Source organism: Hemiscyllium ocellatum, chromosome 38 (genome assembly GCF_020745735.1).
Source record: "Hemiscyllium ocellatum isolate sHemOce1 chromosome 38, sHemOce1.pat.X.cur, whole genome shotgun sequence".
Classification (NCBI taxonomy): Eukaryota; Metazoa; Chordata; class Chondrichthyes; order Orectolobiformes; family Hemiscylliidae; genus Hemiscyllium; species Hemiscyllium ocellatum.
In genome coordinates, this window is record NC_083438.1 from 13,140,212 (window position 1) to 13,212,300 (window position 72,089).

Sequence of the window (72,089 nt, forward strand, 5' to 3'; positions counted from 1 at the left end):
TCCAAACACAGTCATACACACACATGCACACACACACGTACACACCACTGCACAGACGGGCACACAGAAACACATGCACTCTCACACACTCAGATACACACACACACACACACACACACACACGTAGCAGAGTGTATTATAAATGCTATGCACCATAACAATGAATACAAACTCTCTCTGTGCTCCCTTTGGATGTTGTGAGGTTTTGCTCGAGTGAGTGAAGGGTCTTTGCTGGAGCAGTCCCATTGCCCAATCTGCTCCGAGCCTCACACCTTCATAGCAAACACTGGATTCAAATCCTGCAGGTTTCCTTTTTAAGCTATACTGGGAGAGTAATTACCCCATTGTGGGTTTGAGCCCTCCCAGGGATTGGAGTCAGAGCAATGAGGGGTGTGCATAGCTGCTCTCTGAGCCTCACAGGCAGTAGAATACAATACAACTCAGTAACCCCAGAACGTGGCTGTGGGGAAAGAGAGAGAAACAAAAGGAAGTAAAGGGCTCTCAAAACCCATCCCCCTACATCCAGCACTGGAGGTCAGGAGGCTAACTCGAGAAAATAGCACAATAATCGCAATGGAGGAATGATAGATTTACAAGTTTGATGCAACAAGTAGGGTCTGTTTCAATGCTGTATGACTCTCTATAACTCAATGTCTCTCCATGAACCTCTGCGATTCTCTTTGGCTCTATGAAATGGGCCTTACTTGCTTCATTTCTGCCTTGTCCCATTCCTTGAGGCTTTACAAGCAATCTTTGATCACTGCTGACGTCAATTGTGGTGTCTTCTTCCTCCTTTTTTGAGTGACAGACTGACTTCCTGTGGTCGTGGTGTAACAGCCAAATCAGTGTCTCTCCCCCAGTGTCTGAGTTTGCAGCTTAATACTTCCTGTCAAGTTAACGGAACTCTTCAACTCCATTCTTCATTAGGCCTCAAATTGTAGGGTTACAGTTAACCAGCCATAACTCTGTTCCTCAATGGTGTGTCGCACTTTTGTAGATAAAATGTTCCGGATGATTTTTCTGCTATTAATGGGTAAGTATTTGTCCTCCAAGCCATTGTTTCCTTTTATTTTGAAAACTGTCATGTTCATCTACCAAGTTGTGAATTGAATCTAAATTCTTTTTAATTTTGTTTTTCCTTTCTTTTCATTCATGTTTTCTGCTTGAGGCCATATGTTATTTAAAGTATTCAGACATCAAGGTTCCCAGTTCATATATCTCAGCATTAATGTCTTGGAGAATCAATATTATGGGGATGTCAAAGCAGCTGAGGCATAGAGCTACAGAGGTCTGCACTATAGGACCTTTGGTCCATCGTATCTGTGGTTGGTCAAAAACAACTGCCTCACTATTTTCGAATTCTCATTCTGCGGCACCTGGCCCATAGCTGTAGCATCACAAGTGTACATCTAAATCCCTCTTCAATGTGATGAGGGTTTCTGCCTCTCCCTCCCTTACAGGCAGTCAGTTCCAGATTCCCACCACCCTCTGGGTGAAAATAGACAATAGACAATAGGTGCAGGAGTAGGCCATTCTGCCCTTTGAGCCAGCACCACCATTCATTATGATCATGACTCATCATCCTCAATCAGTATCCTGTTCCTGCCTTATCCCCATAGCCCCTGATTCCACTATCCTTAAGAGCTCTATCCAACACTTTCTCGAAAGTACGGTTTTTCTCACATCCCCCTGTAAACATCCTGCACCTTACCTTCAATCTGTGCCCCCGGGTCACTGATCCCTCCATCAAGAGGGAAAGGTTTCTTCCTGTCTCCCCTATCTATGCACCCTCATCTTTTTATGTATCTCAATTATGTCCTCCCTCTCACAATCTCCCGGACAACCCCAGTCTGTCCAATCTCTCTCTATTCCTGAAACTCTCCAGCTCCCAAGGCAACATCCTGGTGAATATCCCACTATCCCTTCCCTCCTAGAATGTTAAAAGCATTGCAGAAGTAGTACTTTGCCTTTGAGACAGAGGCCTGGGTTCAAGACCCATCTGTTCCAAACTAATATATTTTAAGAAAAAGCACACATTGTAACAACAAGAAATTAGTCTCCTACATTGGCATTTCAGTCTGTGAATGCCCACTTTCAGTCTCCTGAGAATATCCATCTTCACTGGTATTTGGTTATTTAGCTCGCCTCACTCACAACGTGTTATTAAGTCCATTGTTTCTTTCCTCTTCTTGATTGTAGTTACGAGATGAATTAATTGGGTGTCAGGCAATTGAAAATATGAATTGGCAACCACAAAATTTGCATAATGTCTGAAACAAATCAACACTTGTGTTTTGTAGGTCTCTGTTGAAAGTCAGCACATAGCCACTTAATATTTTCTTTCCTCTCTGTCAATCTAGTAAATGTTGACCATCAGACCATGACGTACAGGAGCAGGATTAGGCCATTCAACCTCTCAAATCATCTCCATTATTCAATTCTGGCTGATGTGTTTCTCAGCCTGATTTTCCTGCCTTCACCAAGTAATCCTTGATCCCTTAACTAATCACAAACCTATCTATCTCTGTCCTGAAGACACTCCACAGTCCTCTGTGGCAAAGTGTTCCACAGATTCACCACCCTCTGGCTCAAAGACATTTCTCATCTCAGTTCTTAAGGGTCATCCATTCACTCTGAGGATGTGCCCTGGGCCCTAGACTCTCCTACTTGTGGAAACATCTCCTCCGTGTCCACTTTATCCAGGTCACTCAGTATTCTCTAAGTTTCCATCAGATTACCCCTCATCCTTCTAAACTCCACGGAGTACAGATCTAGAGTCCTCAACTTCTCCTCATATGACAAGCCATTCATCCTCAGGACATTTCCTGTAAATCCCCTCTGGACCGTCTCCAACTCCAGCACATCCTTCCTTCAATATGAGGCCCAAAACTGCTCACAATATTCCAAACATATTAGCTGCTTCATTCACTGAGTCAGAAACACAAATCTGCAAAGGATATCACTGCATTCCTCAAACCCAGTAATATGCAATAATTTTAATGTTCAGGCCAAATTACTGTGATAGGATCCAGTTCAACTTTCAGCAATAAGGTGTTTTTTTTTCATTTGTTCACAAGATGGGGCCACCACACATGCTAGGACCCACTTTTATTATCCATCCCTACTTACCCAGTTATAGGCAGTTAAGAGTCAACCGGATCACTACAGTTAAGGTATACGTTATAGAGACATATAGCATAGAAACAGACCCTTTGATCCAACTCAGCCACACCAGACAGGTTTCCTAAACTGAACGGGTCCTATTTGCTGGCAATTGGCCCAAATTCCTCTAAACCTTTCCTATTCATGTATCTGTCCAAATGTCTTTTAAATATTGTAATTGTACCTGCCTCTACCAGCACTTCTGGCATCCTATCATCTAGGGAAAAATGCCTCAGCCCATCCAGCCTCCATCCTAGAGCAGGGTAAAACTGTATGGAGTATTCTAAAGAGGCTCTTATCAATATCTTGTAAAGCCTCAGCATGACGTCCCAACACCTGTACTCAGTGTTGTGACCAATGGAGGCAAACACATCAAATGCCTTCTTCACCACCCTGTCTACCTGTAACACCACTTTCAAGGAACCGTGCAGCTGCACCTCTAGGTCTCTCTGATCATCAGTGTTCCCCGGGGCCCTACCATAAGCTGCATAACTCCTGCCCTGACTTCCCTTGACATGATGCAATACCTCGCATTTATCTAAATTAAACGTCATCTATCACACACCAGCTCATCTGATCAAGATCCCATTGTACTCTTAGAAAACCTTCTTCACTGTCCATGACGCCGTACCTCCTATATTCTTATCTCAACCATTTATATAAATAGTGAACAACAGTAGAGGATGTTTTGCATGTTATTTTTTTTGTTCAGCAACAGATAACTTCCAGTGACTTCAACCTTACTTTGTTTAGTTGCTCCATTAGCTACCATTCATCTACTTCCCTGTGCTATAAGAGGTGGGAACAGCATCTCTTATGGCACATCTTGAGTCCGCTGCACCACTCAACAGGACTGTGATTGATTCCACATTCCTCACATCCACTTTCCCTTGATTCCCGTGAATCTTATCTATTTTGGCCTTCAATATACAAAAGAACTCTGCCCCTACACACACATCTCTATGGCAAGAAGTTCCAATAACTTACAACTCTCTGAGAGAAGAAATTCCTCCTCATCTCAGTCTGAAATTAGCACTCCTTTGTTCTGAGACTTTTTAAAAAAATCATTGAGAGGATGTAGGCATCATTGGCCAGGACAGCATTTATTACCCATTGCCCAGAGAGGAGTTAAGTGTCAGTTACATAGTTGTGAGTCTGGAATCACTCATAGACCAGACCAGGTAAGGATGGCAATACCTGAAGGGTATTAGTGATGGTTTTTATCTGACATTTGATTCATGGTCATTGATAGAAAATTCCAGATATTGACTGAATTCAAATTCAACAATCTGCCGTAGCAGGATGTGAACCCAGGTTCTCTGAACATTACCAGGGTCTCTGGATTAATAGTCTAGCAATGATACTAGTAGGCCGGCAACTCCCCTTGTGTGCCCTATAGTCCTAGACTCACCCATGAGGGGAAAGCATCGCATCAGCATTGAACATGTCAAGCCCCTATATGTTTCAATGAGATCTCATTTTTTTGAAGCCCAGTGAGTAGAGTCCCAACCTCGAGCCATACAGCACAGAAACAGAACCTTCGATCCAACTCGTCCGACCAGAACATAACTCCAAGCTAAACCAGTCCCACCTGCCTGCTCCTGACCCATATCCCTTCAAACCTTTCCTATGTATGTATCCATCCAAATGTCTTTTAAACATTGTAATTATATCCACATCCTCCACTTGTCAGGCAGTTTGTTCCACACGCGAAATATCTTCTGTTTAAAATATTTTCTTCCCATGTCTTTTTAAAATCTTTCTCCTCTCACCTTAAAAGCATGCCCCCTCATGTTGAAGTTCCCCATCAAGGAAAAGACAACTACCATCAACTCCCTCTATCCTCTCATTATTTTAAAAACTTCTATTAGGTCACCTCTCAACTCCTACACTCTGGTGAAAAAGGTCCCAGCCTATCCAACCTTTCTTTATAACTCAAACCTTCCATACCCAGCAACATCATAGAACATAGAACATAGAACATAGAACAATACAGCACAGAACAGGCCCTTCGGCCCACAAAGTTGTGCCGAACATTTGTCCTAGCTTAAACATGTACCTATCCAATTGCCGCTTAAAGGTCACCAATGATTCTGACTCTGCCACTCCCACGGGCAGCGCATTCCATGCCCCCACCACTCTCTGGGTAAAGAACCCACCCCTGACATCTCCCCTATACCTTCCACCCTTCACCTTAAATTTATGTCCCCTTGTCAAGGGAAACCTCTGTTGTACCCGGGGAAAAAGCTCTGACTGTCTACTCTATCTATTCCCCATATCATCTTATAAACCTCTATCAAGTCACCCCTCATCCTTCATGGTTCCAATGAGAAAAAGCCGAGCACTCTCAACCTATCCTCGTATGACCTATTCTCCATTCCAGGCAACATCCTGGTAAATCTCCTCTGCACCCTCTCCAAAGCTTCCACATCTTTCCTAAAGTGAGGCGACCAGAACTGCACACAGTCGTCCAAATGTGGCCTTATCAAGGTCCTGTACAACTGCAACATCACCTCACGACTCTTGAATTCAATTCCTCTGCTAATGAACGCTAATACACCATAGGCCTTCTTACAAGCTCTATCCACATGAGTTGCAACTTTTAAAGATCTATGTACATAGACCCCAAGATCCCTCTGCTCCTCCACCTGACTAAGAACCTACAGTTAACCCTGTATTCCGCATTCTTATTTGTCCTTCCAAAATGGACAACCTCACACTTGGCAGGGTTGAATTCCATCTGCCACTCCTCAGCCCAGCTCTGCATCATATCTAAGTCCCTTTACAGCTGACAACAGCCCTCCTCACTATCCACAACTCCACCTATCTGTGTATCGTCTGCAAATTTACTGACCCACCCTTCGACTCCCTCTTCCAAGTCATTAATAAAAATTACAAACGGCAGCGGACCCAGAACTGATCCCTGCGGAACTCCACTTGTAACTGGGCTCCAGGCTGAATATTTACCATCTACCACCACTCTCTGACTTCGACCGGTTAGCCAGTTCTCTATTCAACTGTCTAAATTTCCCACTATCCAATGCCTCCTGCCTTTCCGCATAAGCCTACCATGGGGAACCTTATCAAATGCCTTACTAAAATCCATGTACATTACATCCACTGCTCTACCCTCATCCACATGCTTGGTCACCTCCTCAAAGAATTCAATAAGACTTGTAAGGTAAGACCTACCCTTCACAAATCCGTGCTGGCTGTCCCTAATCAAGCAGCGTCTTTCCAGATACTCATAAATCCTATCCCTCAGTACCCTTTCCATTACTTTGCCTACCACTGAAGTAAGACTAACTGGCCTGTAATTCCCGGGGTTATCCCTATTCCCTTTTTTGAACAGGAGCACAACATTCGCCACTCTCCAGTCCCCTGGTACCACCCCCCCCCATTGACAGTGAAGACGAAAATATCATTGCCAACGGCTCTGCAATTTCCTCTCTTGCTTCCCACATAATTAGATTAGACTTACAGTGTGGAAACAGGCCCTTCGGCCCAACAAGTCCACACCGACCCGCCGAAGCGCAACCCACCCGTACCCCTACATTTACCCCTTACCTAACACTACGGGCAATTTAGCATGGCCAATTCACCTGACCCGCACATCTTTGGACTGTGGGAGGAAACCGGAGCACCCGGAGGAAACCCACGCAGACACGGGGAGAACGTGCAAACTCCACACAGTCTGTCGCCTGAGTCGGGAATTGAACCCGGGTCTCAGGCGCTGTGAGGCAGCAGTGCTAACCACTGTGCCACCGTGCCGCCCACCTAGGATAATCCTAGGATATATCCTGTCAGGCCCGGGGGACTTGTCTATCCTCAAGTTTTTCAAAATGCCCGACATATCTTCCTTCCTAACAAGTATCTCCTCTAGCTTACCAGTCCGTTTCACACTCTCCTCTTCAACAATATGGTCCCTCTCATTTGTAAATACTGAAGAAAAATACTCAATCAAGACCTACTCTCCTATCTCTTCCGACTCAATACACAGTCTCCCACTACTGTCCTTGATCAGACCTACCCTCGTTCTCGTCATTCTCATGTTTCTCACATACGCATAAAAGGCCATTGGGTTAGCCTTGATCCTATCCGCCAAGGATTTTTCATGCCCTCTCTTCGCTCTTCTAATACCTTCAGCTCCCTCCTGGCAATCCTGTATCCCTCCAACACTCTGTCTGAATCTTGTTTCCTCAACCTTATGTAAGCCTCCTTCTTCCTCTTTACAAGACACTCAACCTCCCTCGTCAACCAAGGCTCCCTCACATGACCATTTCTTTCCTGCCTGATAGGTACATACATATCAAGGACACGTCGTATCTGCTCCTTGAAAAAGTTCCACATTTCCACCACATCCTTCCCTGACAGCCTATGCTCCCAACTTATGCTCCTCAGATCCTGTCTTACAGCATCGTAATTTCCCTTCCCCCAATTGTAAAATCTACCCTGTTGTGCGCACCTATCTCTCTCCATAACCAAGATGAAAGTCACAGAATTATGGTCACCATCACCAAAATGCTCACCCACTAACAAGCCCATCACTTGTCCCAGTTCATTACCGAGTACCAAATCCAATATGGCCTCCCCTCTGGTTGGACAATCTACATACTGAGTTAGAAAAGCTTCCTGGACACACTGCACAAACACTGCCCCGTCCAATCTACTTGATCTAAAGAGCTTCCAATCAATATTTGGGAAGTTGAAATCGCCCATGACTGTGGCTTCTGTACCTTTCCAAAATCTGTTTCCCAATCTGTTTCTCCACATCTCTGCTGCTATTGGGGGGCCTATAGTAAACACCCAACAAAGTGTCCTTTCCTATTTCTGACTTCAGCCCATACTGCCTCCAAAGGCAGATCCCCCTCAAACTGCCTTTCTGCAGCCATTATACCATTTCTAATTAGCAACGCCACACCCCCTCCTTTTTTACCACCCTCCCTAATCCTGATAAAACTCTTCTGAACCCTCTCCAGGTTGAATTGGGAGTAGCAGTCTGGAAGAGGCCTCACCATTGTCCTGTACAACCTTGGCATAACATCCCAACTCCCATACACAAAGGACTGAGCAATGAAGGCAACCATGCCAAATGCCTTTCCAACCATCCTGTCCATATGTGACGCAAACTTTAAAGAATGATGTACCTGAACCCCTTGGCTCCCCCGGTTCTATAACAGTACCCAAGGCCCTGTCATTAATTAAATAAGCTCTACCTTTGTTTATTGTAACATAATACAATGTCTTGCATCTATCCAAAACAAACTTCATCTCCTATTTTCCAGCCCATTGACCCATTTGATCAAGAACTTGATCATCTTGTCATCTTGAAAATCCTTCTTGACTGTCTACTGTGGCAACAATTTTGGTGTCATCCATAAACTTACTAATCATACCTTCTATGTTCTCATCCAAATCATTTATATAAATGGTAGACAAAGAGAATCCAGAGCTGATCCGTGTGGAACCCTACCCCAGTCTGAAGGCCTCCAGTCCAAAAAGCATCCCTCTGCCATCACACTCTGTATCTGGCAATTAAGTCAATTATTTATCCAGTTGGCAAGCTCCCCTGAATCCCGTGTGACCTAACTTTACCAATTAGCCTACTTTGTTAAACCTTGTCAAAGGCTTTACGGAAATCCGAATGAGCAGCATCTACTGCTCTGCCATAACAACCTCCTCAAAAACCTCCTCAATCAAGTTTGTGAGACAGTTTTCCTCACACAAAACCATGCTGACTAACCCTGATCAATTTTTGCCTTTCTAAATGTCCTATCTCTTATAATCACCTCTAACAATTTACCAAAAACAGAAGTCAGACTCACAGGTCCACATTCCCCGGTATATCCTTACAGCCTTTCTTAAACAAAGGTATAACATTAACCACACTCTCCAGTTATCAGGCACCTCACTGATTATGCAAACGTTCTTCCTTTACCTCCGATAACGTTCTGGGATACGTTAGATCAGGTCCCGGACATTTATCCACCGGACATTCTCAAAGATCTCCCAAACTTCCTCTTCTGTCATGTGAACTGTTTTTAAAATGTCAAATCTTATTTTCTGCATTCTATACATTTAATTTCCTTCTCTGCAGTAAAAGCTCTTGAAAAATATTGATTTCGTATCTCTCCCATCTCCTGGGATTCAACACAAAGACTCTTCAACACAAAGAGGCCCTACCCTCTTGCTCAAGACAATCCCTCCATCTTGGAGACTGTCCTAGTGAATATTCTCCAAACCACCTCCAAGGAAATGATGTATTTCCTTAAATAAGGGGAGCAAAACTATCCACAGTGCTCCGATGTGGCCTCCCCCCTCCCTTGAAATAAGAGCCAGTATTCCATTAACCCTTCCTGATTACCTGCTGTCCCTATAGGGTAGCTTTCTGCATTTCATGCACAAGTCCCCCTCCCAAGTCCCTTTTCATTGCATCTTTGTGCAGTTTCTCTCCAATTAACTAATACTGTGCTCTTTTGTCCTTCCTTCACATTTCCCCATCGTGGGGCTACACCTGCCAATGTTTTGCCCACTTATTGCGAATGAGGACCCTCTCTCAGGATAGAACTATATCAGCCATGAACTGATCTGATGTTGTCATTTATGGTCCCCAAACATTGTACAGTTTCCCTTCTGTCTCTCGCCCATGAAGGAGTCTGTGCTTTTCAAAGATTGGCCAATTTGTTGTGCGTTAACAGTAATGTGTTCTTTTTTCTTGTCTCCCTGTGAATTTCTCTAGCTGTTTGTCCAGGACACGGAAGAGATTACGGTAAGTTTCTGTCAGTGTTACTACACTAAATGTCTCCTTGATTAAAAATAATTGAAATGATTTCAGTAGACGTCATCTTTTTGATTGGACGAGGAAAATATAAGGCCTCTCTCTGATGGCCAATTGCTTCCTGTTCATCTGCTGTTTACAGAACATGGGTTAGTCCAGCCTAGGAACAAGCCCTTCAGCCCACCATACCTGTGCTAACTATGATGCCTTTCTATCCTAGTCCCATCGGCCTGCACATGGTCTGTGTTCCTCTATTTCCTGCCTCTTCATGTGGCTATCCAAATGCCTCTTGAATATTGTTGTTGCATCTGCTTCTACCACCTCCCCTGGCAATGTGTTCCAAGCATTCACTATCTTCTGTTTCAAAAAAACTTGCTTGTATACCTCCTTTAAGCTAGGGCGGCACGGTGGCTCAGTGGTTAACACTGCTGCCTCACAGCGCCAGACACCTGGGGTTGATTCCCACCTTGGGTGATTGTCTATGTGAAGTTTGCACATTCACTCTGTGCCTGTATGGGTTTCCTCCCACAATCCAAAGATGTGCAGGTGAGGGTGAATTGGCCATGCTAAATTGCTCATAGGGTTAGGCGCATCAGTGAGTGATAAGTATGGGGTTGGGGAATGGGTCTGGGTGGGTTACTTTTCAGAGGGTCAGCATGGGCTTGTTGCGCCGAAGGGCCTGTTTCCATACTGTGGAGAATCTAATCTAAACTATACCTCCTGTTATGACACAGAGTTCAAACCTCTCTGTTAATTAAAATCCCCAGAAAAACTTACCTTGCCTTGTAATCTGTTAGAAGTGTGAGAGAACTCGTACCATCCACTATTTAAAGAAAAATAATGGTTTATTTTTCTAACAGAACATTAACCAAAACTATTAACAAACTGAACACTCTTTCCCCTAACTGAATACAATTCTATTAACATACTGTTCCAATCACACAATTATTAAACATTACATTAACTTAATCTCAAGTCCACACAGTCTCTGTCTTCTCTTCTGTCTTCAATCTTCCATCTGCTGATCTCTCTGGTCATTTTCTTTCTTTTTACTGTGAGTATGTTTTACAGGAAAAGGTACCTTTTCATAGAGTGTCTTCTATTTTCTTTGAGAGCAAGATTCTCCATGGGCAGTTAGCTCGCCAACTCTTTGCCAGTTGCTCTGCTGTTCGGTGGCAGTTGCTTTGACCAATTTTCAAAATGCCCGCACACTCCCAACATCGGACCTTCTCATTGGTCCGATGCTGTCAAAATAATCAATTCAAACTCAATCGGGATTTAGAATTCTTGGCACAATTTAAAGTAATTAGTTAAATTTGAATTGTTGTAAAAGCAGCAACCAGGTAATCCTTTAACAGCCAATTGTTCCATGCATCTATTTTGGAATAGCCCATCTCCCAGATTTTCCATTCAGACAACTGGGCCTGCACTAAGCTTACTTCAATATTCAGAAAACACTCCCTATTTCAAAGTGAATGTACATGCTTCGTAACACCCCTGGTATTTGACATTTCCCCCTGGGGAAAGGACTCTGACTATTCACCTTATCTCTTAGCATCTGAAACTCTGGCAAAAGCAATCCAAGTTTGTCTAGCCTCTCATTATAGTGAAAATACTGCAATCCAAGCAACAACCTGGTCATTTTCTTTCCCACCCTTTGCAAAGCCTCCACATCCTCCCTGTAGTGTGGGGACCAGAACAGCACATAACACTCCAAATGTGGCCTCACAAAGTTTTATACAGCTGCAACATGACTGGGCAACTTTTGTACTCAGTGCCCTGACCAATGAAGGCAAGCATTCTCCATACCTTATTCACTTGTGTTGACACTTCCAAAGAAGTATGGACTTGCACCCCAAGATTCCCCTGTACATCAGTACAGGCTATTGCCATTTACTGTATTTCTGCCTCTTGCATTTGACCTCCCAAAATGCAACACTGTACACTCTACATGCATCTCCACACACACACTCCACCTCTGTGAAGATACCAAAAAACAGAGTTAACATTGTTGGTTATAAACACAGAAAGTGCTGGAGAAACTCAGCAGGGCTGGAAGAAACATGAAGAGAGTGCAGTTCCAACAACACTCAAGAAGCTCAAAACCATCCAGGGTCAAAGCAGATCTACTTGACTGGCATTACGTCCACAAACTTTCACTCCCTCCACCACTGATGCTCAATAATAGCAATGCCTACTACCTACAACATGTACTGCAGAATTTCACCAAAGATCCTCAGGCAGCACCTTCCAAACCCATGACCACTCTTATCTAGAAGGGTAATGGCAGCAGATACATGGGAACATCACCTGAATGATTCCCCTCCGAGCCACTCATCATCCCAACTTGGAAATATATTGGCCATTCCTTCAGTATCACTGGGTCAATAGCCTGGAATTTAGGGCAGCATAATGGCTCAGTGGTTAGCACTGTTGCCTCACAGCACAGGGACCTGGATTCAATTCCAGCCTCAGGCGACTGGAGTTTGTATATTCCCCCTTGTGCCTGTATCGGTTTCCTCCCACAATCCAAAGATATGCAGATTAGGTGAATTGGCCATGCTAAATTGCTCGTGGTGTTCAGTGAGGTGTAGGTTAGGTGCATTAGTCAGGGGTAAAATGTAGGGTAGGGGAATGGGTCTGGGTGGGTTACTCTTCAGAGGGTCGGTGTGGACTTGTTGGCCGAAGGGCCCAGTTCCACGCTGTAGGAATTCCCAGCACACTGCCACCTTATCTCGGGTAATTTGGGATGAACATTAGATACTGGACCCAAACAGCCAATTGACCCTGATTTCTTTTCATGTTAAAATACACTTTGTGCTTCTTTCCTTCAGTGGGAATTTTGGCTCTTAGCCACTGAAACTACTTAGGATTAATAGAAGGGCAAAACGGTGACGCTAATAGATCTTTTATTTTTTTTTGCAAAGAAAGTCAAACTATTGAAATATTGACAGGGATTTTTGCATGATGTTTTATCATTGAATACATTGCGTATCGAGAGAAGGTAGTGATGAACATTGAGTTCACCACTTTCTATGAAAACCGGGTCACAGGTAGACAGAGTGGTAAAGGGGCATTTGACATTCTTGACTTCATTGCTCAGACCGTTGAATAGAGGAGTTGAGAGGTTGTGTTGTGTTTGTACAGAAAGTTAATGAAGCCACTTTTGGAAAACTGTGTACAATTCTGATCGCCCTGCTATAGGAAGGATGTTATTAAATTGGAGAAGATTCAGAAAAGATTGACAAGAATGTTCCTTGTAGGAAAGGTGACCTCATGAGGGGCATGGATAAGATGAATAGCCAATGCCTTTTCCCCATAATAGGGGAGTCCAAAAGTAGAGAGAATATGTTGGGGGTGAGAGGAGGAAGATTTAAAAGGGACCTGAAGGTAACATTTTCACACAGAGGATGGTGCGTGTATGAAATGAGCTGCCAGGGAAAGTGCAGATATGGTTATAACTCTTAAAAGACATTTGAACAGGGACATTAATAGGAAAGGAAACAGGACTACTTTATTTTGGGTAACTTGGTCGATGTGAATGAGTTGGACTGAAGGGTTTGTTTCCATTCTTTATAACTCTATGACTATGTATAAGCAAAGTTCAGAGGCTGGAAGTAGGTAAAACCTGAAAGGTTAGAACAGATTGGGTCTGTGGAATTAAGTACATCATTGGGTGGGAGATGCAGACCAAATAGGATAGTCAAGCACACCCTCTTTTCCTTTAGAATATATTCGGAAATAAGTGCAACCTCAATATATCATGGTTCAACAATACCTTGCTCAGAGAGCTTACAAGGAGATCTATTTTTTGAATCCAATGGAAGTATGGATCACATAGAGTAGAATTAATAAAGTTGCCAACTGCAGGCACATTTTACCCTGTAGCAATCTGAAGCAACAGCAATAACAGTGAACAGACAAGGCAAGGCTGCATTTTGCAATGACAAGGAAGACAATCAAATCATTACAGTGGCACGGAGGCCAAGTAGTTAGGGTCCCAGGTTCGATTCCAGCCTTGGGCAATTGTCTATGTGGAAATTGCACATTCTCCCAGTGTCTGCATAGGTTCCTCTGGGTGGTCCGGTTTCCTCCTACATTCCAAAGATGTGCAGGTGAGGGTGAATTGGCCATGCTAAATTGCCCATAGTGTTAGGTGCATTAGTCAGAGGGAAATGGGTCTGGGTGGGTTACTCTTCTGAGGGTCGGTGTGGACTTGTTGGGCCAAAGGGCCTATTAGGGAATCTAACCTAATCGAGTTGCTCAAGCATTGAGGATGTCACCGAGACAGGGGACGAAACGTCTGCAACACAAATTCCCAGCTCGGCGAACAGAACCACAACAACGAGCACCCGAGCTACAAATCTTCTCCCAAACTAATCTAGTTATGGCTTGCTTTTCCAACACTATGGGTTGATCAATATTATGTCGGGGCCTCTCATGACACTGAATCAACAAGTTAATTTGAAATATCATGAGCAATTTTGAGCACTCCGTACCTAAGGAAGGACATGTTGAAGGGAGCCCAGAGAAGGTTTACAAGAAGGATCCCAGGGATGAGGGACTGCTCATATGAGGAGAGATTGATAACTCTGGAAGTGTACTCGATGGAGTTTAGGAAGAAGAGGGGAGATCTGACTGAAACTTATTGAAAACTGAAAGCTCTGGATTGGACATAGAGAAGAAGTTTCCACTCATAGAAGAGACTAGGATGCAAAGACACAGTGAAGGAATGACCATAGAACTGAGGGGAGGAGGGATTTTTTCAGCTAGAAGATGGTGAATCTGAGGAACTCATTGCCACAGAGGGCTGTGGAGTCCAAGTCATTGAGTGCCTTTAAGACAGAGATAGATAGGTTCATGATTGGTGAGGGTACAGGGAGAAGGAAGGAGAATGGGATTGAGAAACACATCAATCATCACTGAATGCTAGAATAGGCTCAATGAAGGACCTCATTCTGCTCCTATTTCTTATAGTTTAATGGTCTTCTGGCTTCAGAGACTTCGAGATCTATAGCACAGAGAAGCTTCTTCAATCTATTGCATCCTCATTGGTTAGAAACAATGACCTCTCTAATGTTGGGTTGAGAAAGTTTGGAAGTCATTGCTATAGAGAGCTCTAGGGACAGTCCTTGTCAATATCTCAGGCTGAGATAGGTAGATTCTTGATCAGTCAGGGAGTCAGCAGTGATGAGGTAAAATGGACATGAAGATTGTGGAATCAGTTATGATCCTATCAAAGAGCGGAACAGTCTTGAGGGGCCAAATGGCCTACTCCTGCTCCAATTTCTCATGTCCTCAAGGTCTTATGGGATGCACTTAGCAGAACGACCCTTGAAAACATTGGAGTTATCCAAATTCATCTCACCATTTTGCAAAATGTCTGTGTAGCCAAGGAGAAGCTTTGAGGCATTTCTGCTCCTAAGTCAAAGACAACAGAATGATTGAATTCTTTACACTTAACAGGAAACTTTCCAAACCCGACAATAACATTGGAACCTGTGACTGGCCTGGCCCTACAGGGTGGGGTTATCATTGTCAAGTGTGAAACGCACACTGAAGATCCAAAAAATGTCTATCTGTTTCAAAATGGCAGGATCATTTACAATGTTACATCTAGCTTGAGCTCGTCTGTAGCCTACACCATCGTCAACATAACTTCCCAACATCTTGGGAATTACCGTTGCTTTTATGCAAACATTTACGATCGCCGTCAGAAATCAAGGCCGAGTACTCCTGTCCGATTGTCCATATTGGGTGAGTAACACTTATTTATTTTACACTATCTTATATCATGTATGTTCATAAGAGATAGAGAGCTTAGTGACCTGGTGCAAAGATAACAATCCCTCCCTCAATGTCAGCAAAATGAAGGAGCTAGTGATCAACATCAGGAAGTGGAGTGGAGTACACACCAGTGTCTTCATCAATGGTGCTGAGATGGAGGTGGTCATTAGATTCTTGTTTTGGAGGAGTAAATATTATCAACAATCTCTCCTGGTCCATTCACATCAATCCTGCAGTCAAGGCAGCTCACTCTACTTTCTCAGGATGACCTATAGAAATTTGACATGTCCGCAATAACTCACCCCAATTTTCATATATGCACTGTAGAAATCCTCAGTGCTTGGGAGCCTCCTGTGAAGTGCTTCTGTGATCTTTCCTCCGGCATTTGTAGTGGTTTGAATCTGCCGCTTCCGGTTGTCAGTTCCAGCTGTCTGCTGCTCTGCTCGGTATATTGGGCCCAGAGCGATGTGCTTATTGATTGAATCTGTGGATGTGGAACAGAACCACAACAACAAGCATCCGAGCTACAAATCTTCTCCCAAACTTTGAGCACAGTAGAAAGCATCCTATCCAGATGCATCACAGCTCAGTATGGCAACTGTTCGGCATAAGACCACAAGAAGTTACAGAGAGTTGAGAATGCAGCCCAGTCCATTAGACAAACTAGGCTTCCTTCCATTGATCTGCCCACACGTCCCACTGCCTTGGGAAAGCAGCCAACATCATCAAAGACTGCTCCCATCTCAGTTCACTCTCTTCCACCCACTTCCATCAGCAGGTTGAAAACACGTACTAAATGATTCAAGAACAGCTTATTCCTCACTGTTAACAGACTCATGAAGGGATCTCCCATATATTAGAGTTGATCTTTCTCTGCACCCTCTCTGTAGCCGTAAGACTGTATTCTGCATTTTGTTCTACTATAAGTCATCTGATTAGCATGCAAAGCAATATTGTTCACTGTATCTTGGTACATGTGAGAGCAATAAATCAAATCAAATTAAAATAGCTTGAATTTGTTGATTCTTCCCATAGATGGTTAATTGGCATGTTGCTTCTAATTGATTTATAACTTGCCCCTTTCATCTCAAGAAACAGTTTATTCCAGGCAGAGTTATTGCTGCTTTTTTCCCGCATGCAACAGGTTACGTTTTGCCGATTTGTCCAAACCATGAACAGTTGTTTGAGCACGGAAGTTTACATTGTCCCAGTACTGCCACTTGGTGTGCCTGATTTGTTTTCTCTCTGTCTCCCAGGTGGAATCAAGGCACCTTTGAGTGTCCTCCAGGTATATCCAGCAGCTGAGGTCACAGAAGGCGAAACTTTCACAATGACTTGCCTCACTGCCGCCAGCAGTCGGTGTTTCATCTTCAAGGGGAAACAAAATGAGCATTTCCAAATTAAGGAAGAGAAGAGCAACGTAACTATCACGATAGGGAATGTGACCTATTGTGATGAGGGAAATTACTCATGTTACTGCCTCATTGATGTCAGTGGTAAAACAGTCTTCACTGCCCAGAGTGACTGGTTGCAAGTAACTGTGATGGGTGAGTTTATTGTTGGTGAGCTCTGCTGTGTGATATTTCATGTGGAAAATGGCAGACCAATGGACTTCCACAGTTAATGGTAGGGGATGTTGTCGAACAGAGAATCCTTGGAGTTGGGGTACTCAGTTTGTTATAAGTTACTTTTCAAGTAGACAAGGTGGTGAAGAGGGTGTTGGGGCATGCTTGCCTTCCCTTGGATCACAGCCTTGAGTATAGGAGTTGGGAGGTCATGTTGTGGTTGTACAGGACATTAGTGAGGCCATTTTTAGAGTACTGTGTACAGTTCTGGTCATCTGACTATGGGAAGGACATTATTAAATTAGAAAGGGGGCAGAAAAGATTTACAAGGGGGTTACCAGATCTGGAGGGTTCGAAGTTCGAGGCTGAATAAGCTGGGATTTTTATCACTGGAGCAGGGGAGGTTGAGCGATGATCTTATAGAGGTTTATGTAATTATGAGGGGCATAGGTAAGGTGAATAGACAACACCTTTTCCCCAGGGTCTGCAAGTCCAAACCGAGGCAGCACAATTTTAAGGTGAGAGAAGGAAGTTTTAGCAGTGACATGAGGGGCAACGTTTTCACACAGAGGGTGGTGCGTGTATGGGACGAGCTACCAAAGGAAGTGGGAGACGTAGTTACAATTATAACATTTAAAAGACATTTACACAGGTACATATATAGGAATGGTTTAGAGGGAAATGGGTCAAATTCAGGGAAATGGGACTAGTTTAGTTTGGGGAACTTGGTCAGTGTGGATGAGTTGAACTGTAGAATCTGTTGCCATGATTCTGTGGATTGGGATGATATTTAAACAGAATTGTGACATGCAGTATTGAGCTTACCTGAATGTGTGCATCATTGGTTGATTTGAGCATTTATTGTCCCTGTCCCTAATTGCCCTCTTGGGATGGTGAGGGTGAGCTACCTTCTTGAACCGCTGCAGTCCATGTGCTGTAGGTTGATCTACAATGCCCTTAGGGATGGGATTTCAGGATTCCAGCAACACTGGAATCTATTTCAGCCAATATATTTCCAAGTTAGTTTTTTTTTAAGATTCCCTACAGTGTGGAAACAAACCCTTTGGCCCAACTAGTCCACGTTGACCCTCCGAAGAGCAACCCAACCAGACCCATTTCTCTACATTCACCCCTTCACACCTAACACTACGGGCAATTTAGCATGGCCAATTCACCTGACCCGCACATCTTTGAACTGTGGGAGGAAACCGGAGCACCCGGAGGAAACCCACACAGACACGGGGAGAATGTGCAAACTCCACACAGGCAGTCACCTGAGGCCGGAATTGAACCTGGTGAGTGGCTCAGAGGAGGGCTTGTAGGGGTGGTTATCCCATGTATCTGCTGCCCTTGTCCTTCAAGATGGAAATGGTCAAACCTCAAGGAATTAAAGTCTAGGTATGGGGCACCTGAATCTTTAACTCTGATTTTGTGAATTAAAAATCAAGGCCTTTCAATTTCTTGTTTCAGACCGTGAAGAACAAATCAATGAAGCTGTAGCAGCAGAGATAAGTAAGTCAAGTATTAACCTTGCTCTGACAGTGTACTATAACGTCTTGTCTTGTTGGAAACAGTATGTTATTTTTATAGTTTAAGGATGGCTGAAACAAGACACAGTTTTCCGGGGTTTTATGATTACAGTTATCCAGGTAAATTACTCAATCAGGAATTTATTCAGTTCACATATTTGTCGACAGCTTCTTAAAATATAACTGTCAATGATGACTGGCAAACTATAGATAGATGATGCAGGTGATTTCTATTGTTGTAAAGCTAATGTCACTGTACTGGGGCAGGAGCTCCTGTAGTGCAGTAGTAGTGCCCCTTCCCCAGGCTAGGAGATTGAGGAGCAGGGACCGCCTGTTCCGGAGGTGGGTGATATCATCTGTGAACAGGTTGGTCAGAAAAATATGTTCAATTAAAAAAAGAAAGTCACTGCTGGGGCCCTCTTGTGGTACAGTAGTAGTATCCCTCCCCCTGGACCAGGTGGCTGGATTGAAGTCCCACCTGCTCCAGCAGTGTATCACAACTTCTCCAAACAGAGTGGTTAGAAAAGTGGATGAAGTTTTTTAAAATATGCAGCTATACTGGGGCCCTCTTGTGGTGCAGTGGTAATATCCGTATCGTTGGACTGGGAGGCCCTTGCTCCAAAGGTGTGTAATAACATCTCTGAACCAGTTATTTCTGGTCCCTCCTCCTCATCCCACATCCAATCCTTCAACTCTGCACCGCCCTACCTGCCCATCCTTCTTCCCACGTATTAGCTCCATCCATCCCTCTGACCTTCACCATAACCCCACCCCCCCCCCACCTGCATCTACCTAATACCTTCCCTCATCCCCAGCCTCCTATTTATCTCTCAGCCCCCGTCCCTTGCCCTCCCCCCACATTCCTGATGAAAGCCTTTTGCCCGAAAAGTTGATTCCCCTGCTCATCAATGTTGTCTGATCTGCTGTGCTTTTCCAGCACTACACTCTTCGGGGAAAAAAAAATCATGGTACTGGGCGGGGGGCTGTCAATGTCCAATGTTAATGCCCCTAGCTCTGGGCAAGGAGATGTATGTTCACGTCCTACCTAGCTGCTTCAGGGGTGGCTGATCTGGTCGATTCTGAAGAAAGTGGGTTAATAAAAACAAATATTATTCTGCTGGGCCCCTCTTGTGGCGCAGTGATTTGGTCACTACCGCGGTACTTGGAGACATGGTTCATATCTCACCTGGACATGAAATATGTAATACCACACTGATTCGGTAAAATAGATTTCTAAAACAAAATTTAAAAACCTTTTTCATTGTACAGGGCAGAGGTCCATATGCTGCAGAAGCAGTATTTGCACCCCTCGACCAGGAGGCCTGGGTTGAAATTCTACCTGCTCCAGAGGTGCGTTATAACACCTCTGAGCAAGTTGATGAGAAAAATGGGTTAAATAACGAAACTTGCCACAATACTGGGTCACTTTTATGGGGTAGTGGTAGTGTTCTCATCCAGTGAGCCAGGAAATCAGGATTCTTCCTCATAACATATCTGAACAGATTGATTAAAAATACTGATCGCTTTACTGTGCGGGGCTCCAGTGGCACGGTGGATATGTCCTAACCTCTGGGTCAGGTGATCTAGATTCAAGTTACACCTGCTCCAGAACCAGTCTAAACCTATCATTATTTCTGATGTAGGTTAATGAGAAAATACTAAAGTGTTATGCTGATTGAAGAATGTTGCCTTTTTTTGTCAGATTCCAGTCTTATATTGCCAATAGCATTGGCTTCCACAACTTTCATAGTACTTAATCTGATGTGTGCCTTTTTGGCAGTCTGTCTGTCCACGAAAAGTAAGTACACACCTTTTAAAATTTAAATGAATACTTTTTAAAATTTGACTTGATTTATTAATGTCACATGCACCAAGACACAGTGAAAGTTATTGTTTTGCATGTTGTACATGTATACCTTACATAAGTACCCTGTACATCAGAGTAATGGACCAGAATGCAGAGTATAGCATTACAGTTGCAGAAAAGGTGCGGAGAAAGATCAACTCAAATGTATGAAAGGTACGTTCATAAATCTGATAACAGTGGGGAAGAAGCTGTTCTTGAATCAGTTGGTATGTATTTTCAAACTTTTGTATCTTAAAAGCGGCTGTGCTAACATCTTAGCTCTCGCCTCCCTTGGAGAAGATGGGTGCACAGCTGGAGATTCGCGCTCCCGGGATGAGGCCTCCAGCAAAGCAAGCTCCACTTCTTTAGCTTTTGTCGTGGCACGTCACCTAATGGGGAGAAATACTTGGGATTATGGTGGGATGTTTATTGACTTCCTGCCCTGTTATTAAGTTTGCTCTCCTCCTCTAAGGTAGAATATTATTTGATTGGAGGTAATTCAGAGAAAGGAAATGTTCAATGAGACCTGGGAGTTCCTCCTGCACCAGTCGCTGAACGTGAGTATTGCAGGATCAGCAGGTGGTGAAGAAGGCAAATGGAAGGATAGTCTTCATAGCGAGAGGATTTGAATCCTGGAGTAGGGATGCCTCGCTATGATAATACAGGCTAAGACCACACCCAGGAATATAGAGTATAGAACATAGAAATGTACAGCACAGAACAGGCCCTTTGGCCCACGAAGTTGTGCTGAGAATTAATCCTAATGTAAAATTAAATAACCTAACTTCTGCACCCCTCAATTCACTGTTGGCCATGTGCATGTCCAGCAGTCGCTAATGACTCTGCTTCCACCACCACAGCTGGCAACGCATTCAATGCGTTCACAACTCTCTGCGTAAACAGATGTCCCGTCTCTAACCTTCTCCTAAATTCTTAAAACTATGACCCCTCATATCAGTCATAGAGTCATAGAGATGTACAGCATAGAAACAGACCCTTCGGTCCAACCTGTCCATGCCGACCAGATATCCCAACCCAATCTAGTCTCACCTGCCAGTACCCAGCCCATATCCCTCCAAACCCTTCCTATTCATATACCCATCCAAATGCCTCTTAAATGTTGCAATTGTACCAGCCTCCACCACATCCTCTGGCAGCTCATTCCATACACGTACCACCCTCTGCGTGAAAACGTTGCCCCTTAGGTCTCTTTTATATCATTCCCCTCTAACCCAAAACCGATGCCCTCTAGTTCTGGACTCCCCCACCCCAGGGAAAAGACTTTGTCTATTTATCCTATCCGTGCCCCTCATAATTTTGTAAACCTCTATAAGGTCACCCCTCAGCCTTTGACGCTCCAAGGAAAACAGCCCCAGCCTGTTCAGCCTCTCCCTGTAGCTCAGATCCTCCAACCCTGACAATATCCTTGTAAACCTTTTTTGAACCCTTTCAAGTTTCACAACATCTTTCCGATAGGAAGGAGACCAGAATTACACGCAATATCCAAACAGTGGCATAACCAATGTCCTGTAAAGCCGCAACATGATCTCCCAACTCCTGTACTCAATACTCTGACCAATAAAGGAAAGCATACCAAACGCCTTCTTCACTATCCTATCTACCTGTGACTCCATTTCAAGGAGCTATGAACCTGGACTCCAAGGTCTCTTTGTTCAACAACACTCCCTGGGGCCTTACCATTAAGTGAATAAGTCCTGCTAAGATTGCTTTCCCAAAATGCAGCACCTCACATTTATCTGAATTAAACTCCATCTGCCACTTCTCAGCCCATTGGCCCATCTGCTCCAGATCTTGTTGTAATGTGAGGTAACCCTCTTTGCTGTCCACTACACCTCCAATTTTGGTGTCATCTGCAAACTTACTAACTGTACCTCTTATGCTCACATCCAAATCATTTATGTAAATGACAAAAAGTAGAGGACCCACCACCGATCCTTGTGGCATTCCACTGGTCACAGGCCTCCAGTCTGAAAAACAACCCTCCACCACCACCCTCTGTCTTCTACCTTTGAGCCAGTTCTGTATCCAAATGGTTAGTTCTCCCTGTATTCCCTCTGGCTATTGACTCTATCCATGCCTCTCATTAGCTTGTATACCTCAAACAGGTCACCTCTCTTCCTCCGTCTCTCCAGAGAGAAAGTCTGAGCTGAGTCAACCTGTCTACATAAGGCAAGCCCTCCAGTCCAGGCAGCATCCTGGTAAACCTTCTTTGCACTATCTCCAAAGCCTCCATATCTTTCCTATAGTAGGACAACCACAACTGGACACAATATTCCAAGTGTGGTCTCACCAGGGACTTGTAGAGCTGCAGCAAAACCTCGTGGCTCTTCAACTCTGTCCCCCTGTTAATGAAAGCCAAAATACCATATGCTTTCTTAACAACCCTATCCACTTGGATGGCAACTTTAAGGGATCTATGCACTTGAACACCCAGATCCCTCTGTTCCTCCACACTGCCAAGAAACCTGCCATACAGTCAAAGTCATAGAGATGTACAGCATGGAAACAGACCCCTTGGTCCAACCTGTCCATGCCGACCAGATATCCCAACCCAATCTAGTCCCACCAGCAGCACCCAGCCCATATCCCAACCAACCCTTCCTATTCATATACACATCCAAATGCCTCTTAAATGTTGCAACTGTACCAGCCTCCATCACATCCTCTGGCAGCTTATTCCATACACGTCCCACCCTCTGCATGAAAACGTTGCCCCTTAGGTCTCTTTTATATCTTTCCCTTCTCCCCCAAAACCTATGCCCTCTAGTTCTGGACTCCCCGACCCCAGAGAAAAGACTTTGTCTATTTATCCTATCCATGCCCCTCATAATTTTGTAAACCTCTATAAGGTCACCCCTCAGCCTCCGACACTCCAGGGAAAACAGCTCCAACATGTTCAACATCTCTCTGTAGCTCAGATCATAATCCTACATTCAGCATTCAAGTTTGAGCTTCCAAAATGCATCACTTTGATTTATCCAGGTTGAACTCCATCTGGCATTTCTCAGCCCAGCTCTGCATCCTGTCTATGTCGTTCTGCAGCCTGCAATAGCCCTCCAACCTTTGTGCCATCGGCAAATTTACCAGCCCACCTCTCAATCTCCTCATCCAAGTCATTTATAAAAACTACAAAGAGCAGAGGCCCAAGAACAGAGCACTGCAGGACTCCACTCAACACTGACCTCCAGACAGAATACTCTCCATCTACAACCACTCTCTGCCTTCTGTCAGCCAGCCAATTCTGAATCCAGATAGCCAAATCTCCCTGTATCCCATACTTCCTGACTTTATGAATGCGCCAACCATGAGGATCCTTATCAAATGTCTTGCTGAAGTCCAGATACACCACATCCACTGCTCGACCTTCATTGACCTGTCTTGTCACCCCTCAAATAACTCAATAAGATTTGTGAGGCATGCCCTGCCCCTCACAAAGCCACACTGACTGCCTTTAATCACGCTATGCTTTGGCAAATAGTCATAAATCCTATCCCTCAGAATTCTTTCCAAAACCTTGCTGACCACAGACATAAGACTGACTGGTCTGTAATTGCCAGGGATTTCCCTCCTCCCCTTCTTGAAAAGAGGAACAACATTTGCCTTCTTCCAATCCTCCGGTATGACTCCCATGGAGAGCGAGGTGGAAAATACCCTCACCAACGGCTAGCAACCTCCTTTCTCACTTCCCAGAGCAGCCTGGGATTAATCTGGTCTGGCCCTGGGGACTTATCAATCTTAATGGTTGGCAAAATTTCCAGCACATCAACTTCATCAATCTTGATCTGGTCAAGCCTGTATTCCAGCTCCTCAAAGTTCTCATTCACAACAAGGTCCCTTTCCTTAGTGAAAACCGAAGCAAAAAACTCATTTAGGGTTTCCCCTATCTGCTCAGACTCCACGCACAAGTTCCCCACGCTATCCCTGACCAGCCCTACCTCCTCCCTGATCATTCTCTTATTCCTCACGTATGAATAAAACGCCTTTGGGTTCTTCTTCATCCTTCTTGCCAAGCCTTTTTCATGCCCCCTCCTGGCTCTCCTCAGTCCATTAGAACATAGAACATAGAACAGTACAGCACTGAACAGGCCCTTCAGCCCACGATGTTGTGCCGACCACTGATCCTCATATATGCATATGTATGACCATAGACCCAGCAGTCTCTTAAATGTCCCCAATGACCTCGCTTCCACAACTGCTGCTGGCAACGCATTCCATGCTCTCACAACTCTCTGTGTAAAGAACCCGCCTCTGACATCCCCTCTATACTTTCCTCCAACCAGCTTAAAACTATGACCCCTCGTGTTAGTCATTTCTGCCCTGGGAAATAGTCTCTGGCTATCGACTCTATCTATGCCTCTCATTATCTTGTATACCTCAATTAGGTCCCCTCTCCTCCTCCTTTTCTACAATGAAAAAATTCCGATCTCAGTCAACCTCTCCTCATAAGATAAGCCCTCCAGTCCAGGCAGCATCCTGGTAAACCTCCTCTGAACCATCTCCAAAGCATCCACATCTTTTCTATAATAGGGCGACCAGAACTGGACGCAGTATTCCATGTGCGGTCTAACCAAAGTTTTATAGAGCTGCAACAAGATCTCATGGCTCCTAAACTCAATCCCCCTGTTAATGAAAGCCAAAACACCATATGCTTTCTTAACAACCCTGTCCACTTGGGTCGCCATTTTAAGGGATCTATGTACCTGCACACCAAGATCCCTCTGTTCCTCCACACTGCCAAGAATCCGATCCTTAATCCTGTACTTAGCTTTCAAATTCGACCTTCCAAAATGCATCACCTGGCATTTATCCAGGTTGAATTCCATCTGCCATCTCTCAGCCCATCTCTGCACCCTGTCAATGTCCTGCTGCAGCCTACAACAGCCAACTGTCAACGGCACCTCCAACCTTTGTGTCGTCTGCAAACTTGCTGACCCATCCTTCAATCCCCTCATCCAAGTCATTAATAAAAATTACAAACAGTAGAGGCTCAAAGGCAGATCCCTGTGGAACACCACTCACCACAGACTTCCAGATAGAATATTTTCCTTTCCACTACCACTCACTGTCTTCTGTTGGCCAGCCAATTCTGTGTCCATACAGCTAAGTTCCCCTGTATCCCATTCCTCCTGACCTTCTGAATGAGCCTACCATGAGGAACCTTATGTAAGCTACCTTCTTCCTTTTGACGAGCAGCTCCACCACTCTCGTCATCCAAGGTTCCTTTACCTTACCCCTTCTTGCCTATCTCAGAGGGACATATTTATTCATCACTTGCAACAACTGTTCCTTAAACAGTCTCCACGTGTCTCTAGTGCCTTTACCATGGAACAATTGCTCCCAATCCATGCTTCCTAACTCATGTCTAATCGCATCATAGTTTCCTCTTCCCCAATTAAATATCCTCCCATTTTGCCTAATCCTCTCCTTCTCCATAGCTATGTAGAATGTGAGGCCGTTCTAGTCACTATCATCAAGATGCTCTCCCACCACAAGATCTGATACCTGCCCTGGCTTGTTTCCGAGCACCAAGTCTAGAATGGCCTCTCCCCTCGTCGGCCTGTCAACGTACTGAGTTAGGAAACCCTCCTGAACACTCCTTACAAAAACAGCTCCATTCAAATCTTCAGCTCGAAGGAGGTTCCAATCAATATTGTGAAAGTTAAAGTCACCTATTACAACAACCCTACTACGTCCACACTTTTCCAAAATCTGCTGACCTATGCTTTCTTCCATCTCCCTGCTGCTATTGGGGGGGGCCTGTAGTAAACCCCTAATGAGGTGACTGCTCCCTTGCTGTTCCTAATTTCCACCCATCCTTACTCGGTAGGCAGATCTTCCTCGACAGTGGAAGATTCTGTAGCTGTGATACTCTCTCTGATGAGTAGTGCTACATCCCCTCCTCTTTTTCACCCCTCCCGATTCTTTTTAAATATTCTAAACCCTGGAACATCCAGCAACCATTCCTGCCCCTGAGAAACCCATGTCCCTGTTATGGCCACAACATTTCTGAGCTCCTTTCTAGCAAGCCTGTAATCCTCTAAAGCTGTCCTAGATCCTTGCTTCCTCCACCTTGCATAAGCTGCCTTCTTTCTTTTGATGAGAAGCTCCTCTGTTCTTGTCATCCAAGGTTAATCTTATCCCTTCTTACCTGTCTCAGAGGAACAAATTCATGCATCACTTGCAACAACTGCTCCTTAAATAGTCTCCACTTGCCTGCTGTACCCTTTCTGTGGAACAATTGCTTCCAGTCTGTACTCTTGTCTGATAGTGGCATAATTTCCTGTTCCCCAACTAAATATCTTCCCTTGCTAACTGTTCCTTTCCCTCTCCAAGGCTGTGATAAATGTGAGGCAGTTGTGATCACTGTCACCAAAGTGTTCTCCCACCGTGAGATCTGACACCTGTCCTGGCTCATTGCCAGCAGCAAATACAAAATGGCCTCTCCCCTCGTCGGTCTGTCTACATACTGAGTAAGGAAACCCTCCTGAACACACCTGACAAAAACGGCTCCATCCAAACTTTCGGCACTTAGGAGGTTCCAGTCAACATTGGGAAAGTTGAAATCACCCATGACAACAGCCCTGCTACTTCCGCATTTTTCCAAAAAATATGAGTGCTTCAATCTCTCTACTGCTATTAGGTGGTCTGTAGAAAACCAATGAGGTGGCTGTTCTCTTGCTGTTCCTAACTTCCACCCTTACTGACTCAGTAGGCAAACCTTCCTCAACAATCTCCATTTCTGTAGCTGTGATGCGCTCTCTGATCAGCAAAACTACACTCCCTCCTCTTTCTCCCCCCTTCTTGTTCTTTTTAAATGTTCTAAACCCTGGAACATCAAGCAACCATTCCTGCCCCTGTTAAAACCACGTCTCCGTTATGACCACAACATCGTAGCCCCAAGTCCATGCTTTAAGTGCATCACTCTTATTTCTGACACTCGTTGCTTTAAGCAGACACACACTTTAAGCGATCCCTTTGTTTCATTGTGTGAGAAACCTTCCTGATAGATTCACTACACCCTGGCACTGCCCCATCTGCAACTGCCCCCCTCTCAGGTATGTAGCTCTGACTCCCACCCCCCGCCAAACTAGTTTAAACCCTCCCGAACCACATGAGTAAATCTCCCACCCAGGACATTTGTGCCCCTCCAGTTCAGGAGCAACCCGCCCTTCATGTACAGGTCCCACCTTCCCCAGAAGGTCTCCCAATGATCAGGGTATCTGAAACCCTCCTTCCTGCACCAGCTTTGCAACCAAGTGTTACGCTGCATTCACTGCCTGTTCCTCACCTCACTATCTCGTGGCACCGGTAGCAAACCTGAGATCACTACTCTACTTGTCCTGCTCTTCAGCTTCCAACCTAACTCTCTGTTGTCACCTTTGAGATCCTCAATCCCTTTCCTGACTATATCGTTGGTGCCAATATGTACCACGATTTCTGGCTACTCACCCTCCCCCTTCAGAATCCAGTAAACCTGATCAGTGACATCCCGGACCCTGGCACCAGGGAGGCAACATACCTTCTTGGCGTCCTACTCCTGACCACAAGATCTCTTGTCAGTCCGTCTAACTATTGAGTCCCCTACCACTAGCGCTTTTCTATTCTCCCCCCTTCCCTCCTGAGCCACAGTGACAGGCTCAGTGACAGAGACCTGCCAACTAAGGCTTCCCCCGATAGGCTGTCCCTACCTGCAGTATCCAAAATGGTTTCACTATTACTGAGGGGAACAGCCACAGGGGATCCCTGCTCTGTCTGTTGGTTCCCTTTCCTCCCCCTGACAGTAACACAACTGTCCTTACCCTGTGTCTGGGGAGTGACCACCTCCCGGTACATCCTCTCAATTCCCCCCTCAGCCTCCTGGATGATCCATAGTCCATCCAGCTCCAACTCCATTTCCCTAACTCAGTTTTCGAGTAGCTGGAGTTGGGTGCACTTCCCGCAGATGTCGTCGGCAGAGACATGTGAAGTGTCTCTCACCTGCCACACTCTGCAGGAGGAACCTGCAACTGCCCTAATGTCCATATCCCGCTACTCTGAAAGCCCACACAGGACGAAACAAAGGGAGAAAAGAAAAGAAAAAAAATGAGAAAACCTGAAAACTTCCCATGTTTGAAGACTCTTAGTAAGGTTAGAGGAGGTAGGTGGGAAGGAGGCCTTACAGTGTATGGTCTCAGATTTAGCTTAAATATTTCCTGGAGCCCTTGTTTCTCTCTGCCTTCTCTCCTCACCACTCTGTTCAAAATATGTTTTTTTACTCACCTTCCCAGCAGTCCTCCACTCCTCTCTTGCACCTCACTACAAATGGAATACTGTGTTTTCAGGTTTGGGTTTTTTTTTATCTGAGGAAGGCTACTGTGGCTGTGGAAAGATTACAGCAAAGGTTGCCCAGACTGATTCCTGGGTTAACAGGATGGCCAGATGTGGAGAAATTGCATTGATTAGAACAATATTAACTGGATTTTAGAAGATTGAGGGGTGGAATCTCATAGAAACCTGTAGAATTCCAACAGGACTATTAGGATAAACACAGGAAGGATGATCCTGGTGATCAGGGCAGTCCTGAACCAGGGACACAGTTTAAGGATAAGAGGTAAACCTTTCAGGACTGAGGTGAAAAGAAATGCCTTCACCCAGAGAGTGTCGCGCCTATGGGAATCGTTATCACAGAATATGGTTCAGGGCAAAATATTAAAGGGATGTGTTTTCAAGAAGCTTTTGGGGCCTTCAAATGCAGGTGCTCCAATGCTTAGCTTGCCCTGGGCGAGAGACCGCACCTTGTATTCTCCCCCACAAAGCTATGAATGTGACAATTCCACAAAATGCTTACTTCCGAGCTCATGATGAGTCAAGAACTACGATGGGGCTGACTGAGACATTTCGCAGATATTATCAGAACAGAAATGTGAGAATTATTTCTTTCTACAGGCTGCATTGTCAAGATATTCCATTAACACCTTGCTCAAACTAATTCAAAATTCACTTCCATTATTTAGTCACTGTGAGGAGGATAGGATAAAATCCACAGCATTATTGTATTATCTTTTAGTCAACAGGCCTTGCTTATTTATCAGTAGATTATCATCGTGAAGACAAGGTGGTTTTATGAACTTTGTGTGACCTTCAATGTTAATTAATTGCAGAAAGTGAAATAATTATCACTGAGAATGTGGGAGAAACTGAGCAGGACTGATAGCATCTGTGGAGAGAGAGAGAGAGAGAGGTACAAAGTTCACATTTCCGATATGACTTCTCTTTGAAACTCACCGAAGAAGAGTGACAGAGGTCTCACAGCGTTCACGCTCTTCCTCTCTCTGTCCCCCCAGATGCATTCTCTGTGCTAGTTTCTGAATTGCAGAATCTGTCGTATTTCAGTTTTCCTCTTATCATGCATTCTCCTGTTTCAGAAGGAACTACACTGCATCCAGCTCACCATGGAGAAACGGTGAGTACTGAGCCTTTTCATTTGAAATTGGCACTTTAACGCTTGTCCTGCACTTCCACCCTGTTCAGCTCTTAAAGGGTAGACAGGATGGTGAAGAAGGTGTTTGTATTGGTCAGAGCATAAAGTGCAGGAGTTTAGGACATCATGTTGCAAGGCATTGGTAAGGTCGTATTTGAAATACTGTGCACAATTCTGATTGCCCTTCTATAGGAAGGATGTTATTAAACTGGAAAGGGTGCAGTAAAGATTTACAAGGATGTCAGTGAGACTGAAGGTAGATAAGTTGGGACACTCTTCTCCATTGGAGCATAGGAGCCTGAAAGAATTACCTTACAGACATTTATAAAATCATAAGGACCATAGACAAGGTGAATAGCAAAAGAAATTTGACAGAATGGGGGAGTAGAAAACTGGACAGTATAGACTTAAGGAAAGGGCAGAAAGATTTAAAAGAGATCCGAGGGGTCATTTTATCATACAGAAGGTGGTGTGTGCACAGAATGAGCTGTCAGAGGAAGTGGGAGAGACAGGGACAATTCTAACATTTAAAAGATGTTCGGACAGGCTCGTGGATAGGAACGTTTCAGAAGGATATGAGTCAAACACAGGCATATGGGATAAGTCCAGTTCAGCATGGATGACTGGGCCAAAGGCAGCTATGTTATAAGCCAACAGATTAGTGTGACAGTTTAACAATAAATATCATACATTCATGCAGCATGGAAACAGACCCTTTTAGATTAGATTAGATTACTTACAGTGTGGAAACAGGCCCTTCGGCCCAACAAGTCCACACCGACCCACGGCGGCACGGTGGCACAGTGGTTAGCACTGCCGCCTCACAGCGCCAGGGACCTGGGTTCAATTCCCGCCTCAGGCGGGATGTGCGGGTCAGGTGAATTGGCCATGCTAAATTGCCCGTAGTGTTAGGTAAGGGGTATATGTAGGGGTATGGGTGGGTTGTCGCTTCGGTGGGTCGGTGTGGACTTGTTGGGCCGAAGGGCCTGTTTCCACACTGTAAGTAATCTAATCTAATCTAAAAGGGTCTGTTTCCATGCTGCATGAATGTATGATATTTATTGTTAAACTGTCACACTAATCTGTTGGCTTATAACATTGTACTAATCGTGGTTTCAGTGAGGATTTGTATTCATGTCAGACAATTTAAGGAGCAAAACCACAGTGAAAACCAAAACTGAGCATGTGTATTCACTGGAGAATGGGGGCAGCAGGGGGGATGGAATCTCATAGAAACCTACAAGATTAGCCCGGGTAAACACAGGAAACGTGTTCCTAATGACTGAGGGGTGCTGGGGGTCCACAACCAGGGGATTCACAATCTAAAGGAGACTGGGTAGGACTGAGATGTGGAGAAATGTCTTCACCCAGAGAGTGGGCATCCTGTGGAATCCTCAGTCACAGAAAGCAGTCGGGTCCAATGTTGACTGTTGTTCCAGACAGAGTTGAATCTAATCTTGGGGGCTAAAGTGACCAATGAAAGAAAGTTGAGGGGGAAGGGACTGAGTTGAGTGATCAGCCACAATCCTATTGACTTGGTGGAGCAGACCTGTGGGGCTGAATAGTCTTACTCCTGTTTTCTATTTTTTGTGTTGCCGTGTGGCTATTTTACAGAACACGAGTGACTGCGTGAAACATTCCCAGACAATTGAAATAAATCCATGGGCAGTCTTTGCCACTGAGTGTAAAAATTGTGATGACGTTGAGCAGTCTTGTATATTGCATTGTTTGACCAAGTAACAGCAAATTTATTTTTGATCCCTTTCAGGAACTACAGGACTGTAACCAATGAACAACATCAACAGTTTTGAAGAGAAGAGCGGATGTTATTTGATGACCTGCAGGCAACCTGCTGAAACTAGAATGGGGAAAAGGGGGTTTTGAAATGGTACATGCCCAGGAAAGGAAGCGAATGCTTTAGACAATGCCTTAGAGTTGTGAATGCAGCTCAGTCCAGCCTTTCTTCCAGCAACTCTGTGTACTTCCTGCTGCTTCAGGAAAGCATCCAACATAAACAAAGATCTCCCCACGCCAAAGATCTCTTCCATCGGGCAGAAGATACAAAAAGTTGAAACATGGATTAAAATAACAGCTTCTTTCCTGTTGTTATCAGGAATGTGAAAGTATCTCTGATATATTCCAGTTAACCTTTCTCTGCACTTTCTATGTAGCTATCACAATATATTTTGCATTTTGTTCTATTACCCTGATGTACATGTAAGGGATGATTTGTCTGGTTAGCATGTCAATATCTCAATATTAAATTGAACCAATTCAAAATCAAATCAAACGTTTTGTGAAGGGCAAACACGAGGGGAAGCAGGTCCGAGAGAAGACTGCAAGAAATGGAAACATTCGCCACCAAGACTACATACAGTTTGCTTTCCCACACTGGACTCTCATGACCTGCCATGAAATTTGAGTCTGTTCTGCCTTCGAAATGAATCAATTTGGCAAAGTTTTTGATTGCTTCCTCCGTCTCTCCCACTGTTGGCATTTTGTACGATTTGGAACTTCCCCTGAATTCTGGTCACCTTACCTGAGAATTCCAACTGTGTGTTCAGACGTTGAGACTGCTCCCACAGCTGCAGCAATGAAACAGTTCTTCAGGCAACATGACACTTCTTCTCTTCAGTGTGAGAGTTTATCCCTGTATGGAAAGTCCTGCTAACGGAAAGTGCCTGATTATTTTAATTGGAGAGAGATGCACAGTTCTCCAACTCAATGAAGAGGTAGAAACCTGCAAATGGAATAGACTGAATTGAAATTGCTATCATTTTTGTTGCATTATTGATTTCATTTTATTTGTACGTAACATGCTCAATAAAAGCAGAAAACACTTAAGCCATAAGTAGTGAAATAATGAAACATGGATAGATTATAGACAGATTATGAGATTGACGAACATTGGAACAGGAGGAGACCCCTTGAGCCTTCAATGCCTGATCTGTTGCCTAACTCCACATCCTGGCATATTTCCCCATAGAATCACTGCAGTGTGGAAGAAGACCATTTGGCCGGTTAAGTTCAAATTGATCCTTCAGACAACATCCCAAACATAGCCACCCCTGCCTGCCATTGACCTGAGACCTTGCATTTCCTGCAGCTGACCCACCTAACCTGCACATTCCTGTTCTTAGCCATGAACAGTCCCCATTAATAATCTATTCACCATCCTGGCCAGATCTTTTTCCACTCCCATGTCTGTCCAACTGTTCTTTTCTCACTTTGAACTCTATCCCCACCTATCATTTGTTTCTTACTCCCTCCTCATCTTCTGCATATAAATTGACATTTTCCTAGCCACATCAGTTCTGAGAAATGGTCACTCGACCCGAAACATTAGCTCGGATTTATCTCCACAGACGGTGCCAGAGCTGCTGAGCTTTTCCAGCAATTTCTGACATTATTTCTACACATCTTTGGATTGGAAGGAAACCGGAGCACTTTGTGTGTGGAAGTGCTTCCTAACATCTCTCCTGAATGGTCTGGCCCTCGGTCTCAGACTGTGCCCTCCTTAGTTGTAGAATCTCCAACCAGTGGAAATAGCTTCTCTTTATCTACTCTGTATTTCCCTGCTAATTTCTTGAAGATTCCTTAATCCTCTCAGTTCAATAGAAAGGCCTAATTTCTTTAATCTCTCTTTTTCACTTGACCCCTGAAGTATACCTACATTGTACTCTGTCGAAGGCCAATCTATCCATCCTAAGATGTGGTGCCCAGATTTGCTCCATGTGGGATCTGACCAGGGTTTTGTAGATCAGCAGTATAATCTCTTCAAGAAGTTTTTTTTTTAGATTAGATTCAATTCCCTACAGTGTGGAAACAGGCCCTTCAGCCCAACCAGTCCACACTGACCCTCTGAAGACCCACCAAGACCCATTTCCCTCTGACTAATGCATCTAGCACTATGGACAATTTAGCATGGCCAATCCACCTAACCTGCACATCTTTGGACTGTGGGAGGAAACTGGAGCACCCAGAGGAAACCCACGCAGACACGGGGAGAATATGCAAACTCCACACAGACAGTCACCCAAGGCTGGAATGAACCTGGGACCCTGGTGCTGTGAGGCAGCAGTGCTAACCACTGAGCCACCTGATGCTGTGGAGCTGGACAGGACTTTGGTGAGGCCACAGCTGGAGCACTGTGTGCAGTTCCAGTCTCCACACTATGGGAAGGATGTGATTGTATTGGACAGGGTGCAGAGGACAGTCACCAGGATGTTGCTTGGGATGGAACATGTTAACAATGAAGAGAGACTGGATAAGCTCAGGTTGTTCTCTTTGGAGCAGAAGTGGTTGACCTGATAGAGGTGTGTAAAGTTATGAAGAGGATGGACACAGGGAATAGGAACAGTACCCCGGAGTCGAATGTCAATAACAAGGGCAGAGAGCATCATTTAGAAGTGTAAGGCAGAAGGGTTAGGTAAGGATTGAGGGTTGTTTCACCCAGAGGGTGGTGGAAGTCTGAAGTGCCCTCCTTGGGAGGGGAGTTGAGGCAGGAAACCTCACTTTCTTTAAAAGGTTCTTGGATGAGTATTTGAAGTGTCACAGCATTAAAGGCTATGGGCTGAGTGCTGGGAGAGAGGGACCAGTGCAAATTTACAGGAGACTTATGTTGGTGCAGACCCAACAAGCCAACAAGCTTCTGTGCTGTGTGATTCACATTTCCTTCCTGAACTAATTTGTTTACATCCAAGATCAGAGAAGGTGAGCCCGCGTGTCATAGATTTACAGAGTCATAGAGATCTACAGCACAGAAAATGACCCTTTGTCCCATTGAGTCAAAAACAAACACCTAACTATTCTGCTCCCACTTTTCCAGGACTTGGCCCATCGCCTTGAAATTTATGACACTTCAAGTATTCATCTGAATGATTCCCCATAAAGTGAAGCCATAAATTGAAGAAAGGACTTACGGTTATAGAGGTTTAAACCTTGAAAGACTTTGTCAACATTCAAGAGAAAATTCAAGCAGGCACAACCATCTATGATGTGATCTGATTAATACTGCCTTTGAACTCTATAAAACATTTTTTTATTAGATCAGATTCCCTACAGTGTGGAAACAGGCCCTTCAGCCCAACAGGTCCACACCAACCCTCCGAAGAGTAAACCACCCAAGCCCCTTTTCCCTCTGACTAATGCACCTAATTGATCATTTAAGCATGGCCATTTCACCTAACATGCACATCTTTGTACTGTGGGAGGAAACCGGAGCACCTGGAGGAAACCCACACAGACACAGGGAGAACGTGCAAACTCCATACAGACAGTCACCTGAGGTTGGAATCGAACCCGGGACCCTGGTGCTGTGAGGCCACCGTGGCACCCCTGCTTTTTTTAAAACTGTGGCTTAGCCAAAGGAAGATACTAACATGAAGTTGGGAAGCATCCATTCAGATGAGGTAAAAGCAATGACTGCAAATGCTGGAAACCAGATTCTAGATTAGAGTGGTGCTGGAAAAGCACAGCAGTTCAGGCAGCATCCGAGAAGCAGGAAAATCGACGTTTCAGGCAAAAGCTTTTGCCCAAAACATCGATTTTCCTGCTCCTCAGATGTTGCCTGAACTGCTGTGCTTTTCCAGCACCACTCTAATCTAGAATCCATTCAGATGATCCCACTCAAAAGTTTCCTTGAGACACCCTCATGCGTGCATGTCTGTCTGTTTTTTGGTGAGATGGTTCAAATAAAATTTCATGGATGGATGGGTGACCAGAACATGAGAGCAGGGCAGATGATGGAATTTGAATTCAATAAACATCTGGAATAAAGACTCTGATGATGGCTATGAATTCATTGCTGATTGATGGAAAAACCATACTAACGTCCTTTAGGGAAGGAAACTGTCATCCTTTCCTGGTCTGGCCAATATGTCACTCCAAAACCACAGCAACATGGGTGACTTTTAACCACCCTCTAGGATGGGCAATAAATACTGGCCTAGTTGGCAGCAGCCTCATCCCCTGAGTGAATAAAGAAAGGGAGCGTGGATTAACAATTAACTCCCTCGGTTTTCTTAAATCCAGCTGACTGGCCAACTGAGACAATAAACACTAGAACCAGAGGTGGATGAGGTAGCAGTTAGATTAGATTCCCTACAGTGTGGAAACAGGCTCTTCGGGTCCACACTGACCCTCTGAAGAGTAACCCACCCAGACCTATTTCCCTCTGACTAATGCGCCTAACACTATGGGCAATTTAGCATGGCCAATTCACTTGACCTGCATATCTTTGGACTGTGGGAAGAAACCAGAGCACCCGGAGGAAACCCATGCAGAGACAGGGAGAACGTGCAAACTCCACACAGTCACCCAAGGCTGGAATCGAACCTGGAACCCTGGCGCTATGAGCCAGCAGTGCTAACCACTGAGCCACTATGCCACTGAAAAGGAGCCAAGTTAAGGTTTTGTGTCCTGTTCCCCTTCTTCAGAAGGTTCTCTCTCCACAGGCACTGATCTTTTCATTGCCAGTTTGCAATTCTTTGATCACGACGTTGCCTGAAAATACATAAACGATGCCCCAAACCCTCAGAAAGAGTCTGGTTCCTCCAGAGTTAGACAACCAAACTCCTGGTATCTGAATATTGCTGCCTTATGGATGATCAGCCAGCCTAATATTGAATGAAGGAGCAGGCTTGATGGGCTAAATGGACTACTCCTACTTTCTATGTTTCTACTTCCAGCTCCCCTTCCCCCCACCACCAAACTATATCACTGAATGGTAACTTGATGAATACTCCCACTCTCCTAACAAGTCCATGTAAAATCCATGCTGATATATCCTATACACAGGAAGGATATTCCTGATGACCAATGGTGTCACTGATGAAAGGAGATGGGGTCAGACTGAGATGAGAAGAAATGTCTTCATCCAGAGAGTTTGATTTGATTTGGTAGCAAATATAGGAAGGCAGATTATTATTTAAACACCTGTAAACTGACAAAGAGGAATGTTCAATGAGACCTGGGTGTCCCTTGTACACCAGTCACTGAAAATGAGCATTGCAGGAGGAGTGGGTAGTGTAGAAGGCAGATTGGATGTTGGCCTTCATTGCGAAAGGATTCCAATCCAGGAGCAGGGATGTCTTGCTGATTATACAGGCTGAGACCACACCCTGGAGTGTTGTGTGTGCAGTTTGGGTCCCCATACCTGAGGAAGGATGTCGTGGCTATGGAGGGAGTGCAGCAAAGGATTCCTGGGTTGACCGGACTAGCATGTGAAGAGAGACTGAATCTATTAGAATTATATTCGTGGGAGTTTAGAAGAATAAGCGAGAGGAATCTCAGCAACCTGTAAAATGCTAACAGGTGTAAACACAGGAAGGATATTCCTGATGATCAGTGGTGTCACTGATGAAAGGAGATGGGGTTGGACTGAGATGAGAAGAAAGAGAGTTTGATTTGATTTGATTTATTTTTGTCACGTGCACTGAGAGTGAAAAGTGTTGTTTTGCATACTTCCTAAGCAGATTGTATCATACAAAGTGCATCAAGGTAGCAGGTAGTGCTCAGAATACAGTTACAGCCACAGAGAAAGTACAGAGAGAGAGAGGGAGAGAGAACAGCATCAACATTTGAGAGGTCTGTTCAAAAGTCTGATAACAGCGGGGAAGAAGCTATTCCTGAATATGTTCTCACATGTTTCCAACATTTATATCTTCTGCCCAATGGAAGAAGGTGGAAGGGGTGTTTGATTCTACTGGCTGCTTTCTTGAAGTGGCAGGAAGTATAGATGGAGTCAAAAGATGGAAGGCTGGTTTACATGGTGGACTGGGATGTGTTCACGACCTTCTATAGTTTCTTGTAGTCTTGTGAAGAACAGTTCCTGTACAGCTGTGGTGCATCTGGAAAGGATGAATGGGAAGTCCAGAACCAGGAAGCTTCATAGTTAAGAATGCTTATCAGCGGCTGAGTTCCAATTGAGGCTGATGTTAACTCCTAGCTTCGTATTTAGAAATTGAGTTCTATTTTGCAATGCCAGTTACTCAAACCCCAGACACATCATCCTCGTCATCCCAGCGCAGGCAGGAACACAAGGGAATTATTGAACCACCGCATCAAATCAACGGAATCAAAGAGTGCTCGATTTTATTGTTGAACATGTTTATCTTCCCAGTTCTGCTTGCGATGAGTGAGTATGAGACAGTTTAATTCCATAAAACTTTATCATATTTGAAAAACAAAGTTTCGATAAAAAGGTCAGGGCACGAAAATGAGGAACTGCAGGCACACAACGCAATATGTAACATCAATTAATATTTTACACAACACCAGGTTATAGTCAAACGGGTTTATTTGGAAGCTGGTGTTGTGTGATTGAAGGGCTTTTGCCCGAAACGTCGATTTCGCTGTTCGTTGGATGCTGCCTGAACTGCTGTGCTCTTCTAGCACCACTGATCCAGAATCTGGTTTCCAGCATCTGCAGTCATTGTTTTTACCTTGATGATTTTTAACTTTGTCCACCACAGTCTAACACCGGCACCTCCACCTCATGATTGATATTTTAAACCGATATAATCAGATTGGTATGGCTAGTTAGTTGAGAACTTTGATTTAAAAAACAGAACAATGAAATGACTGGAAAGAAATTAACAATAAGCAGTGCTGGGATTGTTTAGTTCATGGTTTATGTCAGTAATTTAAATGTAAAGTTTATTATGAGAGACTGCTGTGGCAGAAGGCAATTTAAAGGCTGGCAATCCAAAACAAATGCAGAGAATTTTGGAGGAACTCAGCAGGTCTGGCAGCATCTGTGGAGAGAAAGAGAGAAGAAACAAAGTTAACTATTCAAGTTCAGAGACCATTCTTCAGAACACATGGATTATCGACATTTGGTAAAACATTCAGTGATGTATCTTTATGTGTTATTTTCCCATCCCCTCACCCTTATTTAGTGAATCTCCACATTCTGGTTGGACAGATAGGTGAGTACGTGACCTTTAAGTCAAGTTATATTGGCCAGTGTAAGAAGTCTGTGGATGTTAATGCTGTCATAATTAATTGCTTGCGAGTGGAGAAAAAACACAGTTCAACATCTTTTTGTTTGCTGGTCGTTGTTTTGGGGCCGATGAAGGGGCATGGGTTCAATTCCTACATCAGCTAGGTTACTAAGAAGCTTTCTCCTTCTAAACCTCTCCCCTTGCTTGAGGCGCGGTCACCTTCAGATTAACACCATCACCCAATCCTCTCTCTCTAGCTCTCTGTCAGACAAGAGAGCAGCCCCTATGGTCAGGTTGGACAACAGCCACTTTATATTCTGCAGAAACAAACATGCCAATTACTGCAGAGGGAATTGACTCCGTCAAAGCTCAGGTCTCTGGTCGAGGTAGTTTCCCCTTTTGTTTTTGGACTGGAAAATTTGGGATCAACTTTCACCGGGACATGAGATTTATCATGATAGGCTGGAGCAGCTTATAGTTTCTAAATGGTTTTCTTTGGGTGTGGAACAGTTCTGCTGGTTGCATTCATTGACTTGAAGCATTTGTCAGTTCACTATTGAAAATAAAGTGACTTGTTATGCATTGTTCTGATGATGTAACTTGTTTGAAATTCAGTCAACCATTCACTCCCAAACCACTAATTCAAATGCTACCTATTGATTTCAAAGACATTGAACTCAATAATTCTACTTTAAAACAGGAAGGGTTTACATCTTTTTTACCAAGTTGTTGCCTGGACTGGAGGACTTATGAGGAGAGGTTGACTGAGATCGGACTTTTTTCTTGGAGAAAAGGAGGAGGAGAGGGGACCTAATTGAGGTATACAAGGTAATGAGAGGCATAGATAGAGTGGATAGCCAGAGACTATTTCCCAGGGCAGAAATGACTAACACGAGGGGTCATAGTTTTAAGCTGGTTGGAGGAACGTATAGAGGGGATGTCAGAGGCAGGTTCTTTACACAGAGAGTTGTGAGAGCATGGAATGCGTTGCCAGCAGCAGTTGTGGAGGCAGAGTCATTGGGGACATTTAAGAGACTGCTGGACATGCATATGGTCACAGACATTTGAGTGTGCACACATGAGGATCAGTGGTCGGCACAACAACAGTGGTCAGCCCAGAAGGGCCTGTTTCTGTGCTGTACTGTTCTATGTTCTATGTTCTATCTTGTTGTGACATTGTTGTCAGGTAATGTGGAAGACCATAATAAACAGGAACAGCAGGAGGGCTGTTCAATCCCTTGAGCCTGTTCTACCATTCAATAAGGTCATGCTGATCCCGCATTCCTTATGTCCAATTTCCCTTTAACCCTTCATTCCCTGACTGATCAAGGGTCTCTCTCTGTCTCAGCCTTAAATATACACAAGGATTCTGTCCTCCACAGCTCTCTGTGGTAAGAAGCTCCAAAGACCCACATCCCTCTGAGAGAAGAAATTCTTCTTCATCTCAGTCTGAAATTGGTGTCCCATTATTCCGAGACTGTGCCCCCTGCTCCTAGACTCTCCAGGAGGGGGAAGCATCCTCTCAGCATTGACCCTGTCAGCTCCACATATGTTTCAATGTGATTACCTCTCATTCTTCAAAACTCCAGTGAGTAGAGTCCCAACCTGTTTAACCTTTGCTCATTAGACAGCTCTTCCATCCCAGGGATCATCCCACGTAAACCTTCTCTGAATGGCTGCCAATGAAACTATATCTTTCCTTAAATAGGGGGAGCAAAACTACTCACAGTAATGCAGATGTAGACTCCCCAGCACCTTGTACAGTGGCAGTGAGACCTTCCTACTCTTACACTCCAACCCCCTTTGAAATAAGGGCCAACATTCCATTACCCCTGACCTGCTGCCCCTGTATGTGAGCTTTCTGTGTTTCGTGCTCAAGTGCATAGTGTTGCATACAAAGGAAGGCATTTAACCCTGTTGCTGTCATTTTGTGCATGAACTGTGTTGGCTGCATACCCCTTAGGTGTTCTCCCAAAGCCGGATCTGTCTCTGAAGCCATCTTATGGAGTGTTCGTTTATGGGGAGACGATAACCATGCATTGTCGCTGTCAGTGCCCAGTTTCAATGATCTACCTTTATGGAGGTTCAAAGGTTTTCCATCAACTGAACACTTCACTGCTGCACTGTGATGCCTCCCTTCCCATTAAAGTCAAAGATATCTATGAAGGCACTTTCCAGTGTCAATGTCTACTCACTGCAGACCGCAGGAACCTGTCTTCACCAAGCAATCCCATTCAGATACATGTACGAGGTATGTCAGCATGAATGCTTTCCTTTTTCCTATCTAGGTCATCAATTTGTCATTGCTCACTGGTTTGGAAAATGAAATTGCAGAGAAGGTAGCACCACTGAATGTCAAGGAGCAATGATTACTGTATTTTTCAATTATAACCCCAAGATGTTGACAGTGGAAGGGAACGCATTGATAGTAATGTCAAGAGGTGATGGTTAGATTCACTGTCAATGGTAATCCACAATATAGTGGCAAGGTGGGGGTGGGGCGGGCAAATTTAGTGATAGCAATGCCATTAAATGCCAGAGCTTAGATTCTCTTTCAACTATCACCCCCAAATTATTGTTAGTGGGTGGTTTCAGTGATGGTGGTACCATTGGAGGTCAAGGGGCGATAGTTATATATTCTCTCTCAATTATAATCCACAAGATGTCGATAGTGGGATATATTCAGTGACATTGAATGTGAAAGGGACATGGTTAGATTCTCTCTCAATGGTAACCTCCAGGATGTCGAAAGTGGAGTATTCAGTGCTGGTGATTCCATTGAATGTCAAGGGGCGATGGTTAGATTGTCTCTTATTAGAGATTGTCATTACTTCATTCTTGTGTGTTGCAAATGTTACTTGCTATTTGATAGCCTAAGCTGAGATATTTTCTAAATCTTGCTGTATTTGGACATGGACTGTCTCATTATCCAAGGAATGGCCAATAGTGCAGGACATTGTGCAACCGTTAGTGAACATGCTCACTTTTGACCTTACAATGGAGGGAAGGTAATGGACTCATGAGCTGTCGGTGACTAACTCTGTCCTATCTTCTCTTTATTGTTGAATAGAAGGGTGTTGTCTCCCTACCCAAGAATAGATGTCGTTGCCCCAAAGGGAGTTCAGCAGAGGTTCAGTAGGATGATACTGAGAGTAGCAGGGCTGTCCTAGGAGGAGATATTGGCCTGAATTCCCAGTTTGAAAGGAGGAGAGGGGGATTAGATTGAAACTTATTATATTGAAATGGGACTATTCAAGGTAGAGGCAAAAAGGATGTGCTCAATGACCGGCGAGTCCAGAATCAGGGGGTCACGGTCTCAAGGAGATGGGGTAGGACTGAGATGTGGAGAAATGTCTTCACCCAGAGACTGGGGAGCCGTGGAATTCTCTGCCACAGAAGGATATAGATGTTACTGAATATGTCTGAGAAAGAGATAGTTTTTTGTAAGATTTGAAAGGTATCAAGGGATACTGGGAGAGCCTGGGGAATATGGCATTGAGTTTGAGGATCAACTCAAGCAGAAATATCAAAATTAGGAACAGGAGTAGGCCATTCAGCCCTGCCATTCATGATCATGGCTGACCTTCCAATTCAATAGCCTGTTCCCACTTTCTCCCCCATATCCTTTATTACCTTTAGTTATTGTTACCCCCATCCTCCACCCCCATCCCCCTCCTTCTCTCCTTCTTGAACAACATTTCTCCAGCAGAGAGTTCCACAGAGAATTCCCCAAACTCGGAGTGAGGATATCAGTCCTCCCCATCCCCTTTAGACTATACTTCCTGGTTCTGGATTCCCCAAATCTTCAGGGACATCCTTTCTGTATTTTTCCCTTAATGTTTTGATATATACAATAAAACAAAGACCAAAATAGAAAGCAGGTCTGAGTTCCACCATTAATTTCTGTTTATATTGATTGATACACAGCAAGCTTTGTTCTGACCTGTGCACAGGCATTCTTGATAAACCAACAAAAGTTATAGCCACCAATAATGCAAAGTTTACCATACTATTCCATCCAATTATTACAGTTTTTAAATTTATTTACCTCGATGTAAATATATTTGTTGCTCAATTGAATGGCCACATAAAATATCAACAATTGATTCAATTTCAAGTCAATTTTTCCTCATATTTTGCAATCTACTGCAATGTCTGAGTATTCAGTTGAGGGTGCAAGTGAGAAGGCTCACTGCCAGTATGTTTTATTTAGGGAAAAGTGTAGATGGTCCTGCACTACATTTCTATTACTCAGTGTGTGATTTTACAATGATTATGTTACTTCTAGTTATGGAGCAGTTCAAACCCCCCTGAAAATATATCAAGGAAATAACCTAGACTGTAATGTTTATTTTGTTTGAAGGTAAGTATAAGGTTCTATGTTCCAGATGTAAGATGATTGGTACACCAATAGGCCTAAAGCAAAAATACTTTATTCTTAGAAATAGTTGAGATGCAAACAAAAAAAAAGAATTGCCACTACTTTAACTCTATTGAACTACTTGATAAAATAAGTAAATTTTTAAGTAGTAATCAGCAATTGTTTCAATGTAATAGCATCCCATAAACACACCTTGGCAAAGGCAAATTCAGCACAACAGGATTTTCTCAAGTGCTAGCTCCCTTCCAGTCCAGGAGAAAGGAACTTGGAATGAAACAATCCAGCAGCAGAGAGACAGCTCAAGAGTTTTGGCTCTAACAGAGAGAAAGAGCTGTACCTAGCAGCTTCAACAGCCAACCCAAAATGCCCAAATGAAATCACAACTCAAACCCTGGGTCAGTGTGATCCTGACTCCACCCACTCATGATCCTATTTTACTAATTTTGCAAATAACACACTCAGGGAGATCAAAGTTATTTAGCCACTGACTCAGAAGCAGGCGTTCCTTCACGAATCTGCAAGAGAAACCGTACAGAACACATCTCTCTTAAAGATACAGTACACTCTTGAATTTCAAAATATTTGATCAACTGGCAGACACCAGGTCTTATAGATACTGGATAACAAAAATACTTGCTGCATATGTATTATTTCGGCTGGAAGCGTTCTTTAAGGTCTTATTAAAATGTATCCAAGAAGACATGCACTTTCTTAAAATGCAAAATATATTAGCTTAATCTAACTGAGATATGGGCAAACTAATAAGTGAATGTATTAGCTGAAATAACTTTTGACATATTCAACAAGACTGTTCTTCACATATTTTCCTTCACTTGCTTATTTGTCATTTCCAATTAACTCTTAATTCTTAACCCTGAGCAATCTTGATCAGGTGGATCAAGAAGTAACAAATGAAGTTTAATTTTGAAAAATGCGAAGTGTTGCCTTTTGGTAAGGCAAACTAAGGCATGACTTACACTGTTAATAGTGGGGCCCTGGAGAGTGTTATTGGACAGAGTGACATTAGGGTACAGGTGCATAGTTCTCTGAGAGTGGCATCACAGCTAGACAGGATGGTGAAGAAGGCATTGGCATGCTTGCCTTCAATGGTCAGGTCACTGAATACAGGAGTTGGGACTTCATGTTACAGCGGGTCATATTTGGAGTACTCTGTATAATTCTGGTCACCCTGCTATCGGAAGGATAGTGTGAAACTAGAAAGGATACAGAAACATTTTACAAGGACGTTGCCAGTACTGGAGGATGTGAGCAATAGGGAGAAGCTGGATAGGCTGGGACTTCTCTCAGAGCTTTGGAGGCTGAAGGGTGACCTTATAGTGGTTTACAAAATCATGAGGGGCATGGAGAGACTGAATAGTCAAGGTCTTTTTCTGAAGATAGGGGAGTTAAAAACTAAAGGAAATAGATTTAAGGTGAGAGAAGGAAGATTTAAAATGGACCTGAGGGGCAACATTTTCATGCTGAGCGTGGTAAGTGTATGGAATGAACTGTCAGAGGGAGGGGTAGAGGCGGGTACAATTACAACATTTAAAGAGACATTTGGACAGGTTCATGGATATGAAATGTTGAACCATATGGGTGAAACACAGGCAAGTGGGACCAATTAATTCTGGGAAACATGATCGGCATAGATGAGTTGGACCAGAAGGTCTGTTTCTGTGCTGCATGACTCTCTATCAATCTCAGATGACAACAGAGGGGGTGGGCACGGTGAAAACTTCTTCTCCTAGTTTCTCTGCTTCTATTGCCAATTGCAATTGTTCAATCAGGCAACTGTGCAGAGTGCAGGGAGATTTGCAGTATATTGGTTATGGAATGACCACAAATGGACCAGTTTAGATTAAGTGTTTACAAAAGTGCTTACAGGTCTGGCTCACATTTAGATGTGCAATCATGACATTTGAGATTCTGGAAATGGACAGATTTCTCTGCATGATTCTCCACACTAATCATTCTTTCCCCTTTCTGCCTGGCAATTTTGTTGCACTGTTCCATGTGACAGACAAGCCCTCGCCACCGATAGTGAGTATAGTGCAAAGTTCTGCAAGTCCAGAGGGAGACACTGTTATCATTACATGTAGAGGGGAGATCCGCTCAAGAGGAGGAATATTTTACTTGTACAAAAGTCATTTCAGACGTTTCACACAACTGCGTCGTGTGACTGCGGATGAGCAAAGCGTGAATTTCACCATCAGTGTCACTGGAAAAGAGGCAGCAGGGAATTACAGCTGTCTGTACCAAACAGAAATCTCAGGGCATCCGATTGCTTCCTCATTCAGTGAAAATGTTACAGTTGCCTGGAAACGTAAGTCAAATCATGTTTGATTTCATTTGATTGGATTTATTATTGTCACATGTATTTGATTCATTGATTTGTTATTGTCACCTGTATCAAGATACAGTGAAAAATATTGTTTTGCATGCTAACCAGACACATCATACCTTAGATAAGTACATCAGGGCAGTAGAACAGAATGCAGAATATAGTTTTACCACCACTACAGAGAAGGTCAACTCCAATATATGAGAGATCTGTTTAGAAGTCTGATAACAGCAAGGATGAAGCTGTTCTTGAATCTGATGGTCTGTGTTTTCAAAGTTTTGCATCTTCAGCCCCAATGGAAGAGAGTGGAAGAGAGTCTAACTGGGGAAGGAGTTCGACTTATGCTGGCTGCTTTCTTGAGGGAGCAGGAAGTGTAGATGAAGTTAGTGAACATAAGGTTGGTTTATGTGATGGACTGAGCTGTGTTCACGGCTCTCTGTTGTTCCTTGCAGTCTTGGGAAGAACAGTTGCCGTACCGCGCTGTGATGCATCCAGACAGGATGCTTTCTATGGTACATCTAGAGAAATTGGTAAGAGTCATTGTGGACCTGCCAAATTTCCTTAGCCTCCTGAGGAAATAGAGGCTTTGGTGTGTTTTCTTGACTGTGGTATCAACATGGATGGGCCAGGACAGATTGTTGGTGATATTTACTCTTGGGAACTTGAAGCTTTCAACCACCTCCAGCTGATACAGACAGGGGCGTGTCCTCCACTCCACTTGGCTGGCTTTACACCTTAACATCTGTGGGCGGCATGGTGGCACAGTGGTTAGCACTGCTGCCTCACAGCGCCTGAGACCCGGGTTCAATTCCCGACTCAGGCGACTGACTGTGTGGAGTTTGCACGTTCTCCCCGTGTGTGCGTGGGTTTCCTCCGGGTGCTCCGGTTTCCTCCCACAGTCCAAAGATGTGCGGGCCAGGTGAATTGGTCATGCTAAATTGCCCGTAGTGTTAGGTAAGGGGTAAATGTAGGGGTATGGGTGGGTTGCGCTTCGGCGGGTCGGTGTGGACTTGTTGGGTCGAAGGGGCTGTTTCCACACTGTAAGTCTAATCTAATCTGCATTTGTTCACCATGATCAATATAGAGAATTTCAACCTGTCACGTTCTCATTCCTGTTTATGTGCAACAGGAGATAAACACTCGACTTGATATTCCCAAAGGATGGTAAGGAGTGCTGTACATGGAAAGATCAAATCATTCCGTAATCCAATAAAATTCCACACTCCATACTGAGAATTGCCCCATCATGACAAATGTAGACACAGAAAATAGGAACAAGAGTGGGCCATTCAGCCCCTCAAGCCTGCTCCACCATGGCAGATTGGACATCCTCTTGTCCCCTTTCCTGCCCTTCGCCTTGATCCTATGACTGATCAAGAATCCGTCTGTCTCATCCTTCACTATACACAAGGACTCTGTCCCCTACATACAGCCCCCCCACCCCCACCCCCCCACATTGTTCCAATGATTCACAGCCCTCTGAGAGAAGGAATTCCTCCTCATGTCAGTCTTGAATTGGTGTCCCTTTATTCTGAGACTGTGCCCTCTGCACCTGGGCTTTCCCATGAGGGGGAAACATCCTCTCAGCATTGACCCTGTCAGGTCCAATGAAGCATTGTGCCCAAAACGTCGACCCTCTTGCTCCTCGGATGCTGCCTGACCTGCTGTGCTTTATACAGCAACATGTTCATCAACTCTAGGCTCCCACATATTTCTATGAGACCACCTCTCATTCTTCTAAACATTTGAGTAGAGTCCCAACCTGTTTACCCTTTGCTCATGAGACAATCCCTCCATATTAGGGATCATCCCAGTGAATGTTCTCTGAGTTGCCTCCAATGAAAAGATATAAATACGGGGAATAAAACTGCTCACAGAGTCCCGGATGTCTTCTCTCCAGCCCAGTGTACTGTTACAGTGAAAATTCACTACTGTTAGAGTCATAGAGTCATGCAGAATGGAAACAAACCCTTCGCTCCAATTAGTCCATGCCAACCATGGTCCCAGTCTCAATTAGTTCCACCACCTTGGCCCATATCCCTTCAAACTCTTCCTCTTCATATACCCATCCAGATACCTGCTGCAATGTACCAGCATCCACCACTTCTTCTGTCAGCTCATTCCATGCACTCAGGAATGTTTTCCCTCAGGTACTTTTTTAATCTTTCCCCGTCTCATTACAAACCTATATCCTTGAGCTTTGGATTCCCCTACCCTTGGATAAAGACCTTGGCTATTTACCGTGCCTATGGCCATCATGATAAACCTCTGTAAGGTTACCCTCTGCATCTTTTGTCCCAGCCTATCCAACCTCTCCTTATAACTCAAACCGCCCAGTCTGGCAACATCCTTTAGAGTAAAGAACAAGGAAAATGTACAGCCCAGGAACAGGCCCTTCGGCCCTCCAAGCCTGAGCTGATCCAAATGTACTGTTTGAACCTGTTGGTCAATATCCCTCTGCTCCCCACCTACTCATGCATATATCCAGACGCATCTAAAATGAATCTACCGTGCCTGCCTCTACCACCTCTGCTGGACAATGCATTCCAGATACCCACCAGCCTCTGTGTGAAGTACTTGCCGTGTGTACCTCCCTTAAACTTTTCACCTCTCACCTTGAAAAATGTGACCTCTCGTTATTGAATCCTTCACCCTGGGAAAAAGTTTGTTTCTATCCAACCTGTTTATATCCTTCATGATTTTATAAACCTCAATCAGGTTCCCTCTCAATCTTTTTTCTAATGAAAAGAAACCTTACCTACTCAACTTTGCTTCATAGCTAGCACCTTCCATACCAGGCAACATCCTCGTAAACCCTCTCTGCACCCTCTCCAAAGTATCCACATCCTTTTGGTAATGTGGCGACCAGGACTGTACACAGTATTCTCAATGCAGCCAAACCAATGTCTTGTACAATGTTAACATGACCTGCCAGCTCTTATACTCAGTACCCCGTCCAATGAAGGCAAGCATACTAAATGCCTTCTTGACCACTCTATCCACCTGTGCAGCAACCTTCAGGCTACAATGGACCTGCACTCCCAGACCTTTCTGCCCAGCAACCTGTCCCAAGGCTCTTCCGTTCATTGTGTAAGACTTTTCTGCTTCCTTTCCAGTTTACCAACATCCTTCTTATCGCAGGGTAATCAGAACTGCACGCAGTATTCCAGTGGCCTCACTAACATTTTGTACAGCTGCCACATGACTCCCAACTGCTGTACTGAATACTCTGACTGATGAAGGCAAACAGGCCAAACTCCTTCTTCCCCAACCTGTCTGCATGCCAGTGGGCTCTGTTGTGCAGTGGTAGTGTCCTTACCTCTGGAGCAGGAGATCCAGTGATATGCTGCTCTAGAGGTGGTATAATCACATTTCTGAGCAGGTTGATTAGAATAATCCATGTGTTGGGTATTAGCTGGCTCCGGAAATGCAACAATACAGAAACATAACTGAGCAGATGAATAGATAAAAGAGGCATAAGGCGGACCCAGGAATGGTAAGGGCTTCCTTTTCACGTTCGACAACAAACAATGTTCCTTTCCAGTCAGTTTGTTGAGTCTCATGACACCTGCCTAATTCCAATAATCTATTACACACTCCTTAGTCAAAAATCGATCTGACTCAGTTGTAAATGAAATGAATCATCTCGAATTGGTTGCTCAGCAGAGAACAGATTTCCACAGATTCATGACGATCTGAGAGGAAAATGACCTCCATTCATCTCATTTGTAAGTGCATGTACTCTGGTCTTTCAGCTGGATTCCCTCTTCTTAGTCTCTCACACACGTCAACTCATCTTTGCAATATTTACACTGTCAAGTCCTATGTGTTATAACCAGTTAATGTTACATTTGTCCCAGCTCTAGTAGATACAGACCCAAACTTTCCAAACAAGACATTACCCACTGCCCCCACTCCTTTCCAATGTTTCCTCACAAGATGTGACCCACTGCCCCCACTCCTTTCTAACATTTCCTTAACAAGACATGACGCACCGCCCCCCCACTCCTTTCCAATGTTTCCTCAACAAGACATTACCCACTGCCCCCACTCCTTTCCAATGTTTCATCACAAGATGTGACCCACTGCCCCCACTCCTTTCTAACATTTCCTGAACAAGACGTTACCCACTGCCCCCCACTCCTTTCTGTGACCAATATAAATGCAGGAGAAGGCCATTCGGCCCTTCGAGCCTGCCTCACTACTCAATATGATCACAGCTGATCATGCCATCTAAGTATTTCACTTCTATACTCCTTTCTTTCCATACCCCTTGATCCCTTTAACAGCAGGAGTCACATCCAGTTCCCTCCTTGATATATCTAATTTATTGGCCCCAACAGCTTGCTGTGGGGGAGAGTACCGCAGGCTGACAATTCCCTGAGTGAAGACGTTCTTCCTCATCTCAGCTCTGATTGGCTTGTCTCTGACTCTTGTACTGTGACCCCGAGCTCTAAACTTCCTCAATATTGAGAACATTCTTCCCACATTTAGCCTGTCTAGCTCAAAGGAACAGAGTGAACTTGGAGTATTTGTCCCAGCTGCCTGAAGGCCACAGGAGAGGTTAATACCATGGGTAACAATACATACAGAATATGTTCCTTTATCAGTCATGGAATGGATCATAAGGGTGAACAGGTAATGTTGGAGCTGGACAGGACTTTGGTGAGGCCACAGTTGGAGCACTATGTGCAGTTCCAGTCTCCGCACTATAGGAAGGATGTGACTGTACTGGAAGGGGTGCAGAGGAGATTCACCAGGATGTTGCCTGGGATGGAGCCGTGTGGCGACGTAGCGAGGATGGATAAGCTCAGGTTGTTTTCTTTGGGGCAGAGAAGGTTGAAGGGGGACCTGATAGAGGTGTGTAAGATTATAGGGATGGGCGTTATGTTAAGGTGAAGGACAGGTGGTTTCAAGGGGGTTTTGAGGATTGTTTCACCCAGAGATTGGTGGGGCGAGGTATAGAATGCAATGCCAGGGAGGGTAGTTGAGGAAGGACACCTCACAAACTTTCAAAATCACTTGGATGTGCACTGGAAGTGCTATAACATACAAGGCCTGGTGCTGGAAATGTGGGACGATTTCAGCTGGTGGTGCAGTTTACACTGCACAGACTTGAAAGGCCAAAGGGCCTCTTTTGTATGTTCTGTATTTGGCATTCTACAACTCCCTTCCATTGACCAATTCTGGCAAATCCTAAACCTCCCTTTCCTCGGTTTTGCGGAAAAGAAAGTGACATTCCAACACGTGATTCTAACTCACTGGCCCTCGCTGTGACCATTTGAAAGTTGGCCATCTCTACAACAAGTAGGTTAATGTCTCAATGTCTCGAGCTCCTGAACAGACAGCAATCTAAACTGGGTTCTCCTCCTTGAACAGAACAAGATAACAATGCGGTGACACTGGTGCATCTCTGCCTTAGTCTCTTCGTGCTCATTATACTGATGGTCATCATAATCGAACATTTCACTAACGGTTCACCACTGACAGGTAAATATTGCCACAACTGCTTTTGTTTTGAATCTTTGACATTCCCTAAGATTGTTATCTTCCTTGGCATGTCCACCATTATATTGGCAGATGGCGTGGTGCCTGATCTGCCAACAGCATGGTTCAGTACCCACACTGGCTGAGGTTACCACGATGGACTCTCCTTCTCCCCTTTATCCCTCCCCTGAGTTGTGGTGATCCTCAGATTAAACCACAACCCAGACCCCTCTCTCTCTCTGACTCTCTCACTCTCTCTGTCTCTCTCGCTCTCTGTCCTCTCTCTCTCTCTCTCTTTGTCTTTCTCTCTCTGTCTCTCTTGCTCTCTCTCTCTCCATCTCTCTCTGTCTCTCTTGCTCTCTCTCTCTCACTCTTTTTGTCTCTCTGTCTCTCTGTCTCTCTCATTCTCTCTCTGTCTCTCTCTTTCTGTCCTCTCTCTCTCTCTTTGTCTCTCTGTCTCACTTGCTCTCTCTCTCTGTCTCTCTCGCTCTCTCTATTTCTCTCTCTCTAACCTCTCTCTCCCTCTCTTTTTGTCTCTTTCTGTCTCTCTCTTTCTGTCTCTCATTCTCTCTGTCTCTCTCTCTCTCTCTGTCTCTCTCTCTCTGTCTCTCTCTGTCTCTCTCGTTCTCTCTGTCTCTCTCTCTCTCTCTATCCTCTCTTTCTCTCTCTTTTTGTCTCTCTGTCTCTCTCTCTCTGTCTCTCTCGTTCTCTCTGTCTCTCTCTCTATCCTCTCTCTCTCTTTTTGACTCTCTCTTTTTGTCTCTCTCTGTCTCTCTCTGTCTCTCTCTCTCTCTCCATGTCTCTCTCTCTCTCTGTCTCTCTGTCTCTCTCTCTATCCTCTCTCTCTCTTTTTGTCTCTCTGTCTCTCTCTCTCTCTGTCTCTCTTGTTCTCTCTCTCTCTTTTTGTCTCTCTCTGTCTCTCTCTCTCATTCTCTCTCTCTTTGTCTCTCTCTCATTTTCTCTCTGACTCTCCTTCTTAGTCTCCAAAGTGACAGCAGCTCCATGATCAGCTGGGACTATGCCCTGTACAAATCTCATTTAAATATTACGACTATACCTGCATCTTCCCCTTCCTCTGGCAGCTCATTCCACATATGAATCATATTCTGAGTGAAAACATTGCCCCTTGTGTCTTGGCTGTTTATCTTATCTATGTCCCTTGGGATTTTATATAATCTCTACAAGGTCACCCCTCAACCTCGTCTGATCCAATGAAAAGGTCCCAGCCAATCTAGCCTCTCCTTATAAACCAAACCCTCCAGTGCTAGTAACATCCTTGTAAACCTTTTCTGCACCTTTTTCAATTTTATAATATCTTTCCCACAGTAGGGTGACCAGAACTATATACAGCACTCCAAAAGTGGCCTTTGCAACTTTATAACATCAAATAACAATCACTGTCCTTTCCTTGCTGGAATTCTCGAGTATCAACTGACATCGGAACCTGTGGGAAATTTTGGGAAGTCTGATATATTTTCTCCTACAATCTGTTTTCTACTCAGTTGTTTTCCATTAGATAAATCTATCCAAACCTTTGATTTCCTATTACGTCACCCCCTGTTCAATTTTAGTTTATATTCCCTTCAATGATTAAACTATCAGAATATCACCACATGGCTGAATATTACTGCACAATGGTCAGTAACATTCAAATGTTTGATCAGAAAATGCAGGAAATATAAAATAAAACAGTGGAAAGTATATTATGCATTTCAGCAATTGAGCAGCAGTGAGTAGCAAAGAAAAACAGAATCCTATAGTTTCTCTCTCTCTAAAGCAATTCTACTGTCAATTAATATTTAAACACTAACTAATCCTCACCAGTCTAATTATCGTGAGCATTATTAATCCAGAAACTTGCTAAATGTTTCAAGGAACCTGGGTTAAAATACCACTGCAGTAAATGGTGGAATTTGAATTCAACGAAAAGGTAAAATCTGGAACTAAGAATTGAAACCTTTGCCAATCTTCAGTGGGAAAACCCATCTGGTTTACCCATGTCATTTAGGTAAGGGAATCTGCTGTCCTTACCTGGTCTGGCCTCCATGGGACTGCAGACTGACAGCAATGTAACTGACTCTCAACTATCCTCTGAAATGGCTTAGCAATCCAATCATTTCAAAGGCAACTAGGGACAGGCTATAGTGCTAGCCAGTCAGTGACACCCACATCTCATATACTCTATTTCGGTGATTCATGCCCAAGTACCGTCAGATCCGTCTGCACCAAAGCAATCTGAAGATTCTTTCCATTTCAAGAATGTTGACTGTTTAATCTTCTAACCAAATGGATCGCTTCACACTTACAACATGTCCAACTTTATCTGCCAGATGTTGACCCATTCACCATTCACATCCTTTTTCAAGTAAAGAGACAAAAATTATACACTACGGTAACCAATGTGTTTGTATGGCAGGTTAAGTTCAGATTCCAGTCCATGCTATTCCATTAACAGGACAATCAGCACACGTAATACCCACAGAATGTCATGGGTATTAGGTTGTTTGTTGTTTGTTATCTGGCACAGTCCAACTTTTTGCAGATTCGGTGAATTGACCATGCTAAAGTTGCCAATAGTGTTCAGGGATGTGTAGGTTAGGTGTATTAGTCAGGGGAAATGTGAGTAATAGGTTAGGGAAGTGGGTTACTCTTTGGAGGTTTGGTGTGGTCTTTTGGGCCAAATGGCCTGTTTCCACATGGTAGGGATTTTATGGACATTTTATTTGCCCCTTAAATAAATATTAGGTCCCACCCACACTGGAGTTCTGAGTACTCTTTCATTTGTAATATATGGCCTCAGTTCCAGCAGTTGATGTACACGACGACTCGAGTGGCCAATTATGTATGAACAGGCATCTATCTTTATCAAACAGGCCCCTTCCTATCTTTCTCCAGACTGTCCATTTACCCAGCCATTCGCTGGCCTATTTTATGATTCTACAGGCCACAGCGTGAAGAGAAGGGACATTTTTTTAGAACTTAGAGGAGGAGGAATTTCATCAACCAGAGGGGGGATAAATCTGTGGAACTGATTTCTGCAGTGATCTGTGGACGCCAAGTCATTAAGTGTATTTCAGACAGAGATAGAGAGATTCTTGATTTGTAAAGTGATCAAGGATAACGGGGGTGGGGTGACATGGGGGGCAGGGGGGAGGAGGGATAGCAGGAGAATGGGGTTGAGAGACTTATCATTTGTGATCCAATGACACATCAGATTCAATGGGTCAAAAGGCCTAATTCTGATCCTGTATCTAATGGACTTACAATCTCATGGTTATCCATGTGACTCCTTGCCCAGTGTAACTGTGTTATACTGGATTTGTTTATTTCCTACATGGCTATTTGTCTTTCATTTCAAGCCTTTCCCTGTCTTCTCTCACTGTGTTTACAGTTCAATGTACCAGGGACCCATGAACAGGGCTCCATTCAGAGATACTTTCACAGTGTTTGCAGGAAGCCGGTAAGCTAACATTTTAAAGTGCAGTCAATACTAATATGTCAATACACTGTTTTTTTTTCACTTTTTGCAGGAGAGACAAAGGATCTGAGAAAACGCACTGTTCACGTGTTCACAACAGGAGTATGATGCTCGATGTGGGAATCGATTCATTTCCTGTTTCCAATGGGTTACAATGTGTGCTTCCTGTTGCTCCCCACCAATTGTTCCACATTTGTGCCTTTTCCAAAGCTGCTCCCTCTCTTTCCTGGACACATTCAGGAGACTGTGAAGCTTTTCATCGAATTATATCGGGCAGAAGAGGCCATTGGGCCCATTGAGTCAATATCATCAACTGCTGTATAAATCTACAGCAGTCCCACTTTCCAGCTGAATGGGTTTATTAATGTCCTTTCAAGAAAAGACTTTATCCAGACCAGCCTCAGTGTGACTCCAAACCTGTAGCTTTGATCTTAACTGACCCTCTGAGCAATTAGCGATGGGCATTAAATGCTGCCCCAGCCAATCATGCCCACATCCCATGAACAAGTATTAAAAATAACACGGTATGTGATAACGGTTCCCATTGCCATACGGTACATCCAAGTATGGAACAGGTTATACAGCATATGTCCCGCCCATCACCACCTCTTTGAAACCCCTCCAAAATAGTGAAGAGCAGGGCCTCAGTCTGTCTCACTAGGGAATTTGTAAACAGTGGTGACTGATGGAGATCATATCAGCGTCAAAGTTCAACATTTGGGTGGCATGATGGCACAGTGGTTAGCACTGTTGCCTCACAGCACCAGAGACCAAGGTTCAATTCCTGCCTTGGGCAACTGCTTGTGTGGAGTTTGCACATTTTCCCCGTGTCTGTGTGGGTTTCCTCCGGGTGCTCTGGTTTCCTCCCAGAGTCCAAAGATGTGCAGGTTAGGTGAATTGGCCATGCTAAATTGCCAATAGTGTTAGGTGAAGGGGTAAATGTAGGGGAATGGGCCTGAGTGGGTTGCTCTTTGGAGGGTCAGTGTGGACTTGTTGGGCCGAAGGGCCTGTTTCCACACTGTAAGTAAGTAATCTAATTACCCTCACTGTCTGTCATTGACACATCCTACTGCCTGATGATAGAAAAATCCCACCTTTTCATTACATTGCACATGTTGGTCTGAGCGCAGCAGGTCAGGCAGCATTAAAGGAGAAAGAGAATTGACGTTTCGGGTATAAGCCCTTCTTCAGGAATGAGGAGGGTGTGCCAAGCAGGCTAAGATAAAAGGTAGGGAGGAGGGACTTGGGGGAGGGTTGTTGGGAATGCAATAGGTGGAAGGAGGTCAAGGTGAGGGTGATAGGCTGGAGAGGGGGTGGGAGAGGAGAGGTCGGGAAGAAGATTGCAGGTTAGGAAGGTGGTGCTGAGTCCGAGGGTTGGGACTGAGATAAGGTGGGGGGAGGGGAAATGAGGAAGCTGGAGAAATCTGCATTCATCCCTTCTGGTTGGAGGGGTCCTAGATGGAAGATGAGTCACTCTTCCTCCAGGTGTCGTATTGCCATGGTCTGGCGATGGAGGAGGGTTGGAGGGTTCCTAGGCGGAAGATGGGTCGCTCTTCCTCCAGGCGTCATGTTGCCATGGTCTGGCAATGGCGATGATGCAGAGCGACTAAAGATGTGCCAAGCAGGCTAAGATAAAAGGTAGGGAGAAGGGACTTGAGAGAGGGGCGTTGGGAATGCGGTAGGTGGAAGGAGGTTAAGGTGAGGGTGATAGGCTGGAGAGGGGGTGGGAGCGGAGAGGTCAGGAAGAAGATTGCAGGTCAAGAAGGCGGTGCTGAGTCCGAGGGTTGGGACTAAGATGATATCAGGGAGGTGAAATGAGGAAGTTGGAGAAATCTGCCTTCATCCCTTGTGGTCGGAGAGTTCCGAGGCAGAAGATGAGTCGCTCTTCCTCCAGGCGTCGTGTTGCCATGGTCTGGCGATGGCGATGGCGATGATGCAGAGCGACTCTCCGCTCCCACCCCCTCTCCAGCCTATCACCCTCACCTTAACCTCCTTCCATCTACTGCATTCCCAACGCCTCTCTCTCAAGTCCCTCCTCCCTACCTTTTATCTTAGCCTGCTTGGCATACCCTCCTCATTCCTGAAGAAGGGCTTATGCCCGAAACGTCAATTCTCCTGCTCCTTTGATGCTGCCTGACCTGCTGTGCTTTTCCAGCAACATCTCTTTTAGCTCTGATCCCCAGCATCTGGAGTCCTCACTTTCTCCATGTTGGACTGAGCAATGAAAAGGGAGTTTAAATGTAAGGCAATTTCCTTTCACAACCATTAACCAGTGATGGTTTGCAGTATAGATGATGAGTTCCTACCCCTGGAGCTGGGAGACCTGGGTTCAAGCTTCACATTTTCCTGAAAGTGGAATTGTACAGTGTATGGAAGTGACCCTTTGGTCCATGCATGATTGAACAGCTCTGAATCTACAGCAGTCACATTGGCCCAGTGCCTTGAATATCATACCTTTTCAAGTTCTAATCCAAGTATGAAGTTGTGAGATTTCCCATTTCAACTAACATCCCATCTAGTACGTTCCAGACCCCCACCAGACTCTGGGTGATTTCTTTTCTCTCAAAATCCCATCTAAAGTTGCTGCCCTTCACCTTAAAAAGATGCCCCCCTCACCCCCGTTATCAACCTGCTTTCTGTCTACGCCCTCTCATAATCTTACACACCTCCAAAAACACCCCCCTACACCTTCTCTGCTCCAAAGAAAACATCCTGAGCTTATCCAGCCTCACTACATTGCTGAACTGCTCTATCCCAGGCAACGTGACTGTCCTCTGCACCCTGTCCAGTACAATCACATCCTTCCCATAGTACGGAGACTGGAACTGCACACAGTGCTCCAACTGTGGCCTCACTTAAGTCCTGTCCAGCTCCAGAATCACCTCCTCACTCTTATAATCTGCACCTCAATGAATAAAGTGTCCCATATCCCTTCTTAACTACCCTATTAACCTGTCCTGTCACCGTCAGGGATCTGTAGACAAACACCCCAAGATCCCTCTGTTCCTCTGAGCTTCCTAGTGTCCTACTAATCATTGAGTACTCCCTTGTCTTGTTCCATCTTACAAGGGCATTACCTTCCATTTATCAGGATAAAACTCCATCTGCCATGGATCTGCCCATATTCCTTATACCTTCCTGTAACCTAACAAATTCCTCCTCACTATCAACTGCCCAGCCAATCTTTATATCATCCACAAACTTACCCTTCATCCACTTATCATCCACAGCTCAGTCCATCACACAAACTTCCATCCACTGACTCCATCTATAGTTCCTGCTGCCTCAGGAAAGCAACTAACATCACAAAGACCCTTCCCACTCTGCTTACACTCTCTTCTATTCTCTCTGGTTAGGCTTGAAAGCACGTCCTAACAGATTTTCAAGAACAGCTTCTTCCTCACTGCTTCAGGACAGACCTCTCTTCTGAACAGACCTCTCAAATTCTAATGTTGACCTCTCTGCAACTCCTTTACAGCTGTAACACTATATTCTACAATCTGATGGACTTGGTATAGCATAGTATGACCTGTCTGTTTAGCATGCAAAACAATATTTTTGGTACATGTGACAATAATAAATCAAATACCACCCTTCCCATATTCCCATCTGCATCATTTATGAAGTATCATCAAGTTTTTCAACTAAATGTCGGTTAAGGATGATTTAGAGCAGACAGTTCAATCTTGTGATCGATGAACAACAGATCTCTCCTGTCTGATCTTACATTGCTGATTGCTTCTGCAGCTTGTTGTGAAACAGTACAATTTCAGGGCAGCTCCATAGACACACACCATGAGCAGAGGGGACTAAGAACCTGTCTTCATCACTTGTAGTTCACAGAACATGAAGGGGGCCCAATCCTGGATTCACTTGGTCCAAACCACCGGGAGAGTCTTCAGCAGCTTTCTGGAATTGAGCACTAATTTCTGGAGGACTGTGAAAAAGCTGTGGATGTCTTGACAGCAAGAAATAACTTTCAGATCTATTATTTTATAAGATAGTGCTGGTGGATAGACATAAGCAAATCCTGTCAGTATAGTTCACGTTCTTATAAGCTGTATTGTTAAGGTCTGTATTGTTAACTGTATTGTTAAGTTACTGTTTTAAGGTCATTAGGTTGAGGTAAAGTCACCTTAGCCCGAGAGAGCCGTAGGGCTGCTCTCTCATGGTTTGACCTGAGAGTCACCATGCATCAGGAGAGGGGAGAGGCGAGGAAGGTTTGACTCGCATGGTAACCTCAGCTGGTGTGGCGATCAGTTAGCTCAGGAGGCAGGATGGCTGGTCTGGGTTACAGAGTAACTCCAAACCGTGTATGGTTTATTAAAGCCATTTGCACGATAAATTTGCTGACGTGAGAAAAATGGTGAGAAGTATTTAGAAACAGCTTATGCATGTGTTAGCAGAGCATGGGATTTTCACAGAACAGGGCTTAGTGAGTGCTTCAATGTCCAAATGACATCAGATCTCTTTCCTGACCAACGAAAACACTTCGCCTCTGCTGCTCTATTCTGCTAAGGATTGGAATCACCATTTAATTGGGTCGATGGTTTAATGACTCTCCCTGGGATCAGGAATTGTTTAACAAAAGAATTAAGTCATCTGTTTATGGTTTGTTCTCCTTCTGTCGTCATACTTCCTGGGAGCAAAGTGACCAGGTGTCTCTGACTGAGGTGTCCTGCTGTTTTATCATCGTACCTGGGAGATACATACACCAAAGCTGGTTTTGTGCAGAAAACAGAGTGAACTTGGGAACATACAACATGAGCTCGGGTCTCCATCCTCCTTCCTGCCCAGTGCCCGGGCATAGCCATGTACACAGGGGATGGCATTTTACACATGGGACCTTCCAACCAGAGATCAGAAACCTTTCCGATATTTCTCAGAAGTGAGCTTCGGCTAAACCCTTAATTAACCAATAATTAACGACCGCCTGCTGTTGAATAGTGCTCAGGGTGTAAGGCTTGTATATTTTAGACAGTGGATCTAATAGCTATTAACATTATCTATTATTCCCATCCACCCTCCCCTGACCTGAGCAGTAAAACTACATGAAGCAATGCCCTACCCCCACATACAGTCCCATCACAGCAAACCTCCCTCATGTCCAGCCTGCTGGGATCAAACGCTCTCATAGAGAGACTATTGTTTATCCTTGCAGCAGTGGGGAGATGATCCCTGCTCTCATGGCTGCCCCCTGCTGCTGGCAGTCCCAATCTGCAGGGACTCGACTCACCTGTTATCCCATTTCTCAAGGTTTGGTGTAAGGCCAGTGACGGGCATTTGTGGGTTTTGCCGAATAGAGGCTTGGCTGAAGCACTGAAAATCTATGGCCCTGATTTGCCACAATTGCAGCAAGAGCTGATTTGTCCTCTTGGATTTGATGGTTCCCTCCCTCTCTTTCCTGACAGTCATTGCTTTAACGGGGAATGTTGCTTTGGCTGGAACTTCATTCCTCCCCTGACTATCTCTTATGCCTGACAGGAGTCATCTTCCACTCTGCCCACTGTTCAGCAGCATGACTGGGTACACCTCGGGCTAACATAAGGACGGAGTTGATTTAAATGTGGGGCAGCAGGGGAGCTCAGTAGTCAGTGCTGCTGCCCTCATAGCACAGGGACTCGGGTTCGATTCCAGCCTCAGGTGACTGACTGAGGCTGGAATTTGTACTGTGTGGAGTTTGTATGTTCTCCCCGTGTCTGTGTGGGTTTCCTGTAGCTGCTCTGGTTTCCCTCCCACAATCCAGTGATGTGCAGGTTTGGTGGGTTAGCCATGGGAAAAAACAGGTTAGGGTGTGTGTCTGGGTGGGGGCTCTTCAGAGGGATACTCTGGAATCAATGGGCCGAATGGCCTGCATCCACGCTGTAAGGATTCCATGTTTTAAATTCCTCATCATGCTCTCTGCCAAGATATTGTTGGCACCTTGGGACTGAGTAAGCTGAGAATTAGTCTAAGACCATTTTGCAAGTACTCTCAAGGCACAAACAAACTATTGTTGAGTTTACCTGATTCCTGCAACTGGATCCAACTCTGGACGCTGAGTGATGAAAGGGTGTATGCAAATGTTTTGACGTGTGTAAGATCTTTGTGAACAAGGGTGGTGGGTACAGCTGCCTTTTGTCCAGTAGGGCATGCTGCTCTGTGTAGGCCTATCATATCCATCGTATCCAATTGTAGTGACCACTTCGGGAGTCTCTTCACTTCCTGCTCATTCACAAGGATCATCTCCCAATCCAATAGATGTTAACCTTTTAGGTTATACGGTATTGGAACTGGTCCTCCTGGGAGCGGATGCGGCAGAGACGAAGGAATTGGGAGTATGGGATGGCGTTTTTACAGGGGGCAGGGTGGGAGGAGGTGTAGTCTAGGTAGCTTTGGTAGTTGGTGCCATTTGGGTTGTACGGTATTGGAACTGGTCTCCTGGGAGCAGATGCAGCAGAGACGAAAGAAGTTCCAATACCATACAACCCAGATGGCCTCCTTCTTCAAAGACCGCAATTTCCCCCAGATGTGATCGACGATGCCCTCCATCACATCTCCTCCACTTCCCGCTCCTCCACCCTTGAGCCCCGCCCCTCCAATCACCACCAGGACCAAATCCCACTGGTCCTCACCTACCACCCCACCAACCTCCACATACATCATATTATCTGTCGTCATTTCCGCCACCTCCAAACGGACCCCACCACTAGGGATATATTTCCCTCCCCTCCCCTATCAGCATTCTGAAAATACCACTCTCTCCGTGACTCCCTCGTCAGGTCCACACCCCCCACCAACCCAACCTCCACTCCCGGCACCTTCCCCTGCAACCGCAAGAAATGCAAAACTTGCACCCACACCTCCCCCCTTACTTCCCTCCAAGGCCCCAAGAAATCGTTCCATATCTGCCACAAATTCACCTGCACCTCCACACACATCATTTACTGCATCCGCTGCACCCGATGTGGCCTCCTCTATATTGGGAGACAAGCCGCCTACTTGCAGAACGTTTCAGGGAACACCTCTGGGACACCCGGACCAAGCAACCCAACCACCCCATGGCTCAACACTTCAACTTCCCCCTCCCACTCTGCCAAGGACATGCAGGTCCTCGGACTCCTCCATCGCCAGACCATAGCAACACGATGGCTGGAGGAAGAGCGCCTCATCTTCCGCCTGGGAACCCTCCAACCACAAGGGATGAACTCAGATTTCTCCAGTTTCCTCATTTCCCCTCCCCCCACCTTGTCTCAGTCAAATCCCTCGAACTCAGCACCGCCCTCCTAACCTGCAATCTTCTTCCTGACCTCTCCGCCCCCACCCCCACTCCGGCCTATCACCCTCACCTTGACCTCCTTCCACCTATCGCATTTCCAACACCCCTCCCCCAAGTCCCTCCTCCCTACTTTTTATCTTAGCCTGCTGGATACACTTGCCTCATTCCTGAAGAAGGGCTCATGCCCGAAATGTCGATTCTCCTGCTCCTTGGATGCTGCCTGACCTGCTGTTCTGTGGCTAACTCAATAATACAGATCCATTTATTCAATGCATTGAACATCTGATCATTCTGCTGTAATTGTTTTAGAAATACTTCCGCATTTTCCATGATCTTCAAGCTTTCCAAGTGTTGCAGTTTGCTTCATGAACCGACAGAAAACATCTCTTTGGTGGAAACACCTCACTGGTGGGTTTGGGATTGTCAGAGCAGTGTTCACTTAAGTTTCTACATTTCATCATTGCTTTATCTTTATTTGATCATGAAATGACAGTTTCCCTACTGATACAATATTATGTAGCTACCCTTTACCTATCACATGATCATCAATGTTTATGTCACTTGTACAATGGTATTCATTGAGCTTACCTATGACTTATTTATGTGCATGCTCACTGACTCTTTACCCTCAAACTGACCATTAGCAGTTCTCCAAACTTTCTTCATTGCTGTCTTTATATTTTCACAAGTAATATGGGTGGCATAGTGGCACAGTGGTTAGCACTGCTGCCTCACAGTACCAGAGACCTGGGTTCAATTCCTGCCTCAGGCGACTGACTGTGTGGAGTGTGCACATTTTCCCCACGTCATGGGTTTCCTCCGGGTGTTCTGGTTTCCTCCCACAGTCCAAAAATGTGCAGGTTAGGTGAATTGGCCATGCTAAATTGCCCGTAGTGTTAGGTGAAGGGATAAATGTTGGGGAATGGGTCTGGGTGTTTGCGCATCGGTTGGTTGGTGTGGACTTGTTGGGCCGAAGGGCCTGTTTCCACACTGTAAGTAATCTAAAAAAAATCTAATTACTATCCAATAAACAGGCTCGCAGTCACATTTTTGCACATTTAGTTCTGTTAGTGCCATACGGCAAAATATTTGAAGAAATGATGAGTAGGTCAGAGTCATACATATATTCTTTACAAATCTGGGTTTGCTGATAAGTCTTACACCAAGCTGTATTTTTCACAGATATAACCTGCATGGGCAATACCATAAAACAGATGTCAGTTGTTTCTGTGCTGCAGTACTCTGCACCCAGTGTATATTACACAGGGGAGGGACATAAATGGAAAGTTATTACAAAATTAATTTAGTTTGATTGCCCAAATACATGTAGCTTTTTGTGAAATGGCAATAATTTAACAATGAGTTCACAAGAGTATTTAACTGGTGTCTTCAACTGCTCTCTGAATTTATTCTGAGTCAGGACATATATACATGTGTTGGTGCAGGTACTGAGAAGCTGAAGCATATTGGCGATGGATTCCAGGTAATAAAGGGGATCTGTGACAGAGTAAAAATATGCCTTTGTAATTCGCTGATAAATGTAAAATACAAGCTGGGTCACCCATAACATTATAAAGCTGCCAGATATACTGAAGAGTAATATGATGGATTTCCTTCGCATCTCCATTTCTGGATCCTTGCCATTCTCTCCATTGAGGTGACCCCGGAGTGACCTGCGGACTTTACTTGCTGCTAAAATACGTCTGACAGTCAGAAGATTGAGGAGCAACAGCAGGAAGAATGGTGCAAAAGCAATTAAAATCATATAAAATATGACAAAACCCGCCCATGCAGTTGAAGTAATGAAGTTAGCTTTTGTAACACAATACCAGGGAATATTATCAATCATGTACAAAGGTTCATGCCTGAAGTACCAGGGGACAGATATTAAACATCCCAAAACAGTCACTGTCCCTATTACAACAGCTGCCATTTTCTTTGTACAATACTTCACTTTCAATTTATCGCAACATATGGCCATGAACCGATCGAAGGTGAAAGCAACTGTGAGCCAAACGGAAATCTCTGTTGATGTGAAAACCAGGGTGTAAATAAAACTACACACAGGCGTAATGAACAGGAATGAACCATGGAAATACATCTGACCAATCCTGTAGAATATTGGTTCAGCAATAACGACCAGGAGATCAGCTGCTGCCATTGCAACCAAGTAGCAAGAAATACATTTGGAGAGGCCACAATTTCGTCGGGACAGAATAATAATCACCAACAAATTAGCTTGAGGAGAGAAAAAGGAAAGTAAATTAAAATTTTTTTTCCAGACAACACCTCAGCCAATAATTTTTCAGAGGATCTAGAATGCTATTTCTTATCTACTGGGTACACTAAGCATTCATAACTGATTTTTCTACATAGAACACACATTCAGGTATGATATTTAAGATAATTATCATCAACAATGTGGAAATCAAAGAGTCATTTGAGCAACATGTTCATGTGATTCACTGAAATATCTTATTCTTGGGGATTGCTGAGAACTCTGGAACTTTTGTTATATTTAATATTTCCATAAATCATCGCATTAACGGAAATAATTAAAAGATTTAGGCAGCATTCCTCTCCAGGAAGGGTCACACAATGATAGGAAGCTCTTCTTTTTGAATTCCATTTACAGTGTGAGAAGGTAAGACTGTACAATAAATGATCATTAGGGTATCTCTATGATATTTGATCTACCAATAAATGAAACAGTGCATAATTCTAAAAGACACACTTGAAAGAGTGAGGTAACTTAAAGACTTAAAAATGTTCAGTTTCAAGGCCTGTTAACAAATGTTGTCCTCAGTGAGATGGAGATGAAGGTTTGGAAAAGACAGTAGACAATTCCATTCACTGATCAATGTGTGACGTTACTCTAGGTTGTGAAGATAACATTTCAGAAGAGAAGGTCCTTATAAATACATTTGTATACCAGTTCAATTGGGCAATGTTCCTCACCAAGTACGTTATGGTATCTCACTCCAACACAAAGATGATGAGCTATCTCAGTAATTGGCAGTGAAGCCATAATTTGTGAATCAAGCTTTGAAACAACTCAGCTTCACAGGATAAAGCTCTTTCAGAACATAATGAATTTGATGCATTTTCTGAGCTAACACCCCATCTCAGTACAATAAATGGAGGGAATATTCCAGGAAGTTTACCAAAGTTGGATACAAAAGGTTTCTCATTCATTCATTTCTTGATTGCAATACAGTAACAATGTTTTGTCATTTTAATACACCACAAGGTAGACCAGAAGTTATGGCCATGCAAAAATCATATGGAATAACAGAAGTACGACCAGAGTAACATCAATAACACTGATTCACAGCAATAATACCTGGGATAGTGGCTTACCAGTAACTCCAAGCACTGCGAGAATTGGATAGTAAATATGTTCTATCCGAACCATGATTGAATCCTCATATCCCATTTCTGTGTTCAGAAGTGATTCCTGTTTGTCCGGAAACCGCAGCTCCTAAAAACGCTCTCGGGCTGAGACTTCCCAATGAGCCCTCATTATTACAGTGAGTAAATCTCCACTGGGACAGTCCTCCACCTGACTGCTGTTATACAATACTGTCATTTGAAAAAAACAAATTAGATCATTAGTGTTGAATTATTTCAATTGATATTTTAGATAACTGATAAAAGACGTTAAAGTGCAAGACATTGTCTGAAACAGAAAACAGTGACGGGCTTTCTTTTCTTACAGTTTATTTTCAACTTGTTCACTCATGCTGAAATTTCACTGACTTATATCAATTTCTGTGCAAATCACACTGAATCCAAGGCCACAGGCAGACAGGTTTTATGTTGCTCATGAAGCCTTGCAGTTACTATCCATATTATTAAAGAGTGTAGCTAAAGATCAATATTGGATGAGTGGCAGAAATTATTCTGGTTGTTTTTACAGGAAAGAATGTCAAATAATAATGAGGAACATGAGTAGCTTATTCGCACTTTAAGCCTGTTCTGTCATTCAATGTGATCACGGTTTGTCTTCTACCTGAACTCAACCTTCCTGCAATGCAGCTCTCTCTCACCCCTGAGTACACAGTTACCACACACATACACAAAGCCGAATTAAATCAGTCTCCTTACCCTTAGTTTCACGACAAAATAAAATGAAAACTTTCATTCACCTTAAAAATTTCATTCACCAAAGGTTCCTAATCAGAATTTTGAATATCCAGTCCAAAACTTTGTGAATACACCAGATATGTTGCTGAAACGGAAGACTTAAACCCAACAATTTTTGATCTTTGACCCAATTCTCACACAGAAGACATATAGACAAGCACAGTTAAGGGATTTTGTTTTAGAAAAAGAGAAAGGCACATCGGACTATCTCTTAAACAAGTAACAAATTGCTGGAGAAACCCAGCAGGGGAAGAAACAAAGTTAATGTCTCAAGTTTGGTTTCTTGTCATCAGAATGGGATTGTCAATTCACTAGTTTTCTGGAGGCATCGATCAATGCCACCTTTTCCAGTTCTTTTGGGTGAAACGTAATAATATTTACAACTTTGTTTCTTTTCTCTGAACTTCCAAGAGCCAATGATTGGATGTTCAGGAGGGATTTCTCACAGCTTCATATCGGAGCAGCAGCAGCTCCTTCCTCCCTTAGGAATCCCAGACCAAAACAATTGAAAATAAATCCCACTCCTTCCTCTGTTTGATCATTCTGTTTTCTTCCCAGACAATTCCCAGGGACTGACCTTATTAATGTCCAAGCACCTGCTCTCTGGTTCATCCCACTGCCATCCCAAAGGCAAAGAGTCGACAAGAAGAAGGAGTCATGCCTGAAACGTCGATTCTCCTGCTCCTTGGATGCTGCCTGACCCGCTGCGCTTTTCCAGCAACACATTTTCAACTCTGATTTCCAGCATCTGCAGTCCTCACTTTCTCCTGGTTTCTTTTTAACAAAGCTGCTACTCACAGTGCAAAGGTCACCTTCCAGCTCTCAACTCACAGTTCACAACTCCAAACCAAATATTAATAAAAATAAAACAATGAAAAACCTGTGGGATTCTGACAGCAAAGTTTATCACTTGCCCCTTTCAATAATATGTTGACCCCTGCCCTTTTATGGGTCAAATTTCAGACAAACATGGTCCTTTAATTGAAGGGAATTAAGACCATAAGACCATAAGACATAGGAGTGGAAGTAAGGCCATTCAGCCCATCGAGTCCACTCCGCCATTCAATCATGGCTGATGGGCATTTCAACTCCACTTACTCGCATTCTCCCCGTAGCCCTTAATTCCTTGTGACATCAAGAATTTATCAATCTCTGCCTTGAAAATATTTAGCGTCCCGGCCTCCACTGCACTCTGCGGCAATGAATTCCACAGGCCCACCACTCTCTGGCTGAAGAAATGTCTCTGCATTTCTGTTCTGAATTGACCCCCTCTAATTCTAAGGCTGTGTCCACGGGTCCTAGACTCCTCGCCTAACGGAAACAATTTCCTAGCGTCCACCCTTTCCAAGCCATGTATGATCTTGTAAGATTATCTTGTATTAGATTCACATCAATTCCACCAACCAATCCCTCATTCTGAGACTGTAATGACTTACTGCTGAATGACATCTCCTACCCTGCCTCCCCCAGACAGACAAAACATCCTGGTGGCATCAACTCTAATAATATATTTAATTTGATAAGATTGATTTATAAGGCAATGCATTATTTCAAATCACAGGTCATATAATCTATTCACTGATACCCATGTATTCATTCCACACGGAGTTCTGTATCCTTGATTCCCTGCCTGATCATGTCCCTGCCTAAGTGCCAGATGTAAAAGAGACCTAACAGGCAACTTTTTCACACACAGTGTGGTACGGGTATGGAATGAGCTGCCAGAGGAAGTGGTGAAGGCTGGTACAATTGCAACATTTAAGAGGCATTTGGATGGATAGGGTTTGGAGGGATATGGGCTGGGTGCTGGCAGGTGGGACTAGATTGGGTTGGGATATCAGGGTTGGACTGAAGGGTCTGTTTCCATGCTGTACATCTCTATGACTCTATGACTGTGTATCCTACCATCTCATCTGGCAATGCATTACAGACACCTACCAAACTCTTGGCTCCAATAGGGACAATATGGGGGAAGAGGAAACCAATTTTGCTTACAGACCAATTTTGTTAACTGAAGCCATGTTGCCCCTAGCTAAAAGAGAGCCTACCCACAATGCCATTGATACCTCAAAATAGCTATACCTAGGAACTGACTGTGAACAAGCAATTACACGTTATGTTATCGAAACAACCCGCTGATGGGATTCTCTCACTCACAATGACACTGAACTCTAGAATGCCTGAGGTTCTCTCTCCATCGGAGCCCCAGCCACCATATTACACCCCACAGACAAAGTGTCACCAAATTACTCAATATGGATTACCACAACCCTATAAGCCTTGATGGACAGGGTGCTACCAATTATTTATTCAATATTCTTAGATGAGTTAACCTCCTGGTACCATTGTTTAGCTGCTCTGGACTGTCAGACCCAACGTATTATTTGCCCTCTTTCAATAGCATTAACCTATCAACTGTAATTGGAACTGTAATTAGATCTTACAATCAACGATCAATCTCTTGTAACCCTTTATAAACTGCATATGCCTGTCCCTGGGTGAAGAGGCTATGATTCATCTGTGCAGAGCAACCATTCTGTATATGAGCAATCTTTAACCTCTTCCCATTGTATGGTGAAATAAACTAGCATGTCAATTTCACATAGTCTGCGTATGAGCTTTATTTGAAATTGGACCATTCTCTGACAAACAAATTAACTGTGTTCCAGAAATGAGGTGTGATTGACAGTCCTTGACATTAAGGCTGCATTTGACCAGCGGAGACATGCAGTAGCCCGAGCAAACCTGGAATCAATGGGAATTGGGGAGAACTCTCGGCTCGATTGAGTCAGATGTGACACTAAGGAATCTATCTGTAGTTGTTGGATATCTATCATCTCTGCTTGAGGATATCTCTGCAGGAATTCCCCAGCGGAATGTCCCAGGACTAAACATCTTCAACTGCTCCATCAATGAACCACACCATTATCACAAGGTCAGAAGTTTTCAGATGGTTGTACAATATTCAGTCCCATTCCTGACTCCAACAGCACTCCAGAGGCTTGACACCATGTAGGACCACTGACCACTGACCACCCTCTCATGGAAATATATCACCCTTCTGTGATGTTGGGTTGAAACCTTAGAATTCCCGACCGACTGGCATCTTGGATCAACCTATGCAGGACGCTCAGTGCCACTGTCTGAAGACAAATAGACATGATTAACAAAAACTCACCCAGCCTGGAGGGTGCCTATACCCTGTTTGATTTAAGAAAAAAAGTAAATGCCTTTTTTTTTGCTTTTCCTGTCTTAGACTGAAGCCAGAGCATTAAAGAAAATCCCCATCCCAATCGCCCAGGACTAGACAGTGACATTGAAGTAATAGGCTTTGGGGAGTCAGGAGGTGAGTCACTTGCTGCAGTATTCCTCACCTCTGACTGCACTTGGAGTCACTGTCCAGGTGAGTCCAGTTGAGTATCTGCTCAATAGTAACCCCCAGGATGTTGTTAGTGGAGGATTCAGTGATGGGGAGACCATCGACTGTCATGGAACGGTGGGTAGATTGCTTCTTATTGGATGGTTAATAATTTTTGATAGAATTTACAAGTCATAGTTTTTTAATGTTTGCAAATTTAGAAATGACCCACTGATCAGCATTGTTCCTCACAATGCTAATTCCACCCTTGAGTGACTGGCTTTGTGCAGTTTGCACATTCTCCCCTTGTCTGCATGTGTTTCTTCCCACAGTCCAAAGATGTGGAGGTTAGGTGGAATGGCCATGCTCAATAGCCCATTGGGTCAGGGGATGTATAGGTTAGGTGGATTAACAATTGTAAATGCAGGGTTACAGGGATAGGGTATGAAGCTGTATCTGGGTGGGATGCTCTTCAGAAGATCAGTGCGTATTCAATAATTGAATGGACTCTTTCCTCACTGTAGGGATTTTAGGACTGAATGTAGCAGCTGCCCTAGTCAGAAAAGTTCTTGGGTTTAGAAAGAGCACGTTTTTGTTGTTGTCTTTTTTTTAGATTCGATTTCCTACAGTGTGGAAACAGGCCCTTCGGCCCAACTATCCACACCGACCCTCCGAAGGGCAACGCACACAGACCCATTCCCCTACATTTACCCCTGACTAATGCACTTACCACTACAGGCAATTTAGCATGGCCAATTCACTTAACCTGCACATCTTTGGACTGTGGGAGGAAACTGGAGCACCCGGAGAAAACTCACGTAAACACGGGGAGAAAGTGCAAACTCCACACAGATAGTTGCTCGAGGCAGGAATTCAACTCGTGTCCCCGGCGCTGCGTGGCAGCAGTGCTAACCACTGAGCCACCATGCTGCCCTGTCTTGTAGATAATGTGTATGTAGCTGTATGTTGGTGGTGAGTTGGTGAATGTTTGTGGAGAATAGGTTGCTAGTTGCTTTGTCATGGTTGGGGTTAAGCTTCTTGAATGTTGTAGCTGCACTCATCCAGTTCAGTGGACAGTAGGCAATCTCGCTCTTGTCATGATGGAATGAGCCTTCTCAGGCCGGCTCGATTGAACACCATCTCGGTAGGTTCACAGAAGCCCCCCATGGTGTATTGTGGGGGCCAGATACACCAGCCACCCCACACTGATATCAACAAGTGAGAATGGATTGAGATTCCATTTTGTTATAAAGAGAGAATCAAAGAAACATGAAAACAAGAAGCTGAATATCCCAGGCTCACTGGGACAGTTTCGAGACCAAACACCATTTTTTTCTCATCTTTCTATGTTGCAATCTACAATCCTTACTCCTGGTTTCACAGTCACACCCTGACAATTAAATCTGAAAGGTAGCCCCAGCTTCCCCTCAATTACTGGTGGTGGAACAGAATGATCTGACTTTATATATTCCCAATGAACGAGGGTGTCCAGATAATGTGACTGATCATGGATATACATTGAAGTCCTGGAAGTGTGATATAGGAAGTATGCCAGTGGGACTGCGAATAGGCATCGCCAACAAATACCAAATCAGGTTGGATCATACAGGGATTCTTGGATCATGTCTTTGAGAGAATGATTTTAATCTGAGACTGTGTTCCTCACATATATTCCGTCCTGGGAAAAAGCACAGGAATAGGCCTGCACCAACACATGATAACCTTTCTCAACCAGAAATATTTTCCCTCGATATGGTCCATATCCCTCTATTGGCTCCATTCCTCTCTGGGTTACAGGTCTCTCAGCTGTGTCTGATCTAACTCTGACACTTCAGCTCTCAGCCCCATCTTCCCCTCCACCAACCCTCCCCCCTCAACAATAACAACAGCCCTCCCACCCTCCCATCCTCACCTACCATGGCCCTGAATATCAGAAAGCCCTCCCTGAGTCACCATCCATCATATCCTTCTCCTTTGTGAATACAAATGCAACATGTTCATTAAGGATCTGACCCACTTCCTCTGGCTCCACACATAAACAACCGTCTGTCCTTGAGGGGAACCTATCTTTTCCTGAGCTACTCTTTTGCTCCTTATAAATGGGCTTTCCTAAATATTGTTTGGCAGAGACATTTCATGGTCACTTTAACCCGTCCTATTTTCTTGTTTGAGTTTTTTTCCTGGGAATTTGTATTCTTCAAGGGTTCTGTTGGTCTTCTATCTCCTAAATCTTTCGCTTTTGAATAAACTCTGAATTTCTCTTGTCATCCTCGTCACCCTTATCCTTCATTGTCACAGAATCATACTGGTCATGAACTCTAATCAACGGGATTAAAGAGACTTCTGTATGCAGATGTGAAGTTACACCCAACCAGTGCCCCCAGTCTCCGTTCTCCAGTTCCTGCCTAATGCTGTAGTTGTTACCTTTCTCACAATGTTGTACTTTCACCCAAGGAGCGCTCTTATCCTTATCCATCAGTGACTTAAAACGTACTGAATTATAGTCACTGTTCTCGAGGTTTTCCCCACTGAAACTTCAATAAT

The 72,089-nt window shown here is 44.2% G+C and overlaps 1 protein-coding gene across 1 annotated transcript; it reads left to right on the top strand.

Annotated features, from left to right (window-relative positions):
• Positions 1–849: 849 nt before the first annotated feature.
• LOC132833941 (leukocyte immunoglobulin-like receptor subfamily A member 1) lies at positions 850–32,992 on the top strand. Its single transcript, XM_060852626.1, has 8 exons — positions 850–1,033; positions 9,902–9,931; positions 15,407–15,697; positions 16,984–17,274; positions 18,763–18,804; positions 20,524–20,619; positions 30,093–30,130; positions 31,917–32,992. The coding sequence occupies exons 1-8, from the start codon at positions 976–978 to the stop codon at positions 31,938–31,940; spliced, it is 870 nt and encodes a 289-aa protein (XP_060708609.1). The 5' UTR covers positions 850–975; the 3' UTR covers positions 31,941–32,992.
• Positions 32,993–72,089: the final 39,097 nt, after the last annotated feature.

Excerpts from the sequence above, each read along its gene's own strand:
- LOC132833941 (XM_060852626.1), top strand. The coding sequence starts at position 976 with ATGGTGTGTCGCACTTTTGTAGATAAAATGTTCCGGATGATTTTTCTG. Across the intron at positions 17,275-18,762 it reads GTTGCAAGTAACTGTGATGG|ACCGTGAAGAACAAATCAAT; the intron begins GTGAGTTTATTG and ends TTCTTGTTTCAG. Across the intron at positions 18,805-20,523 it reads AGCTGTAGCAGCAGAGATAA|ATTCCAGTCTTATATTGCCA; the intron begins GTAAGTCAAGTA and ends TTTTTTTGTCAG.